This window comes from Neomonachus schauinslandi, chromosome 13 (genome assembly GCF_002201575.2).
Source record: "Neomonachus schauinslandi chromosome 13, ASM220157v2, whole genome shotgun sequence".
Lineage (NCBI taxonomy): Eukaryota > Metazoa > Chordata > Mammalia > Carnivora > Phocidae > Neomonachus > Neomonachus schauinslandi.
This window is the reverse complement of record NC_058415.1, coordinates 75089437-75161525: the sequence shown is the minus strand read 5'-3', so window position 1 is coordinate 75161525 and position 72089 is coordinate 75089437.

Here is a 72089-nt window from a genome sequence, read left to right as displayed (position 1 = left end):
AGTTTGTGATTTCTGATCAGGGTAAGAAATATTTCCTGAGTACCTGCTATGATGGGTTAAGATCTGTGTTAAATGCTGAAGATAGGAAGTCCTTACCCTCAAGGGGCTTCTGGGCCGGAGGAAGAAGCAAGGCATGTGAATAGGCATTAATAATATAATCTGGTGAATCCTGTGGTGGGGGAAACAGAGAGAGAGAGAGGATGTGGGAATGGAGATGATCCATTCATCCCAGTTGGAAGTCAAGGGTACATTCCTGAGGCTTAAAGGATGTTTCCTGTTTCCAGAAGTTTCCCTGTCAAAGGTTGGGGAGGGCAATTGGAATAGGGAAAAGAGTATGAGCAAATGAACAGATGGTAGTGTGAAATAACAAATTTGTGTTTGGTCTTTTTTTTTAATCATTATGAGTAGTTGGATGGGAGAGGGTTTTTGGATCAAAAACTGTGAGGTTGGAGGGGGGGCAGTCAATGAGACTGGAAATGTTAAGAAACAAATTTTTTCCAGATGAGAGTTCGTCTCAGCTGAGCTAAAGGAAAGTAGGCTAGAGGTTGTATCCATGTTTGTGTGGACATGGGAATAGGGAATATTATTTTGTTCTATTTCACCCATTGACATCACTATCAAGAAGATAGTGAAGACAGCATTACATAGAGATGAGTGATCGAGGTAGAGACTAGGAGACACAGGTTCCAGATCTTTCTTTTCCATGAAACTTACCATGTGATTTTGGGTAGATCTCTCCCCTCTGAGTCTGTTTCCTCGCCAGTCAACCGGGGATAATGGTAGCTACTTCACAAAATTAGAGTGAGATGCAGAGTTATATTGGTTAAAGCACTTTGGATATTGTAAAGAGATTTTTTTTTTTTTTAATGAAATTGATGAGGGGAGCAGGAAGGAGTTTACATATAGAAAAGAGTCCATCAATACTAAGTTCTTTCCAACTTTTAATTTCGACAACCCTGACAGATGACCCTGTGAGTGGCCTATAGGGAGGCATTCATGGAGATTTGACTGCCTGAGTGGAGGCACAAATACGTCAAGCTTGACTTTCAGAGAAGAGTACTATGAACATCCAAGAGAATAAAGATGCAGCATTGGGAGATGTGGGCTGCTCCAGAGCAAGGACAAGGAATGTTTAGTGAGTTGATGAATTTTGTGAACTCTCTACAAGGTTCTCACAAATTTCCCCAGTGTGGTGGGACATTGGAATCATGTCACGTTCCCTGCTCCTGGGCCTTCACACGAACTGGGAGGCAGGGCTATAATTCCCTGGGTGCAGTCCAGGAATGGGCATAACATTTGGCACTGCTGAGTCACCCACAGGATATTAAGAAACTTGGAGTGCCTCCCCTATGTCTTCACTGACCCGTCTTAATGCTCTGTTGAGACTCAAATCCTGTTTGTAAATGGAAGACCCCCAACCCTCACAGGGGTCCCCCACTGCTGTTCTGTGGGAGCCATCCAGTCCTGTCCATTTGATTGATTTCTCCGGATACGCCGAGGGTGGTCCTGAGGGGAATGGGGTCTTGGCAGCATATCTCCCCATATTCTTAGCTCATTTGCTACTGTGCCCTTGCCAAGTTTTGCTTCCCGTTGCATTTCATCAGATCATTCCTTAGTCTGTCTCCTTAAGGCACATTCAAAGAATCTGAATTAAGCTTCAATCAACCCCTGCCTTCCCCCAGAATGCGTTGTTAGGGAACTTGCCTACAAAGGCAGCCCGGGCGCTGTCCCAGACTCCAATCTCCCTTTCCTCTCCTCCTCATCCTCCTCCTCATCATTCAATTAATCCTCAGCCAGTTTTCCTCAGTGGCCCCTACTCTCCTGGTCACTGGGCAAACCCTTGTGTATCCTGAACAGCTATGCCAAGAATCTGCCCATCATAGTCCTTCTTTTCTGTTCACTGCAGCCGTGAGACTTTTGTCTAATTATCTCTGGATTGGGAAGCAGTTTCATGTTCTGGAGAAGAACATAGGAGCTCTGGTGTCTAGCTTTCCCTATACCAAAGACAGGACCCTTGGCTAAGAGGGCTGCTATAGATGCCTTCCGCCAAATGTTGCCACTACCCAAAACAAATCCTGCTCTGAGACAAAGGAGAGAATGAACTTGTAATTACATCTTACTCATAAGTCATACATCAAAGGAAGTGAGTACAACCCTTGTCAGGTTTCTCCAAGTTAAGAAATTGCTAGCAAACATTCTCTGAAACATCAACAAGAGCTTTTGTAATGTGGTTATTGGAAGCAAGGGGAACATCTCCTTATCAGAAGCAACCAAAATAAATCCCACCTCCAAATAGTTATCTCCATCCTCAGAGCTGTCACTCTGGTCTAGGCCACCGGTAGCTCTTACCTGACCATTACAGGAGCATCATACAATATCCCGGTCACCACTGTTACACCCCTAACAACCCTTTCTTTACTCAGCAGCTAGAGAGACTCTTTAACAATGTAAATCACATCTCATTTTCCTCTCTCCTACTCCAAGTCAAAACCCATTTAGGATAAAAAATTAAGCTCTTCAGTCCTGCCTACAAAGCCCAATGGTTTGGTTCCTGCCAGCTTGTCCAAATTTGACTTCTGTCCCTCTTTGTCTCATTCACTCTGCCCCAACCATAGAGAAACTCTTCCAGTTTCTCAAGTTCCCAAACTGGTTCCCTCCTAGGGGCTTTACAGTAGAAATTTCCCTTTTCATGAAATAGTCTCCCAATAGTATATACTAGGCTCCCTCTTGTCATTCAGATCAAAGATCTTCAGAGAGGCTTCCCTTGACCACCTAATTTAGATTACCTGGCATACAGTATGAGGTCAAGCCATATGAAATGGCTGTTTGGTAGGTTTAATATTAGAAGTTTCATAATGTTCAACCTAATACAAGTTCTATACATATTTTTCTTGAACGCATAGTGAATGTTTATACATATTTGTGTTGTTGTTATATAGGACATAGCATTATGTCTTATATATAGTAGGTATTTAATAAAAGGTAGTTGCAGGGCACCTGGGTGGCTCAGTCGTTAGGCATCTGCCTTCGTCTCAGGTCATGGTCCCAGGATCCTGGGATTGAGCCCTGCATCGGGCTCCCTGCTCAGCTCCCTGAGGGAGAAGCTCCCTGCTTCTCCCTCTCCCACTCCCGCTGCTTGTGTTTCCTCTCTCACGGTGTCTCTGTCAAATAAATAAATAAATAAAATCTTTAAAAAAATTTAAAAAAAAATAAAAGGTAGTTGCTATTGCTATCGTTGTCTGTCTTTGTCATCATCATCATCATCCTAAACCACAAAAAAAGATGTAGAAGATGAGGAAAATGTAGGAACAAAGGAAACTTAACATTAAACTGATTTGGGATATAGGAGACAGGAGATCTGAGACTGGATCTTCTGTTGCCAAACCATGTGATCTTAGATAAAGCAGTATCCTCGGGAGATAACACAAGCATTGGATACTCAAATTAGACTCACAAGAATCAAGTATGGTACCAAGTATCAAGCTTTATGAGTAATTTCAAAGCTACACATAACCTTACAGCACAGGGGAAGCAGGGAGAAGCTCAGGACTGCCCATGCTACTTCCTGGACCCTTTCTTGTCACATTAGGACTTGCTCTGACCCAGATGTCACATATAGGTCTCTAAAAGGAGTATAAAAGCACATCGCCTACGTGAAAGCCAAATCTTTCGGTCATGAAACATCTCCATTTTATACTCCAGTAATTGCATGGATTACGTGACATTTTTCAGAAAGCTATGCTCCATGAATTTGTAGATTCTGGGTTTATTGACCATAAGCAATCCTAGAGTGATAAGGTACATGCTGTTAAAGGTACTCCAAAGGTAAAGACTCTGCCACTAAGAAATACCACCTGTGGTTTTCCCTGGAATCCTTCCAGCATATTTATAAGGAGATTTGACCAGCTCACATTTCTTCCCCCAGGGCATCCCAAAGAAAAGGAAAGAATGTATTGCAGGCCCAATAATCCTTCCCATTCTCTAGACTACACTTCCCTTATGTGTAAAACGAAAGCCTTGCTCACCATACCTGAGGACCCAAAGGGTTCTAAATCTCATTGAACCCATGATAATTGAGGCTATTTCCTGTCACTACATATACCAGGCAGAATCCACATAAATAGCATGTGGTGAAAGGGATTATCTAACAGGAGGATTGTTAAAGCCAAAAGTTCTTCCCTACTTGAACATGACTGGGCAAGCAGGGTGTAATGAAAGGATTGTGAACTCTGGAGTCAGAGAGGCCTGGGTTCAAGTCTCAGATCTAGAATTTAGTGGCTCTAGGTCTTTGGGAAAGTAGCATAATGTGTCTCAGTCTCTATTTCCTCACCCATTAGATGGCAGATGACAATCATGAATTTAAATGAGCTGACACATATCAACACCAATCACAGGTACTGGCATAAAGTAATTGGCAGTGATGAAGTCATTCATTCATTTATGACACTGCATGCATCTCTGTTACAAGGCCTTTCTATGTGCAATGTCCACAGTGTACAAAAACAGAGTAAGATGATACAAGGTAGGTCCACTCTAGTGGGCTGCACAGATAGAACACCAGCCATGCACACCTCTTCTCATTCCTACCATCTTGCCTCTAGTCCAACTCATTGAACATGCAATACCCAGGACAAACCTCCTAAACTACAGATCTGAGCCACTCCTTTGCTTAAAATCTTCAATAGCTCCCAATCATGTTAAAGGCAAATCCTAGACTCTTCATCCCCATGAGCAAGGCTCCCAGTGACTAGGCTGATGTTCTCCTCTGACTGACCTCCAGGATTAGTCAGGGTAGACCAAGTGCTAGGACAAACAGTCCCAGAATTTTAGCAGAATAATATAGTGAGTTTGTTTCTTATCCATGCCTCCATATAATGTGGGTCAGCTGAGAGAGGGGTGATTGCTCTGGGCAATAATTCAGAACCCTCTTTTCCTTTGGTCTTATGGATTACCCTCTTTCTCTGGGTTCTCAGAGTGTTTTCTGACTGCCAGAATATGGGGAAAGAGAGAAAAGGTCACCCATGGAAACGTTTATGCTCCAGACCTGGAAGACATGCGTTATCACTTCCTGTCCCATTCTGTTGGCCAGAAATGAAATCACAGTATTGCTTTGCCTTAACTACAAAGGAAGCTGGAAAATTAGATGTTGGTGATCATTAGCATTCTCTGCCTTATTCCCTTCCAGCTGACCCTATAGCAACTCTAGACTCTTTGTACTTAACTGCCACACCATTCAGGTCCACACCTCTGTGCTTTTGACCCTACTTGTCTCTTCTTTTTATCCTTCAGTTCTTGTATAAGCATTACCTTCTCTTCAAATCTTCCTTTATTAGGCCCCTTCTTTATCCTGAGAGAAAGCTGATTTTTCATTCCTCTGTGTACCCCTAGGCTTAGCTCACATAGTCACTGTGCTTTGTTCATATGCTTGTTTTTTCTCTAGAATTTCATCTTGTTCTGAGCAAAGGCCTGTGGCAGTGCTTCACTGTGTCCCCACCATCCTGCACACACCCCAGTACTGAGCGCACTGCTCAGTGGGAAATTGCAGTGATACTCAATGTTCTTATAATGAGTATTATAAGCCAAGTTCAAAGACAGACTACCTGGTTTTGAAGCTTGACACTGTGGTATAACCTTGATCAGGTTGCTTACTCTCTGAACCTCAGGCACCTCACCTGTAAAGCCAGAAGAATATTAGCTCTCCACATCCATGGTGGTGAAGAATTCATGAATTAACAGGTTTAGAGCTCTCAATATGGTACTTGCTATATACAAAGAATACTCAATAAAATACTAGCTATTGGCATTATCCTATACTTCTGACCTACTTTGTGGCTGGAAGCAGAAATAGTCTCCCCTGACTTTGAGCAGCCTTGAATTAGGACAGAGAAACTTGCACTGTGGACACGTGGCCCCCAGGGAGTGACTCAGGCAGGCCAAGGCCTTGGTGAGCTCCCATGGCCCTGGAAGTGTTCCTTGAGTGAGGTCTGGCAGGGGGAAGGAAAAGCTGACAAATTAAATGATTTAGTCTGTTCAGCAAAGTAAACGTGGCTCCAGGACATTAGAAGTAACTCAGAATGGAAGCTCCAACTGCCACTGGGTGGAGTAAGTTTTTTTTCCAAATTCAGTTTGTTTTCACTTGAGCTGCTTCATTTAATCAACACAGCTCTTTGGAACATTGGCTAAATTCCCTGAAAAAGTCTCCCTTTTTAAGTGTTTTTGTTTTGTTTTATGTTTTTTGTTTGTTTGTTTTACCTTCTCTCTTCCCTAGTTCCTCAAATGCAAATAAAAATGAAACACTTGGAAACCTAGAGAACACCCCCCCAGAAACATCAGGTCAACATAGGTGTGCACCAAGTGTATGCTTACAGATTGCTTGGTGAAGGTGGGACTGTGGGTTTGGATGTAAAGTTGCTGTCAGGAGCATAGCGACTATAGTTAAATCATTCACCAAAATGGCCTTGGAGTTGATAAACGGCCTCTCTTCACAGAGACCCTTTCATCCAAATCAGTCTTATGTGAGGCCCTCGGTGCCTCCCCATTTCAGTCTCAGGAGGAAGGAAGAGGAAGAAGTAGACCCTGATCTGCAACAACACAGAAGGTTTCTCAATCAAGAATCCAAGCTGCAATCCATCCTTTGCATATGCATCTGGGCAACGGACACTTAGTCCATTACTCCACCAACATGACCGGGCCATAGGCCCCAAGCCAGAACATGTTGGGGGAGTTTCCTTCTTTATTACCTGGAAGCTTCAAAAGAAAATAATAAACCAGAGGACCCTGCTTGTACTGGCCCATACAAAATTCTGAGATGGCCTAACCCTTGCAGTTCAAAACCAGCTAATTCCAGACTAGCTCTGGTTCCTTCTGAGTATGAACCATTCAGTTTTAAGGTTTTAGTTCTCTCTGTTGGAGAGGAAATATATAATGTCAACAGCAAAAGACTGCATAAAGGATATTTTTCTTTCTTTCCTTTTTTTTTTCCTGCTACCTCTCCTACCTTTTTTTGTTTGTTTGTTTTTATAAGAACTTGGCAGAGCTGATAAATTAAACAGTTTTTTCCACACCGAACATAAGGATTCATTGTAAACTATATGCAAGAGTTAACATGATTATGGTGGCTTAGTTTAAGAAGATAATTTACTTAATTTTTGTCTCTAAATTATTAGGTACTTAATGTCTACAGATATGAAAAATTGTCTACAAAGGAATAACCAAAGAACAACACACCATTTTATTGGTATTTTCCAAGAGATCAGTATTTTGTTATAATCCTTACATGATCCTGGAAAATCTCTTTGTTTAAGGCAAATTGAAGTTCCTAGAAGTTAAGAAGTTTGCTCAAGGTCCTGCAAGTAGAACGTGGCAAAGCCATCAGTCAAATTTTGACATATCAGTCTTTAAAGTCCATTCACACCTGTAACTATAAATCTTTCTTCACTATCCCTTTCTTCAAAATGGTGGTATGATCTGCCTCATGGTGTTGTTAGAAGGACTAAATGAAATCTATTTGAAGGAATCTATCTATCTGTATCTTTTATATGGTTGTATGTGAAATGCTGCTAGCCATAGGGTCTGGAGCCTCAGCCTGTGGGAGCAATTCAAGGCAACAAGAGTGTTGGGGGGTACGTTCAAGGAGGGGAGCAGAATCCCCCGGACTTCCTCACACACCACTCTCACCTCCTGCTGGGCTGGAAATTTAGCTCTGCTACTGCACTAACCATGTCACAGGACTGGTGATAGGGCTTCATTCTTGGACCTCTCTCAATGGCTATCACGTAACGTTTCTCAGTAAGTGTTAGTTGAGAACAGGGGTCTTCCTCCCCTTTGAGAGCTCAGCAAAATTTGCTTCATACTTTCCCCCACTCTGTAGCCTGTGGACACCCAGGACCTTCTCTAATACCTCAGCAAATTCCCAGAAACCCCGAAGCCTTTTGCCTCTGAAGGTTTGTTTCTAGATGGGTGTCTCTGTCTTATTCCATAAAGACTCAGCTTGGTGGGGGGGTGGGGCACAGGACAAAACTATTTCTTTGAGTACCTAAAATACCCACTTACACATGTATAAGAAAAATAGACCATACTCAATACTAGGCAGAGATTTCCGAGCAGAAATCTCTATCACCACCATGCAAACAACTATCAATAGAACAGAATATCACGTCAAGAAATGTCCTCCAGCCACCTCACTACCAAGGCATTTCGCAAAGCCTTCATCACACCCAGTGTCAGCCTCTCTCCAGTTCACTGACTTCTCCCTCCCCTTCCTCCTTCCTTTCATCTCATTACTCATCTCTCATTCCATTTAAGGAGCGAAATTGATAAATCGTGTTCCTATGTCACAGAAAGCTGACACTCTCATTCATGATAGTTTGGCATTTATGAACATCCACAACTTGAAGATCTCATCCATCTCAAAAAAATTTATTAAGCTCCACCTGCCCCTTTTCCCAGGAGGCATTCCAGATGCTAATATAAATAATACAAAAATGTCTGTAGTTCCGGGGGTGCCTGGATGGTGCAGTCAGTTAAGCATAAGCATCAGACTCCTGGTCTCGGCTCAGGTCGTGATCTCAGGGTCGTGAGTTCAAGCCTCCCATCGGGCTCATGCTGAGCACAGAGTCTGTTAAAGTTTCTCTCTCCTTCCCCCGCTCTCCCCCCGCCCCACGTGCTTGAGCTCTCTCTCTCTCTCTAAAATAAATAAATCTTTTTTTAAAAGTCTATGTTCTTATGTTCCACTAGGCACTGTTTTAAGCACATTGTATTTTTGAATTAATTTAATCCTCAAAACAACTCCATGAGATTGTTGTTATTATATTCCCATTTCACAGATGGTGACTGAGGTACAGAGAGATTAAGCAGCTTGCTCAAGGTCACAGAGGTAGTAGTAGACCTATGATTGAATCTCAGATAGTCTGGTTCCAGAGTCTGGGCTATTAACTTCTATATACTCATCAGATAGATAGAGAAGTGGAGAGCCAGATATTTCCCCCTCCCAGCTCACTACAAATTAAAGGAATGTATTTACAAAATTAATGAATAAGTAGCATGTGAAGGAAAACTTTGGGGTTTTGGAAAATGTATAAAATGTAAACAACAAAAAAGTAGGCCAAAAGCTCTCAGGGTTAAAAAAAAAAAATAGTAAAATCGAAGAGGGTAGTTTCAGAAAGAACAGATTGCTGGGGCAAGCGATCATCAGGAGCCTTGATCAGGCTCCAGGAAATTATGTGCAGGAATTAAGTTGGGTCAGGGAAGGGCTGTGTTTTAAATCATATAATCTATCCTCCATACCTGCAGGAAAAGCACCACAACCACTGAGCAGGCTGCTTCCTTTTGAAGGCCCTTGGGGGGGTTGGGATAGAGGTTGTAAAGAGATAGGAGGAGAGAGTCCCCTCCCTTGCATAGAGACTCAGGTTGCTGCAGAGGAAGGGCCCTTCATCAGAGGAGTAAACTCAAGAAAGTTTCCACTTCCAAGTGATCTTTGTTTCCTATTTGGAAACAACCGTAGTGTGTCTACATCTGGACAATGATGTCTGTTATAAGAATACAACTCTCTCATCAGAATTCAGCAGACTGCGTAAGCAGGGCTGGGCTGTCTAAATGAGGTGTGGAAGTTACGGCTCTCTCCCCCAGCTCCTCTTTCTAAACACTTTGCTCTTGTCAACAAAGGAAAAGTTAAATCGTCCTGAATCTCCAGACCCACTATTATAGGAGAATAGGAAAATCAACCTGATAATCAGATTCTTAGACACTGCACATTGTTTAATGATCTATCTTGAGAAATAAAGGTCTCATCCACTGAACAATTTAATCTTTTCCATTTGGCAAACTCTCATACCCCCCACCTTTCCTTCCACCCAGATTCACTGAAAGGTTATCTCATTAAGCACAGCCCTTTCTTTTTGGGCTCCGGAATCGCATATACCCAGAATTGTAATAAAAATAACAGTAGTCTTTATTAAGTACTTACTATTTGACTGCACCATGCTGTTTGACAAGCATCATGTTGTGGAAGTTTTAAGACAACTCTGATGTAAACACTATTATCCTCATTTTATACTGGAAGAAACAGATGTTCAGAGAAGCTCTCATGGTCAGTGAATGACAGAACTTGGACTCAGCCCAGGTCTGGCTGATTCTGGAGCTTTAATTACTTCACTAATCATTCTAAGTTGGGACACAGCCACTACCATTGATGCAGAATGCAACAGAGGTCACTGCCTCCACCACCAAGCTGTCTGCTCATTCATCCACCCTGCAAGGCTTCCCATCACCAAAAAGCCTCTGTTTATTCATGTCAGTTGCACTGAGCCCAGAAACTTCATGGACCCTACCTATTCAAACCACACAAGACACCTCAAGTGGAGACTGTTCTTCCTCCACCTCTCATGTCATTAAAGGTTGGGAATTGGTCCTCCTCGCTTATAACAGCTGATTCTGGATTAAGTTTTCTCAGACCTATATAGTTCACTCTCATTTAAAGTGTTTGCCTTGTGGCTCTGCCTTGCTATACTCCTTCTTAGCACTCCTGCCTTCTATCCTAAACACTCCTCCTAATTCTTTGAAGTTCACCTCTGTCTTCCATCTTTCTCCCCATCCCTGTATTGCTGCCATCTTTGGTGCCTTTAGGACTAGATAATCCTTCTGACATCCTGACCTTTAGGATTCTTTGCCCTCTTTATTTTGTGTGATCTTCTCTGTCTATCCATGTTGGCCATAGTACCTCAATTCACTTATCCCCAATATACCATTTTTAGGCCTTCTAGAAACTTCCAGTTTACAGACGTACCTATTTTCTTCTCATTTCCCAGGACTCCCTTGTTTTCATGTCCTTCATCATCTAGCTGACATTGACCATCACAGCAATTACTTTTCTCAAAATCCTCAATTTCTTATTTTGTAATGATCTTATTGTGAGTCCTGTGTAGAACCCAAAACCTGAATGAATTCAGCTTGCAATTTGCTCCACGCTTGAACCTGGATTACTGGGTAATTGTGGAGAAAAAAAAAAAATCACTCTGAATTGGAAACAGTAGTAATTCATGGTTCCCAATCTTAACTCAGCCCTTAATGACACTCAGGAGTCCCATTATGTGTCTATGGGCAGTTTTCATCTTCTGTGAGGCAACTGTTTTAAACTGTCTCCTCTGCTCTAAAAGGCAGGACCCCCATTTCTCCCTTCATCTCCATATGACCTTGCCCCCCGCAGAAAAATAGAAGACATCGGTCAAAACTCCCTCAACTTCCTGCCATAAGACTTACATACTAACATCTTCACTCATCCCTTCCTCCTCCCATCTTGATGGACCAGAACAAACATTCTTTATCTTACTGAAAAATGGATCCCATTCTCTGGATCCCTTCCCTTCTTGCCTTCTCAGGAATGTTACTCCATGCATCTCTCCCTCTCCACCAACTGCACCCCATTAGCATGTGGACACGGCCCTGCCTCCAATCCCCAGGTACTCCCCCAGATTCCACATGCATTCTCTCTCTTCTTGCATGGGGAAGGTCTGTATTAAATATCTCTATTTTACCACCTCCCACTCACTCTTCAGACCTCTGTATCTGGCTTCCCCACCTTCACACCACTGAGGCTACACTTGAAAAAGTGTCTGGTTTTCTCCATCTTGCAACATTGCATGTGCACTTTTCACCTTTTGTCTTACTTGACTTCTCTCTTGGTCACTCAAAGCATTATCTATCCTTGACCTCTGGACCCTGGGATTCTAGTCATCCTCCCAGTTGTCTGGCTATTTAGTCCTTTCCCTCTCTTGGACTGTCTTTTTTCGTGTTTCCCTTATATACCTGACTAATCTCATCGTTTCTTGTGATAACTCCAGCATGTTCATGCCTTCTAGACCTGCATATCTATTTCTAGTTCATTTTGTTTGCCACAAACTTTTATATTCAATGTTCTTCTACAGATTGCAGTGGGATCTCTCAAAGGCACTTCATACACAACATTCATGAAACACCCCCCTCAACCTGTCACTAAACCCATTCTGTTTGCTCCCACATTTCAGTTTCAGTGAATAGTGCCAGTTTCTCAAGCTAGAAAAATAAAAACAGGGCGCCTGGGTGGCTCAGATGGTTAAGCGTCTGCCTTCGGCTCAGGTCATGGTCCCAGAGTCCTGGGATCGAGTCCCGCGTCGGGCTCCCCGCTCTGCGGGAAGTCTGCTTCTCCCTCTGCCTCTCTCTCTCTCTCTCTCTCTCATGAATAAATAAATAAAATCTTAAAAAAAAAAAAAAGAAAAAAGAAAAAGAAAAACAGCCTTGTTCTCTTGCCTTGCCTCAGGTCCTATGTGTAACAGTTATTAAATCCTATGAATTCTATTTCTCAGCTATATCCTGAATATACCTACTTACATCTAGTTTCAGTTCCACTCACAGAAAACCACCTGCTCTCTTACTCCAAGCTCCAGCTGTGTGTCCCCCTCCCTTTGGACTATTGCCCACACACTCTCATTTGCTTAGCTTGCTCATCTTCTTCCATCAGATTTGCACTCTGGTATTACCTTTAATAAAAAGCCTTTCATATCCCCAGCACTGGATTGGGTATCTCTTCTCTGTATACCTACAGCATCTTGTGATTATCTCCATCATATCAGTTACACTGTATTTTAATTGTGTTCACTCACCTGTCTTACCCACTATCTAGTTTGTAACTTTGTCTTGAACGCTTAGCCCAGACTTTGGCATGTAATAAGTGATCATTCAGTATTTGTTCAACGAATGATCTATTTTTCAAACTATAACTTTGTTTTCTTTTAGTTGTGTAGTGACCTATGAGCATGTATTACTCAATGAGTGTATATGACTGTTCTTTTAAAAAGTCAGCTTTATTGAGTTATAATTTACATACAGTAAAATTCACTAATATGGAGTGCAAATTTCAATGAGTTTTGATAAATGTATACAACTGTATAACCAATACCACAGTCTAATATAGGAAATTTCTATTGCTGCAAAGAGTACCTTTATGCTCCTCTGTAATAAATCACTTCCCCTCCCCCAAAACTCTTGGCAGTGACTTCTATGTTTCCATCACTATAGTCTTGCTTTGTCTAAAATTTCATAAAATTTGAATCATATAGTGTATAGTCTTCTGAGTCTGGTTTCTTTCACTTAGCATAATGTTTTCAAGATGCATATCATGATGCAGAGCATATCAGTAGTTTATTCATTTTTATTGCAGAATAGTGTTCCATTATGTGCATACACCACAATTTGCTTTCCATTCACCAGATAATGACTATTGAGATCATTCCCATTTAAGGCTGTTATGAAGGAAGCTGCTATAAACATTCAAGTACAAATCTTTGTGTAAACATATTTACATTTCTTTAGGGTAAATGCATAGGGGTGGAAGTGCTAGATCATATGGTAGATGTATGTTTAACTTACTTTATAAGAAACTACCAAACTATTTTCCAAAATATTATGCATTCCCACTAGACACAGTAAAGATTCCAGTTGTTGCACTTCTCACTAAAACTTGATGTCAGTCTTTTCAACTACAGCCTCTATAATGGTTGTGTAGTGATTATCTCTCTGGTGGTTTTAATTTGTCTTTGTCTGGTGACTAATGACGTTGAGCATATTTCCATAAGCTTATTGGCCATTTGTGTCTTCTTCTGTGAAGTGTGTCTTAAATTTTTTTGCCTATTTTATTGAGCGTTTATCTTCTTACTTTTCAGTTGTAAAAGTTCTTTATATATTCCAGATAAAGTCCTTTGTTGGACATATATTTTAAAAATATTTTCTCTCAGGCTATAGCTTGCCTTTCCATTTTATTCAACAATACCTTTTAAAGAACCGAAATGTTTAAATCAGATAAAGTATGATTTATCAAATTTGTTTGTATTTGAAACTTTTTGTGCCCGTAGGTCTAAAAAAAAAGTCCTCCTTCATGTAGCAGAAATTTTATTCCTTTATTTTCTCCTAAAAATTTTATACTTTGAGCTACTACATTTAGGTGTATGATCCATTTCTGGTTTGTTGTTGTATAATGTGAGAAGAGGGTTAATTCATTGTTTCCCATATGAATATCTTTTTGATCCTTTGTTGAAAGTCTACTCTTTCCTTCAGTAATTACCTTGGCACTTTTTTGAAAAAGCAATTAATAGGCATATTTGTTTATTTGGGGTTATTTGGGGGCTCAATTCTGTTCCATTGACCTCTGTGCCTCTCTTCATGCCAATAGTATACTGTATTAATTAATGCTTTTGATAGTAGGTATTCAAATCAGGCAAGATAGCTCTATCACCACTGTTCTTTTTCAGAATTATTTAGGCTATTCTAGGCTTTCCATTTTTTATATAAATTTTAGAATTTTCATGTAAAATTCTATATAAAAAAAAAAAACCCTGGGATATTGGTTGAGACTGAATTGAATCTATTGATCAATTTGAGGAGAATTGGTATCTTATGAAGATGTCTGATTATTAACATAACATTCCTCTCCATTTACTAATTAGTGTCCTTTCATGTAAAATGCTCTGTAACTTTAGTATACAGGTCTTGTACATATTAGGTTACATTTATTCTTAAGTATTTTGTGGTTTTGATCCTATTATAAATGATAGTTTTTGAATTTCAAATTCTAACTATTCATTGATGTTACAAAGGAGTAGTTTGTTACCTTATAACATTACTAGATTTGCTTTTTAGTTTTAGTACCAATTGTTACAGATTTCTTAAAATAGTCTATGCACTCAAGTATGTTGCCTATAAATATAAATTTATTCTTCTTTTTTTGATAAGTTCAACTTTGTGTTGTAAGGAATAATTCTGCTACTTAAAATGGGGTTTTTTGATATTCAGTCAGGTACAGACACGGAAGAATACCACACAGAGACACATGTGAAATTAAAGGATTTGTTATACTTACATATCCCAGAAGAGAGAGGTATGACTCATCTCTCAGGAGGTCATATAGAAGGAGTTCCAAGGGAGCAGGCTCTACCAAGCAGGTGGGGATCAAGACCCATGAGCAAGTGCCTTTATTGAGGGTCAATGTGGAAGACAAAAGCAAAAGGCACAAGGAGGTTTTATTGGTGCATTTGAATGTCACTAGCTCATAGACAGGGGAGAGTAAGGTCACTGTAACAGGGACCCACCTTATCACACCAGTGCACTGGGCACATAGGTGGGGTGCTCATAGCCTGTTTGTTGGGATGTTGAAGCATCAGGAAAATAAAGTTTTAAAATTTTACAGTACAATCTTCTATATTTTTTTCTTGCCTTATTTCATTGCATGGGACTTCCAGTACAATGTTGAAGTTATAAAATAGAAGTCATCAAAGTAAACAATCTTGCCTTGTCCTTGATCTTATGAAAAAGGCATTCAGTCTTTTACCATTAAATATTAGGTTAGCTGTAGGTTTTTCTTATAAATTACCTTTATTTGGTTGAGATAGCTCTCTTATATTTCTAGTATGCTGAGGTTTTTTTTTTTTAATCAAAAATACATGTTGAGTTTGTTCAAAGCCTTATCCTACATCAGTTGAGTTTATCTTTTGACTTTCTTTTTATGTTTACTCTGCAAATATGGTAAATTTTGTTGTGTTATTTTGATCAAAAATAAACATGGCATTTCTGTGGTAAATATCACTTGGTCAGGCTATCATCCTTCTTATATATTGCTCTATTAAATTTGTTAATAGTTTTCAGAGATTTCTGCATATTTGTTTATAAGGAATATTGATCTTTTTTTTTTATTTGACAGAGGGAGAGCGAGAGCAGGAACACCAACAAGGAGAGTGGGAGAGGGAGAAGCAGGCTTCCTACTGAGCAGGGAGCCCAATGTGGGACTCGATCCCAGGACCCTGGGATCATGACCTGAGCCGAAGGCAGACGCTTAATGACTGAGCCACCCAGGCACCCGATCTTTTTTTTTTTTAATCACAGAATGCTGGTGTATTAGAATTAGTTTGGAAGTGTATTAGTTATCTATTGTGGCATAACAAATTGCTCCAAAACTTAGCAACGTAAAGCAACAAATATTTACTATCTCACAGTTCCTGTCAGTTAGGAATCTAGGAGTAATTTACGTGGTTCTGCCAGGATCTCTCAGGAAGTTGTATTCAAACTGTCTTCCAGGAATGAAGTCACCTGGGGCTAAAGAATTCACTTCCAGGCTCATTCATATTCTCAGCTTATTCACAACAGACTGGCTGAAATCTCAGCTCTCTCCATGTCGGCCTTTTCATAAGCTACCTGAGTATTCTCACAACATGGAATTTGGCTTTCTACAGAGTGATTGTTGGGGTTTGGCGTTGGAGAGAGAGAAATTTGTCTTTTATAACCTAATCTCCAAAGGGACATAAAAACACAATCACATCTACCATACTTTATTAGTTATACAGATCAAACTTGGTGGAATGTGGGAAGAAATTATGCAAAGTGTGACTACTAAGAGATGGGGCTCAATTTCCTTCTGTCTGAAGAACTTCCTATAACATTTATTATAGTATAGGTTTGCCAGTAACAAATATTCTTGACTTTGTTTTTTTTTCCTCTACAGATGTTTTATTTCACCTTCATTTTTGAAGCATAGTCTATCTGGGTATAAAATAATATACTGTTACTGTCTTTTCTTTCAGCCTTCTAAAGATGGCACTCCACTAGTTTTTATTGCTTGTCTAATTTCTCATTGGATGTTTGTAGTTAGTTCTATCTTTGTGCTGTCCACACTATACATTTTTTTCCTGCTTCATACTTTATGTTCATAAATTTGATTATGATGTCCCTTTATGTGACTTTTTTCTGTTTATCTTGTTTGGGGCTCACTGAATTTCTTAGATCAAGAGGTTGGTAGTTTTTGTCAAACTTGGAAATTTTTCAGACCTTGCTACCTCAAATCCCTTTGTTAGATTCCAATCACATGTATCCAGCAGGTCACTTGAGTTCTGTTCATTTTTTTTCACTTTTTTTTCTTTTTGTACTTCATTTTCAATAGTTTCTGTTGTTATATCTTCATGCTAACTAAATTTTTTTTAGCAGTTTTTAATCTTCAGCTTATCCCCTTCTGTGAAACTTTAATTTTAGATATGCGTGTTTTACTACTAGAAATTCCATTTGGTTTTCTTTTATGCCTTATATTTCTCTCCTCATTATATTTATGCTTTTTTTCATACTTGAGCATATGATGCATATTTATGAAAATGTGTTTAATGTGCTTATCTGCTAATTTCATCATCTTTGTCATCTCTGAATCTGTTTCCATAAATTGATTTCTCACTGGATTATGGGTCCCAGTTAGCCTTTTCTCTGTTAGTATAGTATATCAAAACACTTACATTTTTGAGTACTGTATTTTTTATGTTCCTTTCAAGAGTGCTAGATATTCTTATGGCAGGTAGTTAAGCTACTTGCAGATTGATTTGATTCTTTTGAGGTTTGTTTTATACTCTTTTAGGGTGACTCTAGTCTTTACTTTAGAGTTAATTTAACTTAACTTCTATGATGTGACAATTCTGGGATCTCTAATGAATGCCTCATGCACCCAACAAGGCCCCTCCTCTATGGCTTGTGGGAACTCGAATGATGTATTCAGGAATCATTTGGCTTGAAATTCCACAGTAAGTTCTTTGCCCAGAAGTTGTTCTTTGTCTAAACTTGAAGCTTTTACTCTAAGCCTAGACAGGTTGGTATTCAGGCCAGGATTCCATGGGACCCCTTTGCAGCTTTCTCATACTTTTTTCTTAGCTAAGCTACCTCCTCTCTGGAACACTTTCCTATAAAATTTAACCACTTTGGCCTCCCCAAACTCCAGTCTCTGTCTTATCTACTCAGCAAGACCACTCTTGCTCTCTGGGTTGCCCCTCCCTATGAGACATTCTGGAAATTTCCTCCAGGCAGAAAGCCTAGATGATTTCAGGGCTTACCTCATCTGGTTCCCTTTTTGCAGGAACCGCAGTTCTGCATCGAATGTCTAAAAGTTGTTGTTTTCTACATTTGTCCAGTATTCTAGTTATTTATGATTGGAGAGTAATTCTCAAAGTACTCGTATATTTTTAACTAATTCCAAATTTAAGTAAGTTCCCTGATAGTAAGACATTTTCTTCCAGATCAAAAAAATGAGGGTAAAGGGAATTGGGAAAGAAATGAGAATATGCTATAAGAAGACATTCTATTTAGATCAGATGAGAAAGGGAAATCCTTCTCCTTCTAGACCAAAGGTTAGTCGGAAAAGAGGAGAGAGAGGGGGTGAGAAAGAGGAATGAGTGTATGGGTGTCCCAAAGTCCTTGCTCTGTAGGATGAAAGATTATCTAGGGTACACTGTCCAGTTCCTCTCCTTTCTATGTGGTATGAACACTGAAGTGAAAGTCAATAGACTCGTCATGATACAGGGATTTGAAATAAGATGCCCCTGAAGCAGAGATTGTAGAGTAAATGGTGTAAATCATGATCTAAATGAAAGCCATGAGAGCGTGTCAGAGGAGTATTTGTACCAGTAAAAGCTAAGGAGAAGCTGAGTCAGCAGAGGGGATAGATCTGTGTCAAGAAGGAGATTGTTAGGGGTGCCTGAGTGGCTCAGTCGGTTAAGCGTCTGCCTTCAGCTCAGGTCATGATCCCAGGGTCCTGGGATTGAGCCTGCTTCTCCCTCTCTCTTTGCCTGCCGCTCTGCCTGCTTGTGCTCTCTATCTCTCTGTCAAATAAATAAATAAAGTCTTAAAAAAAAAAAAGAATGAGATCATTAGACATAGGAATAAGCCAGGAATAAGCAGAATACCCACTAGAAGGCCTCAAAACATAATGGACGAATTCTACCTCAGTGGATACTAGTCCAGACACTACTAAATAGTGCTGTGAAACCAGGAGAATCCATTCCTTCAAAGCCATTAGATTTTCCCTTATGAACTCAAATAAGAGAGGAATGTGGGGGGAAATGGGGGAAACTAAAGGACAGTAATATCATAGAGAGACTGAAAAAATACCAAAAGCTATTTAAATTATTTGATCAAACTAAGTTTTAAATTAATGTGGATTAGATTCAATTAATCTTTTTTATTTGGAAAACAAGAAGGAGAATCAGTATGATGAATTTAGCTATATCTTCTTTGCTACACACATACACACACACACGCACATATATACACACACACACGCACATATATACACACACATATGTATTCTTTATATATAAATATAATATATTCCATATACCTATACAACCATCCTGGAAGGCAGTATTATGATTCACATTTTACAAATAAGGAAAATTAAAACTCAGAGAAGTTAGCTGACTTATGTAAATTTACACAGTGTTTTGCAAACTGTTTCAATGTCCTTATGAAAAACCCCTGTGGCTCCATTCCTAAGATCATGAAATTTCTTAGCTCCTTCTCCCATTCCCTTTTCTACATGCTCTTGCTCTGGGCCAGAGTTTCCATCTCATTGACTCATAATTAAATTCAGATCTCTTCCAATACCCTTCAGACTGATGCTTTGGCTTGAATATCTTTGTTGTCTTGTGATTTTATCTCTGAAGGCTATATTTGGGATTATACTCAGAACCATGACCTACGTCCCATTGCTGAACACTGTTCTTCTAACTCCAGTCTCCACAATACTCAGCCCCTCAGCCCTCAGCTCTCAGCCCTGGCCCCAGTCTACCTCCAGAACCCACCCCTGAGTATCACAACTGTGAGGACCCAGAATTCGAGCCAAGAGATACCTGGAACTAAAGCCCATGATTCCCCCTCTCTTTACTTTGTTTCAAAGAGCTCTTTTCTGTCCCCAGTATATTGTATTCATTTAAGAACGCTGAGTTCACCTCCTAGGGCCTCATATGTTTTGATATACATGTCATTTCAACCCAAAAGCACAAGGCAAGAGGAATAATAAAGTTCTTTGTCTTAAACCTCAGACTCCAGTTTAGGAGATTTGTACATTTAGTTTGTACCAGATAAAACCTCAAGGTATGCCAATGCCAAGGGAAGGATGTCTGCCAGCCTGTCAAAAGAGTGCAAAGAAGACAAAAGTTCTCAGATTTCCTAAGCAGACCACAAGATCTATCCCTTTCCAGGTTTCCCTGTAGCTGCCTTAAACAACTCCTAAATCACAGAAAACTGCTTAACGCGGCCATATTTAGAACTGTTCTCACCTATGCAGTGCCCCTATGTGATACTCTGATTTTTAAGAAATACATCTAATTGGTCATTCAGATATTTCTCATATATATTTGGTCTTAGTCCACAGTTCTTGCCTCACAGGTCCCAAATGTCCAGAATTTCCTGAGGGATAAGAGCAATGGGAGCATCCTTTATTTTGTTTGGTCTCTTGTCCTCAGTTCCTAAAATGCTTCCCAGCCATAAAGGTGAAATGGGTGTCTTGTTATTCATAAGGAGCCTCATTCCACCACAACTGAGTTTATGTTAATTAGAGGACTTTTAGAAAGCACTTATGAATGGAAGCTGGTTGCCAAGGGAACCAACCACCAATATAGAAGGTTGGAGCTTCCAGTTCCATCCCCTGATTTCCAGGAAGGGGAGAGGGGCTAGCCGTTGAATCAATCACCAATGGCCAATGAGTTAATCAATCAAACTTATGTAATAAAGCCTCCATAAAAACCCAAAAGGAGGAGCTTCAGAGAGCTTTCAGGTTGGAGAAACAGAACACTTCCACATGCCACATACCAGGCTCCAAGCTCTACAAGGACAGCCTCCTTTGTTTGGGACTTACCCCTATATATCTCTTCAACTGGCTGTGGCTTCTTATGCTTTAATATCCTTTATAATAAATCAGTAATCTAGTGAGTAAATGGGTTTCCTGAGTTCTGTGAGCCATTCTAGCAAATTAATTGAACCCAAGGAGGGGGTCATGGGAATCTCTGATTTATAGCCAGTTGGTCAGAAGTACAGGTACCAACCTGGACTTGCAATTGGCATCTTGAGTTGGAGGAGTTTGTTGGAACCTCCAATTTCTAGCTGTTCGGTCACAAGCACAACCTGGACTCATGGTGGCTCTGAAGTGGAAGGCAATCTTGTGGGACTGAGCCCTTACCCATGAAATCTGATGCTGCCTGTGGGTAGAAAGTGTCAGAGTTGAGTTGGGTTGAGTTGAATTCTCTGGCACTCTGCTGATGTCCAAGAATTGCTTGTTGGTGTGGGGAAGCCTCCACATGTGCACACTGGAATCAGGTCCAAGAACCCCAAAAGACCACCAGTTAAGGGTAAGACCAGAACCAGTCAGAAACAGTGGGGGTTTTTTGTGTTGTTGTTTTTGAGGCCAACTACCAGATTTCTCTTCAGCCCAGTTAATTTCTTTTAGGGCCATTTCCATATACAAAGGAGTATGCCCAAGATGAAGTGGGACTGTGTATGTAAAAAAAGCCCAGAGCACAGTTTTGTCACAATTAAATGCTCTGAACGTGAAGTTCTTTTTCCTCTGAGTCTGTGTCTGTTTAAGTTGTGGCCTACTTTCATTCTACACTAAGATGGAAAGGACAAGACAACACTAGATCAACCTGTCACAGCAGCCATTGAGGGGAAGTCAGCTGAGCTCCTAGCTCAACAAGCCACAGTCATCTGCAACTTGGAGGCACATGCTTGACTTGCATTGGAAATACTGACATGACCTTTGCTCTCAAGAGGAGACTTTGGAAAGACTCTCACTTCACAGGAAATGAGCATCTGCTCTGCCCAGATCCTCCACAAGCACCCTTAGTTCCTGCCTCTCTAACACTTCAGCAGACCCCCAATATATCATACTGATGTAGGATGTCGCCTTTCACAGCTTTGCAGTATTGATTCTCTGAGTATAAATATTACCTTAAAACTCTTGTCTGGTCACCACTTTCAAGGAGACTTCACTGACTCTGAACCTGGACTATGTGCCTCACCTTTGTAATCCCATAGTGCACATCTTCATCACAACACCTACAACATTCTACTATAATTTTATGGTTCTTTATTTCTTTTTCTCACTAGATCATGAACACCAGGGAGGCAGGGAGTGGATTTTGCTTGTTTCTGGATTCCTGGTTCCCAGGAGAATGGCATAGTTTCAGTGATCAAAACATGAGTTGGGAAAACCAAGGTGAAAAAAATAATACAGCAAATAGGAAAAGAAAGGAAGATGAAAGGAGGTCAGGAGAGGGAGAGAAAATATAAAAGTAGGAAGGAAGCAAGGAAGGAAGGAAAGAGGGATGAAAAGGAAGAGAGAATAAGGAAGGAAGAAAGGAAGGCTGATTTTCATCTTTCTATTCAGAAGAAGCCAACTTTAGGAGTCTATAGTTGTGGAAATTTAGTCCTTCTTTACAAGTTGACAAGAATATTAGATGAGTTTCTTGGCATTGGATAATTCTTTTTAAAGCTGGAAGTGCAGAGTTGGAATAAAAAATAATAATGGTAGAGGGGCACCTGGGTGGCTCAGTTGTTAAGCGTCTGCCTTCAGCTCAGATCATGATCCCAGGGTCCTGGGATCGAGCCCCGCATTGGGCTCCCTGCTCCACGTGAAGCCTGCTTCTCCCTCTCCCACTCCCCTTGCTCGTGTTCCCTCTCTTGCTGTGTCTCTCTCTGTCAAATAAATAAATAAAATCTTTAAAAAACTGATAATAGGGCGCCTGGGTGGCTCAGATGGTTAAGCGTCTGCCTTCCACTCAGGTCATGATCCCGGGGTCCTGGGATCGAGTCCCACATCGGGCTCCCTGCTCCTTGGGAGCCTGCTTCTCCCTCTGCCTCTCTCTCTCTCTCTCTCTCTCTGTCTCTCATGAATAAATAAATAAAATCTTTAAAAAAAAACTGATAATAATAATGGTAGGTATAGAGGAATGAAATAATAAAGTTAGAATGTTCCAAAGGCACCGTTCCAGAGAGAGAAGTTTTCTGCTATTTCACTAATCTCATCTATGGAAGTGGGACATGGGAATATGGATTTACCTAGGGTTCAAAGCCTAGATTTTCTACTCAAACATTTGTCAAAGACTGATTTCCTCAACTAATTTTCATCAATTTCACATTGACACCACTCAGTACAGTACGTTTTTGGCCTCTGGAGCTATCTGTCAATACTAACCAACATGGGAAGGAATTCAAACCATAGAGATAAAGAATCCCAAAGAATGTTGTGTGATAGAAGCTATTTGCCTGTATTTGTGAACCATGTGGGTTTTCAGAGATAAAGGGCAATTCTTTTCAAATCAAATTTTCAAAAACTCTGCATAATCCCAGCAGAGTTTGAGTTTCCCACTCATACCAAGTAGTTTTTTTTATATTTTGTTGCACCTGCAGTTTTCTTTAAAATCACAGATATGAATCTTTTTTTCCCCTTGCTTAGAAACCTATCCTTGGATCCCTAGCCTATATAAGATAAAATGTAAATGCAAACTCTTTTATAATTTGACACTAATCCATTATTTGGGCTTTTTCACCTGTTTTCCTTCTTGTGCAATACATTTTCACAAAGTGACCTATCTAATATATTATTTAAAATCTGTATGCTTTTTTTTCATACAATTTCCTCTTCCTGAAATACTCTCCTTTTCCTTTTCTACCTGGTACCCTGTTATGTTTACTCTTCTCAGAAAATAGTCTGGCTTAGTATGTTTGGGAACATGAACTGTGGAGTCAGTTGCCTAGGTTTTGAACTTTCTACTTCATCATTGTATGTTCTTGGGGAATTTTTGGAGACTGCCTTAGCATCAGATTGTTCCTCTCCAAAATGGTGATACAGTACTGATCCCAGAGTTGCAGACATTATCCAATAAAATATCTTAAAGACTCAACATAGTGTCTTGAAATTATCATTTACTATTATATTTTTTATCATCTTATTTTCCTTACCATTATCATCATAATTACCAGTATCTCAAGGTTTTGGGGTTGAATAGAATAATTCAGGTACAGGTGTTAGTACTGGGATTAGCACAAAGAGATCAATGAATGGTGGGGCACCTGGGTGGCTCAGATGATTAAGCGTCTGCCTTCGGCTTAAGTCATGATCCCAGGGTCCTGGGATCGAGCCCCGCATCGGGCTTTCTGCTCGGCAGGAAACTTGCTTCTCCCTCTCCCACTCCCCCTGCTTGTGTTCCTGCTCTCGCTGTCTCTTTCTCTGTTGAATAAATAAATAAAACCTTTAAAAAAAAGAGAAATCAATGAATGGTGATAGTTACAATTACCATTATAATACTCATTATACTTAAACTCCACTTGTTATTATCAACACTCTTCCTCTGTTAATCTTACACATGTGATTTATACCTACCTTTACCATGGTACTCATCGCAACATTTGATAATTATTTATGTATTCCCCCTTAGTCTACAATTTACTCAGTGGCAATCCATGCTCAAGTTGTATCTGTAGAGCTTAGTACCAAATAAGCTCTTAGCAAATTCATGTTGAATGAGTAAACAGAGTTAATGGTACATACTATGCCATCTCCATTGTTTTGTTTTGTTTTGTTTTGCTTTGCCTATTTACAGTATACATCATTTATTTGCTAAGTGGTTGTCCAGAGTGAGGAATATAGTCTAGGAACACTGGAATGGAACAGAGGGCTCAGACCATTGGCCTTAACAGCACCCTGTTGTCAAACTGAACTAAATAGGCTCCCTTAAAGGTCATCTAGAACTTCCAAATACCCCCAGAAAGTTCTTAATTGCAACTAGCAGGATCATTTTGAAGAGACTTGGAGCCTACCCATGTGTTCTCTCTAATCTCTCATTACCAATTCTGGGATGAGTTCATAGAAACTCACCACTAGTCATTAGATGGTTCCTTCAGTGTTTCAGGATTTGGAACCACCATCCTGCTCCATGGAAAGTTTTAGAGGAAATTAGATTATGGTTGGGAACATTGGCCAACTAGATGAAAGGGAAATAAGTGTATTTAATAAATACTCCACTTTGTGGCTTCTAGCTTCAGTCCATGTTTCATCTTCTCTCAAAAAAGGGGAAGTATTAACTCCTTCAAAACCCCACTGAAACTTGTCTCAGCTGAGGTTTAGGCCAATGTTCCATACCCAAATAAAAAATGAGACCCCATGATAATGCATGGTAAGATATTTTTAAGTACCCCCAAATTAAGGTAAATGGCCACACAAATCTTAAATTTTACTTCCTGCCTCACTTGGTGTGTTGTTCTCAAGAAGGAATTACTTTACTGCAATTGAGAAGGGATTTGGCATCAGGAAGACCTGCTTTCAAATCTTGGCTTTGATACTTGCATAGATTATTTAGCCTATTTGAGCCTAATTTTTCTGACCAACGAAATGGGAACAGTGCTTTTCATAACACTGTGATGAATAATTGTGATATAATGGTGAAAATGCTTACCATAATGCTTACATACAGATACTCAATAAACACTGCTTTGTTTCTCATTTTCCCTAGGTTCTATGAGTATTCCTAAAAGTGAAGTCTTAAGAGTTTGTGCTGTGGAACAGTCACATGTGTACTAACCCATTTCTACATTAATTCATAACAATCTAGAGACAAATTCTACAAAATGGAAGAATATCATCCACATACTACCATCCCTGGCTTTCATGGCAATTTTTTTTTTTTTTTTTTTTTGCGGAAGTGTAAGGTTGTATTGAATACTTGATACACATGGTACCTGAATATAAGCATGATAAATTACAAGGGATTATTCACTTTCCAAAAGTCTCCTTTACTTTATACAAAAGGATTAACCATGTGATTCACTTTAATAGTGAGTTCCCCCCAGGTACCTAAAAAATAAAATTTATTATTTTTTTAAATTGCCATTAGGTGGCTTTCAAAAATGAAGTCCCTGTGTGAAAGGAAATAATATTTTATGAGGTTAACTCAAAGTCTACTAGGTTGGCTAAATGCCAAAAAAACCCCCCCAAAAAAACCCCATGTTCAATGATGAGACAGATTACCCTGACAAAAAATCTCTTAGGTCACATGTTTAGTGTTATGTAAAGGTAGATGCATCATTTCTACAAGTGCTGTTCTTTGCATGTATTAGTGATGATAGAGATAAAGAATAGGGAAATCATAGTTATTGACTGTCTCTCCTTTGCACCAAGTCTGATATATGTGTGACATCATTGAATTCTCTCAACAACTAAATAAGGCAAGTATTATCATAATCATGATTATTTTGAATATTATTATTTTGCACAAAAATGAAATGCTGCAATCTCAAGATCACTCAACTGGTTAATACTTGCCCCAGGATTCAAACACATCCTTGTCCTGCTCCAGTATTTATAACCTCCCATCTAATGCATTAGGTCTCATTGCATAGGATCAAATGAAATGGTTCAAATACAAGTTTTCTGGATGTGCATAATATTGCAATTTGGGAATTAAGGAAAAAATCACAGGGATGTGGCATCCCAACTGGGTTAAAAGAAAGGGGAAATGTAAAAGCACAAATTTTTAGATTTATAAGCAAACTCCTAGAAACTAATTCAGGTGAGATCACAGATCCTGAACTTCAACCAATGAAAATCTAGATTTGTTAGCTGGACTTGCATCCCAGGGATATTCCAAAACTATCAAATAAAAATCATCATTGTTGAGGGAAACTTCAGTTTAATAGCAAATTAATCTGTTAAAACATAATGGGGAAATACATCATGTAAACAGTTCATTTCTATGTCTTTTAACAGCTCCTGAAGCTTTCCATTTCTCCAGAAATTGCTCTCTTCTTACGCAGATTATTGGCAGTAACATCAAGTCTTCAGCCAAAGGAAAGGGACTGACTAGACCTCATTATGCTGTGATTTCAATTAAATATTATAAAGGAAAAGAGAGAGTTGACAGTGAGTAGGTTACAGAAAAAGGAAAACATTTACCACTGGGCAAGCAGCTCAGCCTTCATGTTCTGTCTTATGCCTGGCTAGTCAAAGAAACCCTTACCCATTGACAAAGTTGAGTCACATTGCCTGTCAGAGAGGCCCAGGGTATGGAAGCATTCAAGTTAGTTCATGAGAATGCTGGACTTCTCTCAGCTTAAGTCACCAACCATCCAGCTGATACTGGATTCCAGCATCAGGGAATCCAGTATCAGCTTCCTGCCTTAGAGGCACCATAGTCTAATGCAGAATAATTTCCTCTTTTTCTTTTTTAAATTTTTTTCTGTATTCTATTTTTTCTAGTACAAAATATTGAAAAATCAATGAGCATTAATGACTAGACAGTGAGAAAACTGGAAGTATGGCAGAACAAATAGAAAAAAGATGTCAGAGCATGAGTAGATGTTTCTTTGATATAGTATAAGGAGACAGAAAAATGAGACATAAATAAGATAAAACAAACAAACAAAGTGTGTATGTCTGGGAACTGAATTCCTCTCTGTTAATCAGATAACTAAGGTACCAGGGGTATGTTAATCAGGAAACAGGGTTGAGTTAAACTCTTGTTATGCGCCAGCATGGAGTTATCATGGATGGCATTAGCGTCTTCAAACCTTGGTGTAGACACAGTGTAGCAAAGTGGTTTGATTTGATTAGGTGTCAGGACTAGATAAAAATCACCATTTACCACCTGTGCATACTTAAGTTATTTAAACCCCAAACTCAAGTTTTCTTATCTCTAAACTGAAAATAGCACTACCTATCCCATATGATTTCTGTAAATATTATACAATATCATATACACAAGGTGTTTATTAGCACAGTGTCCAGCAAACAGTAAGCTACCAATTTGATTAATTATCATTAATGAATTGTTACTGTGAAAGGAAATATTTCCTTGATTTATCTGGGAATTTCACTATTAGCCGTTGCTAAGATGAGTAGGCTAAATGATTACCTTGATTTTTTTTTACTTAAGAATTTCAGTTATTTCTCTGAAAGCACAATTGGCACAGCAAATAGGCATCAAAAAATAATAATCTGTTTTACATTGAGAAAAGTGCATATACAGGTAATACAATTAGAGTGCAATCCAAGATAGAACATGATTTTTTCAATGTCTAGTGTGTATAGGGAAAATAATAGGTGGGATAGTCTAGTAGAGAAGAACTATATAGATCAAACTAAGAATGTCAGAAAAGACAATGACATTAGACACAAATCTCCCACCCTCCAAAATTTAAAATTCAAGAAAAGAAATTTTTTGGCTGCAAAAATCTTAATTTAAAAAAAAATGAAATATGCAAATAATGAACCGTAGAACACTACATCAAAAACTAATGATGTACTATATGGTGACTGACATAACATAATAAAAAATATATATTAAGTAAAATGCTAATCTTATATAAAATACTTTAAAAATCTTAAATAGGGGCACCTGACTAGCTCATGACTCAGAAGACCATGCAACTCTTGATCTTGGGGTCGTGAGTTTGAGCCCCATATAGGGTATAGAGATTACTTAAATAAATAAGACCTTAAAAAGTATAAAATAAAATAAAATCTTAAATACAATAAATTTTTTTTTACTTTTTTTTTATTCTTATGTTAATCCCCATACATTACATCATTAGTTTTAGATGAAGTGTTCCATGATTCATTGTTTGTGCATAACACCCAGTGCTCCATGCAGAATGTGCCGTCCTCAATACCCACCACCAGGCTAACCCATCCTCCCACCCCCCTCCCCTCTAGAACCCTGTTTGTTTTTCAGAGTCCATCGTCTCTCATGGTTCGTCTACCCCTCCGATTTCCCCCGCCTCATTCTTCCCCTCCCGCTACCTTCTTCTTCTTCTTTTTTTTTTTCTTAACATATATTGCATTATTTGTTTCAGAGGTACAGATCTGATATTCAACAGTCTTGCACAATTCACAGCGCTTACCAGAGCACATACCCTCCCCAGTGTGTATCACGCAGTCACCCCATCCCTCCCACCCCACCCCCCACTCCAGCAACCCTCAGTTTGTTTCCTGCAATTAAGAATTCCTCATATCAGTGAGATCATATGATACATGTCTTTCTCTGTTTGACTTATTTCACTCAACATAATACCCTCCAGTTCCATCCACGTCGTTGCAAATGGCAAGATCTCATTCCTTTTGATGGCTGCATAATATTCCATTGTATATATATACCACCTCTTCTTTATCCACTCATCTGTCGATGGACATCTTGGCTCTTTCCACAGTTTGGCTATTGTGGACATTGCTGCTATAAACATCGGGGTGCACGTACCCCTTCGGATCCCTACTTTTGTATCTTTGGGGTAAATACCCAGTAGTGCAATTGCTGGATCATATGGTAGCTCTATTTTCAACTTTTTGAAAAACCTCCATACAGTTTTCCAGAGTGGCTGCACCAGCTTGCATTCCCACCAACACTGTAGGAGGGTTCCCCTTTCTCCGCATCCCCACCAACATCTGTCGTTTTCTGACTTGTTAATTTTAGCCATTCTGACTGGTGTGAGGTGGTATCTCATTGAGGTTTTGATTTGGATTTCCCTGATGCCGAGTGATATTGAGCACTTTTTCATGTGTCTGTTGGCCATTTGGATGTCTTCTTTGGAAAAATGTCTGTTCATGTCTTCTGCCCATTTCTTGATTGGATTCTTTGTTCTTTGGGTGTTGAGTTTGATGAGTTCTTTATAGATTTTGGATACTAGCCCTTTATCTGATATGTCATTTGCAAATATCTTCTCCCATTCTGTCGGTTGTCTTTTGGTTTTGTTGACTGTTTCCTTTGCTTTGCAAAAGCTTTTTATCTTGATGAAGACCCAATAGTTCATTTTTGCCCTTGCTTCCCTTGCCTTTGGCGATGTTTCTAGAAAGAAGTTGCTGCGGCTGAGGTCAAAGAGGTTACTGCCTGTGTTCTCCTTTAGGAATTTGATGGACTCCTGTCTCACATTGAGGTCTTTCAACCATTTGGAGTCTATTTTTGTGTGTGGTGTAAGGAAATGGTCCAGTTTCATTCTTCTGCATGTGGCTATCCAATTTTCCCAACACCATTTGTTGAAGAGACTGTCTTTGTTCCATTGGACATTCTTTCCTGCTTTGTCAAAGATGAGTTGACCATAGAGTTGAGGGTCCATTTCTGGGCTCTCTATTCTGTTCCATTGATCTATGTGTCTGTTTTTGTGCCAGTACCATGCTGTCTTGATGATGACAGCTTTGTAATAGAGCTGGAAGTCCGGAATTGTGATGCCGCCGGCTTTGCTTTTCTTTTTCAACATTCCTCTGGCTATGCGGGGTCTTTTCTGGTTCCATACAAATTTTAGGATGATTTGTTCCATTTCTTTGAAAAAAGTGGATGGTATTTTGATGGGGATTGCATTGAATGTGTAGATTGCTCTAGGTAGCATTGACATCTTCACAATATTTGTTCTTCCAATCCATGAGCATGGAACGTTTTTCCATTTCTTTGTGTCTTCCTCAATTTCTTTCATGAGTATTTTATAGTTTTCTGAGTACAGATCCTTTTGTCTCTTTGGTTAGATTTATTCCTAGGTATCTTATGGTTTTGGGTGCAATTGTAAATGGGATCGACTCCTTAATTTCTCTTTCTTCTGTCTTGTTGTTGGTGTATAGGAATGCCACTGACTTCTGTGCATTGATTTTATATCCTGCCACTTGACTGAATTCCTGTATGAGTTCTAGCAGTTTTGGGGTGGAGTCTTTGGGGTTTTCCACATAAAGTATCATATCATCTGCAAAGAGTGAGAGTTTGACTTCTTCTTTGCCAATTTGGATGCCTTTGATTTCTTTTTGTTGTCTGATTGCTGTGGCTAGGACTTCCAATACTATGTTGAATAGCAGTGGTGGTAGTGGACATCCCTGCCGCGTTCTTGACCTTAGGGGGAAAGCTCTCAGTTTTTCCCCATTAAGAATGATATTCGCTGTAGGTTTTTCATAGATGGCTTTTATGATATTGAGGTATGTACCCTTTATCCCTATACTGTGAAGAGTTTTGATCAAGAAAGGATGCTGTACTTTGTCAAATGCTTTTTCTGCATCTATTGAGAGGATCATATGATTCTTGTTCTTTCTTTTGTTAATGTATTGTATCACATTGATTGATTTGCGGATGTTGAACCAACCTTGCAGCCCAGGGATAAATCCCACTTGGTCGTGATGAATAATCCTTTTAATGTACTGTTGGATCCTATTGGCTAGTATTTTGGTGAGAATTTTTGCATCCATGTTCATCAGGGATATTGGTCTGTAATTCTCCTTTTTGATGGGGTCTTTATCTGGTTTTGGGATCAAGGTAATGCTGGCCTCATAAAATGAGTTGGGAAGTGTTCCTTCCATTTCTATTTTTTGGAACAGTTTCAGAAGAATAGGTATTAATTCTTCTTGAAATGTTTGGTAGAATTCCCCTGGGAAGCCATCTGGCCCTGGGCTTTTGTTTTTTGGGAGATTTTTGATGACTGCTTCAATTTCCTTAGTGGTTATAGGTCTGTTCAGGTTTTCTATTTCATCCTGGTTCAGTTTTGGTAGTTGATACATCTCTAGGAATGCATCCATTTCTTCCAGGTTATCTAATTTGCTGGCATAGAGTTGCTCATAATATGTTCTTATAATTGTTTGTATTTCTTTGGTGTTGGTTGTGATCTCTCCTCTTTCATTCATGATTTTGTTGATGTGGGTCATTTCTCTTCTCTTTTTGATAAGTCTGGCCAGGGGTTTATCAATCTTGTTAATTCTTTCAAAGAACCAGCTCCTAGTTTCGTTGATCTGTTCTACTGTTCTTTTAGTTTCTATTTCATTGATTTCTGCTCTGATCTTTATTATTTCTCTTCTCCTGCTGGGTTTAGGCTTTATTTGCTGTTCTTTCTCCAGCTCCTTTAGGTGTAGGGTTAGGTTGTGTACTTGAGACCTTTCTTGTTTCTTGAGAAAGGCTTGTATTGCTATATACTTTCCTCTTAGGACTGCCTTTGCTGCATCCCAAAGATTTGGAATAGTTGTGTTTTCATTTTCTTTGGTTTCCATGTATTTTTTTAATTCTTCTTTAATTTCCTGGTTGACCCATTCATTCTTTAGTAGGATGCTCTTTAGCCTCCATGTATTTGAGTTCTTTCCGACTTTCCTCTTGTGATTGAGTTCTAGTTTCAAAGCATTGTGGTCTGAAAATAGGCAGGGAATGATCCCAATCTTTTGGTACCGGTTGAGACCTGATTTATGACCTAGGATGTGATCTATTCTGGAGAATGTTCCATGGGCACTAGAGAAGAATGTGTATTCCGTTGCTTTGGGGTGGAATGTTCTGAATAGGTCTGTGAAGTCCATTTGGTCCAGTGTGTCATTTAAAGTCTTTATTTCCTTGTTGATCTTTTGCTCAGACGATCTGTCCATTTCAGTGAGGGGGGTGTTAAAGTCCCCCACTATTATTGTATTGTTGTTGATGTGTTTCTTTGCTTTTGTTATTAATTGCCTTATATAATTGGCTGCTCCCATGTTAGGGGCATAGATATTTACAATTGTTAGATCTTCTTGTTGGATAGACCCTTTAAGTAGGATATAGTGTCCTTCCTCATCTCTTATTACAGTCTTTGGTTTAAAATCTAATTTGTCTGATATAAGGATTGCCACCCCAGCTTTCTTTTGGTGTCCATTAGCATGGTAAATGATTTTCCACCCCCTCACTTTCAATCTGGGGGTATCTTTGGGTCTAAAATGAGTCTCTTGCAGACAGCATATCGATGGGTCTTGTTTTGTAATCCAGTCTGATAGCCTGTGTCTTTTGATTGGGGCATTGAGCCCATTTACATTCAGGGTAACTATTGAAAGATAGGAATTTAGTGCCATTGTATTGCCTGTAAGGTGACTGTTACCGTATATTGTCTGTGTTCCTTTCTGGTCTATGTTGCTTTTAGGCTCTCTCTTGGCTTAGAGGACCCCTTTCAAGATTTCCTGTAGGGCTGGTTTTGTGTTTGCAAATTCCTTTAGTTTTTGTTTGTCCTGGAAGCTTTTTATCTCTCCTTCTATTTTCAGTGACAGCCTAGCTGGATAGAGTATTCTTGGCTGCATATTTTTCTCATTTAGTGCTCTGAATATATCCTGCCAGTCCTTTCTGGCCTGCCAGGTCTCTGTGGATAGGTCTGTTGCCAATCTAATGTTTCTACCCTTGTAGGTTACATATCTCTTCTCCCGAGCTGCTTTCAGGATTTTCTCTTTGTCTATGGGACTCGTAAGTTTTACTATTAGATGTCGGGGTGTTGACCTATTTTTATTGATTTTGAGAGGGGTTCTCTGTGCTTCCTGGATTTTCATGCCTGTTTCCTTTCCCAAATTAGGGAAGTTCTCTGCTATAATTTGCTCCATTATACCTTCTGCCCCTCTCTCCCTTTCTTCTTCTTCTGGGATCCCAATTATTCTAATGTTGTTTCGTCTTATGGTATCGCTTATCTCTCGAATTCTGCCCTCGTGATCCAGTAGTTGTTTATCTCTCTTTTTCTCAGCTTCTTTATTTTCCATCATTTGGTCTTCTATATTACTGATTCTCTCTTCTGCCTCATTTATTCTAGCAGTTAGTGCCCCCATTTTTGATTGCACCTCATTAATAGCCTTTTTGATTTCTACTTGGTTGGATTTTAGTTCTTTTACTTCTCCAGAAAGGGTTTCTCTAATAACTTCCATATTTTTTTCAAGCCCAGCTAGTATCTTTAAAGTGATGATTCTGAACTCTAGATCTGACATTGTACTAATGTCCGTATTGAGTAGGTCCCTGGCCGTGGGTACTACCTCTTGTTCTTTTTGTTGAGGTGATTTTTTCTGTCTTGTCATTTTGTGTAGAGGAGAATAGATTAATGAGAGAACAAAATGCTAGCAGAGTAACAACGTCCCCAGAAAATATACTCTAAACAAATCAGAAAAGACCTGAAGCAGTGGGAAAAGAAACGGAAAGAGAGAAAAAAGAAAAAGAAAAAGATAAAGATAAAAATAAAAACAAACAAAACAAAACAACAACAACAACAACAACAACAAAAACCAGAATGTGATCAAATATGATCAGGCTGGTATATAGATCAGTGCCACACACTAGATTTGGGGTGTATTTTGGTCTTTTAGAAGAAAGTGCCTCCCAAAATTTTAAAGAAAGAAAAACTTATATATGTACAAAAATAAGGGTTGATATGATGAAGGGATGGAATATGACTGTAAAGATGGAAATTATAAAAAATTTTATAAAAGGAATTGATAAGAAGTTGTTTGAAAAAAGAAAGAAGAGGATTTAAAAAAAGAAAAAAGAAAAAGAGAAAAAAAAAGGGAGAGGATGTGATCAGGCAGGGGAATAGAAAACACCATATACTAGAGATTTAGGGTGTATTTTAATCTGTTAGAAGAAACTATCTCAAAATTTTAAAGAGAGAACAACTTATATATATAAGCCAAAAATACGGGTAACTACTATGAAGGGATAGAATATGACTCTAAAAATGAAAAATAAAAATGTTTTTTTTAAAAAAAGGGATTGATAAGATGTTGGTTGAAAAAGGGAAAAAGAAAAATTCAAAAAGAAAATAAAGAAAAAAAGACAGTTAAGAAAAAAAAAATTAACTTTGAAAGACTAAAGAATCATAGTAAAAAAGCTATGAATTCTATGTGCAGTAGTCCCCTAGCGCTGGAGTTCTGCTGTTCTCATTGATCGGTAAACTTGGTCTTGGCGGGCTGTTCTCACTGATCTTCTGGGGAGGGGCTTGTTGCCGTGGTTTCCAAATGTCTCTGCCGGAGGCGGAATTGCCTCGCCCTTGCCCCCTCCCAGCTAAGTAATCTGCTCGGGGTTGCTCTCCGGGGCTTTTGTTCCCTGCTAGCTTTCTGTATAGCTTTGGAGGCGGAGAGTGAAAATGGCGGCCTCCCAATCTCCGCCTCGGAGGAGCTGAGAACTCGGGCCCCGCTCCTCAGTGAGCCCCCAGAGAAAAGCCGTCAGTCACTCCCGTCTCCCCAGTCTCCGGCCGCACTCCGTGCTCACCCGGCCTGTGACCGCGCATTTCTATCTCCAGCAACAGACCCAGTTTGGAGTCTCCAAACCCCGCAGATCCCTGCGGTGCACTCCCGTGCGGCTCCTCCCAGGGGAGGAAGGGGAGTCTCCCCGGATCTGCTGCTTGTTGGGTCCCTGCTGGAGGAGCAGGGGCCCGACTGTGCCGCGGATCACGGTTTATGGCAACCCCGACCTGAGAGCCCGCGCCTGGGCTCCGCCTCTGCAGCCGGCTTCCCTGCTCCGATACCTGGGAGCTCTGCCACACTCAGGCACACCCGGTCTTTCTGTGACCCGTGGGTCCTGAGACCACACTGTCCCGGAGGGTTCCACCCCCCGCTTAGCCACCAGAGTGACCTCCGTCAGTGGAGCAGACTTTTAAAAGTTCCGATTTTGTGCTCCGCGGCTCCATCACTTGCCAAAAGCGGCTGACGGAGGCCCCTCCCCCGCCATCTATCCTCCCGAATATCGCCTCGGATTCACTTCTCCGCACATCCTACCTTCCAGAAAGTGGTCGCTTTTCTGTTCAGAGAGTTGTTGCTCTTCTTTTCTTCGATCTCCTGTTGAGTTTGTAGGTGTTCAGAATGGTTTGACCCCTATCCAGCTGAATTCCTGAGAGGAGACGAAATCCAGGTCTCCTACTCCTCCGCCATCTTGCTCCCTCAGGGGCTTAAATACAATAAATTTTAAAATCTTAGATAAAGTACTAGCACTACTTAAGACCTAACAAACATCATCATGGCCTAGTAGAATTTATCATGTAAAAGCAGGTATAATTCATTAAGAAAAAAAATCTATCAAGGAATGATATATTCAACATACAAGCAAATTTAAAAAGAAAACAAATAAATGTCTCAATTGAAACATAAATATTTACAGTTTATTCATGATAAAACTCTTAGCAAATTATCAACAACAGGATACTTTCTTCATCTGATAATAAGCAGCTATTATAAATCTACTGCAAATAGAACACTCATTTATGAAGCTTTAGAAGCATTTCCATTAAAGTCAAGAAAACATAGTAGTACAGAGTAGCACAATCACCATTACTAGTCATCTTGATGTCCTAACTATGCAATAAAACAAGAAAAAGAAATGACACATAGAATTGGAAGTTGTCATTACATAGTTAGAAATTGTAAGATTATCAACATAGTAAATCAAGAAAAACTATAAATGAACTAAGTGAACAACTTTGAAACCTTGGAAGGGTTGAATAATATATAAAAATGTATACATACCAGTAATAATGTAACATAAGAATAGTCATAATAGAAAAAAATTCTAAGATTTTTATAAATAAATTTTAAAATACATATGTGTAAAACCTTATGGAGAAAATTACAAAAGATTCTTAACAAACATACAAAATATATGGAGAGTTGTGCCACTTCCATAAATGGAAATGTTAAAAATCACAAGTGATGAATTTGACCCAGATTATCAATATAGTCAGTGTTGTTTCAAATGAAATCCCAGCAAGATTTTTCCCCTATAACTCTACACACTTATTCTAAAATTCATCTGTACCTGCAAACACCAAAGATTAGCCAGGATAATTATGGGGGGAAAAAAGAAAAAAAAAAAAGAGGTAATACTTAACTACCTATCCATTAAGACATTTTAAAGCCATAGAAATTAAAACAGAGTGATATTGGAGGAGTGAGAGAGAGCCAGGTCAATGGCAGAATTTGGAGCCCTTAAGTAAGCTCAAATATATGTGAGAAAACTGGCATATGATGGAGGTGCCATTATAAATCAGTGGAAGAAAAGAAGAAAACTCAGTCAATGGCATGATTTTTCATTTGGAGCTTACTTTGTGCAGAAAAATAGCAAATCAAGATTGTAAATGGGGAAAAAAATTAAATTAGAGGAAAACGTAGGATAATGATTTTGGCAAGAAGAGAACCAGATTCCTTGGAAAACTCAAATCAGTAGTTTATAGTAAGGCACTGATAAAACTGATTACATAAATATTAAACTGTTCTCTACAAAACACACCAGGAAACATACTAAAGAAAAAAATGGCAGGCTTAGAAAAGATATTTGTAATACGTAAAACCAACATGGATTAGAATCCTGATCAGGTAAGGAAGTTACATATCAGCTTAAACAAACCAACAGTATAACTTAAAAATGGGGATGTGATGGGAGCAGACAATTCAGAAGAATCAATGAACATATGAAAAGATAGTTACCCTCACTAGTGATAAAAGAAATGCAAATTGCAACAACAGTGAAACACCATTTCACACCAAATAGTTTGACAGGCATTAAAGAGTCTGTCAACACCAACTGTTGGTAAAGGCATGAGAAAACTGAACTCTCATACGCTGCTGGTGGGAGTGTAAATTAGCACAATCACTCTGGAGAGCAATTTGGCTGTAGACAATGAAATTTAAAATGTGCATTCCCAGTGACTTAGCAATTCTACATTAGAGAAACACTTGCTCATACGTACCAGGGGATCCAGGATGTTCATTGTAGTATTATTTGTTTGCAATGGAAAAATTAGAAACAACTTTTATGTCCTGCAATAGGGAAGAGGCAAATAAACTGTGATACTTTCACACATTTACTCTAATAATAAAAATAAAAATGAGTTCATTGGACCTATGTGTAAAGACAGGAATGGATCTCAAAAAATGCAATCTTGATTAGAAAAGGAGGGGAACAGCAAGTTATTAAAAAGTATTTAGTATGGGGGGCGCCTGGGTGGCTCAGTTGGTTAAGCGACTGCCTTCGGCTCAGGTCATGATCCTGGAGTCCTGGGATCGAGTCCCGCATCGGGCTCCCTGCTCAGCAGGGAGTCTGCTTCTCCCTCTGACCCTCCCCCCTCTCATGCTCTCGCTCTATCTCATTCTCACTCTCAAATAAATAAATAAAATCTTTAAAAAAATTAAAAAAAAAAAGTATTTAGTATGGGAACGCCTAAGTGGCTCAGTCAGTTAAGCGCCTGCCTTCGGCTCAGGTCATGACCCCAGGGTCCTGGGATGGAGTCCCATGTCGGGCTCCTTACTGGGAGCCTGCCGCACCCCCTGCTTCTGCGTGCGCTCTCTCTCTGACAAATAAATAAAATCTAAAAAAAAAAAAAGTATTTAGTATGAAATCGCTATGTAAATTTTTTTAAAAAACAGCCAACTATGTATAATACAGGTATGGGTACATTTCATAATAAACATAGAAATTAGGGGCTGCAAAATTCATGTTGGGGATTGCCTCTAAGGATGATAATAGAGGAAAAGGGAACTTCAGCCTTATCTGTACTGTTCTATACTTTTAAAAAAAAGTCAATCATATGGTGAGCACATAATAAACATTATAGCCAGTGGGGGGGTGGGGGGGGGGGGGTGGTGGTGTGTGCAGGGTGACTTTTGAGAGAAAATCTGACTGTGCACTTGAAGGTAAGCAGCAGGAGGAAGAGAGTGGTTGTTTTTTCTTTCTAGTCTCAGATTATAGAAAGCACTTAATCACTGCTGCTTCTCTTCTCACATGTATTCAAACCCAGAGTCTTTCTAGGACAGAGGGAAGTACATCAGAGTAGTAGACATTAGGCATCACATGCATGTACACACACACACAAACTGCTAGTGCATAGCTACAGTGCTAAGTTGGCACAAGCCATAGAGCTAGGTTCTTCCAAGACCAGAGGGATGTTACCTTGTTCCTTCCATCTGGGATCCCTTTGTATGTCCGCTTGACCCGCTTACACCAACACTGCCCAACGCAAATCACCACTTCAAATGACCCTGCTTACTTATCTTCTCTAGTCAACCTGAATGCCCTTCAGACATTTCCCAAATTTACCAGGCTCCCTAGTAGGTGTGTTAGATACACTCTGTCTCTCTTAATCCTCAAGACAACCCTGTGTAGTCAGTATGTTAACCTCATGTTATAGGTAAGAAAATTCCAACACCCACAATTAATTCGTTTAGCCCAAGTTACAGTTTGTAACTGGTATAGCTGGAGTCCAAACCTAGGTTTGAATGACCCCAAAGTTAAGCTCTGTAAAAAGACCAGGGAGTACAGTTGCTGAATCTGCCTCCTCAACCACCACTTCATCCAGAGCTTCATACCAGACATCACGGAAAGAATAAAAAAATAAATAAGGTGTGGTCTCTGCTGCAGAACAGTTTGGGATCCAGTAGTGGGCTTACCTCATCCAAGATATAAGAACCCTCTATATACTGGGAGTCTATAATTAAGCCATTTTACAGTCCCCTCCAGGCTGAAAAAGACTGCTCCCTTTTATCTTTGTGTATATGTCTTATATTCCAGGCCTTTGCAGTTCCCACCAGATTCCCACATCCCTTTTGGATTTGGGGGCCAAGAATTGATCACAGCCCTTCAGTGAGGGAAAGACCAGTACTGCCTCACTCTAGCCAAAGGTTCTCGGGTGTGATGTAAGGGAATCCCCTTCTTGGTCCAGCCTGGAGGTCTCAGTGCAATTAATATTTGCAAGTTGCAAGAAGTAACACCTAAAGCCTCCCTGTTGACAGCCAATCCCTGATGAATTTTTCGGATGTGTTGGATTATTTTTCCTCATGTGTCCGTGTGCGGTGTCTGCTGAGCTCATCTGTAGCAGGAAGTGGGATCAGTGAGAACACCAGGGGACAGGATAAAGAATGTGTCCTCTGAGCATAGCTGGAAGAATAAAACTCAATTTTTGGATGTGTTCTGTCTACTAAAACTTTGAGTTTAAGGAAAGTTTTTTCTTTCTGTCTTTCTTTCTTTCTTGTATGACCACCACCATCCTTGGAAAAAAATAACCAACCTTTCATCCCAGTGAACCACAGAGGCAATTTATTATAGAGTACCCTGGAGGAAGATTAACCATATGTCCTTAAAAAAACATGGCAGGGAGTTGCATCCGTGCTAGTTGTGTGAGGAGCAATCATCTTGGCTACTTCTGCCTGCCCAACCTGTGTGGTGGGTGGTGGGAGGGATGTGGGGCGGTAGTGAGGCTCCTGTGGTTGCTGGAATGCCATGGTAGTGACTGGAGGCCACTCTGGTGTCAGTGCCAACTTAGATGTGCAGAGTCAGCGGGAAGGAGAAAGAACTGGGGGAAAAATCCATTCTGAGATGTTTAAGATGTAAGAATCCTCAGGGATCGCCTGATCCACAGGTCCCCAAACCTGCAGAACAGCAGAGTCACCTGCAAAACTTCTCTGGAAATACCAACTCCAGACCTACTGAATCAGAGCCTATAATTGTGAGGCTACACATGCATGCTGGGGAACCACTCTGGAATCTCATGATATAATTGGAGAAGCTAAAGCTAAAGAGGGAGCATGATTTGCCCATCCTCGATGGCCATGCAGGTCAGAAGCCAGAAGTCCTTGGCTGAAGTCTCTCCTTTCTCTAAAACCATCATCTCTATCTTCTCCACTCTTCCAGTCTCAAGGAATGATCCCACCAACCACCCAGAACCCAAACCAGACACTTGGGAATTAGAATCATTCTCTTCCACCCTCCACACGAAACTCATGCCCAATATTTCCAATTTTACTAATTAATATTGACTGTATAGTCCCTCACCCCTTTCCCATGTACTTCCCCAGTTCAACCACCACCATCTCTCACACAAACTACTGCAATAGCCTCTTAACTGGTATGTCGGCCTCAGGTTTGCCCACCCTATCCATTCCATATTGAAGCCAAAAGGATCTTTTGAAGCATTAAAGCATGAATCTGATCTTGTCACTCCCCTACATAATCTTTCAGTGGCTTCCAGAGGATGACAGTTTTAAGACTTTGACCAGCCTTCATAACTGACCTCATTTTTGCTCTTCTCCAACTACCACCTCACATCTCCTGCAACACAAAACTTCTATTTCATTCCCTTTATGCACCATGAATTCCCTCTCTTGAATGTCTTTACTCTCTCTCTCTCTCTCTCTCACACACACACACACACACACACACACACAACATATACACCACATCTTTATTCTATAAGACTTAAATTCTGTGTCCTCTATGGAAGTCTTCCTCAATCCCAGCCATCTGACTGTCTCTCTTTGCCTCTGTAGCATTTCATGATTTTCTCCATGAAAGCTTTTATCAGGATGTTATCAGGTTATATTAAAAATGTTTCATGTTAATTATTTCTATTTCTTTCTGTGGTGTGAGGCTCCCAAGCACCAGAGTTAATTCCTGGTTCATTTCTATATTTCAAGAATGAAACATATAACCTAGCATGGTAGGGACTTAAAAGTATTTGTTTCACCAAATCAGATTTTCCTGAAATAAGTTGATGGACCTGATTTTTTGGGACCTGATTTTTTTTTTTAAGCTTTTATTTATCTATTTGAGAGTGAGTGAGCATGACTGGGGGGAGGGGCAAGGGAGAGGGAGAAGCAGACTCCCTGCTAAGTGCGGAGCCTGATGTGGGGCTCAATCCCGGGACCCTGGGATCATGACCTGAGCCGAAGGCAGACACTTAATCGACTAAGCCACCCAGGTACCCTGCATGTATCTCTTTGAATTAGTGTTCTTGTATTCTTCGGGTAAATACCCAGTAGTGTGATTGCTGAATCATAAAGTAGTTCTATTTTTAACTTTTTGAAGACCTTCCATACTGTTTTCCGTAGTAGCTACACCAGTTCATATTGAACAAAGGTTATTTTCAACTGCAATTCACGTGACCCTCTTCAGCCTCTCCTTTTTTCACACATAGCCCACTATCATGTTGCAGAGATTCTCCACACTCAATATATTAATATAGTTTAAAGTCACAACTTCTAGGTTCTAGTCATAAATTTGTCAATACCTTGTTTTGTGATCTTCGGTGAGAAAAGAAAATTAACTTTCTCCTTCTTGGTTCTTTTAAAAAATAAAAATACTGAGAGCTGAGGATCACGGAGGGAAACAATAACTTTCATGCATGAGTGGTAAGGATTTGGTAGAGCTCTTCTGGAGGGTGACTTGATAACACCTAGGAAAACATAGAAAAGTATGTATACTTTTTTTTTTTAAGATTTTATTTATGTATTTGACAGAGAGAGACACAGCGAGAGAGGGAACACAAGCAGGGGGAGTGGGAGAGGGAGAAACAGGCTTCCCGCTGAGCAGGGAGCCCAATGTGGGGCTTCATCCCAGGACCCTGGGATCATGACCTGAGCCAAAGGCAAACGCTTAACAACTGAGCCACCCAGGCACCCCAGAAAAGTATGTATACTTTGACTTAGCAGTTCTACCTCTGGACTTCCATAAGCCAACCATCATCAAACTATGCCTCATAGGCAAATCTGGCCTATTTTTATATAAAGTTTTTTGGAACACAGCCACCCACCTGTTCTGTTACATATCACCTATGGCTGCTTGTATGTTACAGGGGCAGAGTTGAAGAATTGCAACACAGACCACGTGGCCCACAAAGCCCTCAAATTTATCTGGACCTTTTCAAGGGACATTTGTTGATGTCTGCTGCGAAGTTATGAAAATGTCACTGGGTCACTCATGTGTTTCTTCAAAGGATAGAGCTTCTATTCCCTCAGCCCCAAGCCTGTGACTATAATGTCTTTAGGTTTTCAGGCCCAGAGATCTCTAAGTTTTGCTTGTTCAGCTCCATCTGGAGCCCGGGGCCAAACCCTTCCAGGGGTGCTGTGTAGCAGCTCAGTTATCTGCTTCCCAGTCATGCAATCTTCTCTCCTCTGCAATTCCTCACAGGAGTCCTGTTTGTTTCTCCTACTTAAATACTCAGAAATAAAAGTGCTCATTTTCCTTCCTTCCCTGAACTCTTTGAGACAATCCGGATCACCATAACAGAGAAGAACAAGACTTGCCAAGCTCATTTCCCTTATCAAGCAGCACTGATTGTCTCTGGTGGCAGACCTCTCCTTCCATTTTGGGAAAAGGAGTCACATTCTTGTCTCAAAAGTGAATCATCCTTCCAAGAATGACCATGGTAGTTTCTGTATTTTCTTCACAGGAAGAAAAAAAAAGTTAAATATTTAATATGGTACCCTGGTATACACATTCATTTTACAATGGAAAAAGCAATAAGACTATTAAAAAATAATAATAAAAAGAAAAGGCCTGGGTGGCTTAGTTGGTTAAGCATCCAACTCTTGGTTTCAGCTCAGGTCATGATCTCAGGGTCCTGGGATCAAGTCCTATGTCAGGCTCCATGCTCAGCATGGAATCTGCTTGAGATTCTTTCCCCTTCCCTCTCCCTCTTCCTCTGCTCCTCCCCCTGCTCACATCTCTCTCTTTCTCTAATATAAATAAATAAGATCTTTTTTAAAAAAAAGGCCTAGTTCACAGGTGGTTTTGAGGACCCATTAAGATTATGCAAACAGCTAGCTTTTATAAACTCCAACATACTTCATAGATACAAAGTGGAATTATTATTAACAAAATTTGATATTCCAAAACAGCAAGTGGGGATTATCACTCATATTGCAAAAGTTATCTATACAAACTGCCATAAATTTATTTTAAAGAATTAAGCTCACCCAAAGCAAATCCCACAGAAGGAATAAACCATACACATAAATAAATGTGTATATATGCATCATTTCTCCCCAAAGGATAGCTTATGAAACTTTAATGAACCCCTAAAACAGATAAAAACAGAGTTGTTCGTTTGAACACAGCCCTCCCCTCTAGGTAGCCCCAACTTTACTGAACTGGCCCACAGGACATCTCAGACAGACCCTTGAGTTCTGCAGAATGAGCAAAAAGAGGGAACTGCCAGTTCTCTAAATTATGGAAAGTTGACCCTGGAAGAATAGCTAGGCAACATTTTGAGCCCATTCCTCACTTTCCAGATTAGGAACTGGCAATGAAAGAGAAGAAATACTTTGCTCACAGCCATAGAGAGCTCATTGATGAATGGACACAAGTTCAAATTTAGATCGTCTGCTTCCAAAATTAGACTCTCTTCTCTACGCCTTCTCAACAACAAAAATCAGAAACATGCCTGAGATGTAAAGTGAGATCCACCTGCAGAAGGCACAGAAGATTTTAGGTTCACCTGACTGTCCTGGAAGCATGCATTTATTTATTTATTTTTAATTTTTTTTTTTTAAAGATTTTACCCATTTATTTTAGAGAGAGAGAGAAAGTGCAGGCAGGGAGAGGAGCAGGGGGAGAGGGAGAGGGAGATAATCTCCAGAAGACTGCACTGAGTACAGAGCCCACCATGGGGCCCCATCTCTGGACCCCAAGATCATGGCCTGAGCTGAAACCAAGAGTCAGACGCTCAACCGACTGAGTCACCCAAGTGCCCCTCCTGAGGGCTTTTAAGAGACCAGGTGACTCTACACTGAGCAGGAGGCATCCAGCGCTCACAGAGCTGCCAGGCCCTCATACCATTCATCACTCCCTTCTGAACCACTTTCCAGACCTACACTGGGCTCTACTTCCTGACAGGTTGTATATCGTTTCCGTCTCTGAGCTCAGGGTTCATTTTTCTCCCATTTATGGCCCTGCTTTACCCTTTGGCAAAGCACTAATCATGCTTCTCCCAGTTTGCCTGATCCAACCCAGGCTATAAGCATTGGCATGCTCATTCCCTATGGGTGGCTCCACCGAGACCTTAACCTTCTGAGCAAGACTCCATCAAGGCTGAGAGCAACTCTCTCCTGCAACAGCAGATCCCTACACTGTACGAAGGAGACGTTAAGCTCTATTGCCTCACTCCCTAAGGGCACCCATTTACTGAATTTTGCCTTCACAACCAGAAGGTCGGCACGCACAGCATCACCAGCAGATGACTCACATGCACACACCTAAATTTGGGCACCTCTTACTTTGCTGGCAGAACCTGCCCTTGTACAAATAATTAATATCACTTGGCACTTAAAAAAGATCTTTCAGCTTTGAAAATGCCTCATGAGCACATATTAATTGACCAGGCTTGCTGGCTCCAAATATTTTCACTCTACCTCCCAAGCCTCTGGGTATATATCCACGCTACACCCATGCCCCATGCAGAACTTTCAGTATCAACTCTGTCTTGGGAAGCTGTCAAGAGCTCAGGGAATCCCAGCTTATCCAGCTTTGGATCCCTATAGATCCAGGCCATGTGACTCCTTCTATCATATTCTTAAAGGAGCACTGTCTCTAGGAGTTTCAGAGACACAGAGACAATGTACCTAGAATTTTAAATTCAGAAAGATTGGGACTCAAAATCCAGAACACCCACTGAGAAAAATAGCTGCCTCTGAGCCCCAGGTATTTCCTAGGTAGAACAGAGATGATAATACTCAAATGGGCTGTTATTAGGATGAAAGAAAGAATCTGATGGTTTCAGGGTGATGCCCAGCACATAAGAGGTCACACTGATCCTTTCATATTTTATATGCTAGTTAGGTCTAATTGTTACTATCAGTTTAAAGATGAGGAAACTGAGGCACTGAGAGATTTGAGTAACATGTACCATCTCTCGTGGAGAGTTGCTGGGGCAGGGGGGAGCTGGGGTTTGAGCCTGGACAGCTTGGCTGCAGATCCTGACCTCTGAGGACCACACTGTCCCACCTCTGGGTAATGGCACCAAGGGATGGCAGTATCAGCACCACCATCACACCAAGGGGGGTAGGCAAACTTCTGAATTCGGAGACAGATCCTGTTCTCTGCGGCCCTATGCATGGTCCCTCAGTGATTTTCTGGAATTTGGATGAACAAAATCCTAGATGAGTTTTATATTTTCTGGAAATAATAATAATAAACTATCAGAAGGTTTTTCACTTTTCCCCCCCTGTTTTCAGTAGTTTTTAGCCATTTGTGGGAAAAGAAAATTCTTGTAAATGGCCAATCTAAGTTGAGGCCCAGCTCCTCTCTGCTCTTCTCCTGCCTCTTTGGGTGGAAACTATTTTCTCACCTGTAAAAATAAGGTTCATAACATCTTAAGAGAGTGCTGGAAAGGAAAAAGATGATGTTAAGGTTCTCTGTCAACTCAGAAGTTTTCAGAGTCCTTTGCTGTGTTATTTGTGACAACGAACAGAGTGATTTACTGAAGTGAATACCCCCTTGGAAGAAGTAGACATGAACATTTCATAAATTCTCAACCCCACAAGGTCCTGGATTTTTATCCAGGCTTCCTGAAAACCAGCAGTTCAATTTCTTTCTTCTCTTTGGCACAAATATTACAGTCTTTAACTTCTTCAATTAACCTGTTTGGCAGCATGTATATTGCCAGATCTCATGAGAAGCTACAAAAAAAAAAAAAAATCAAGATGAATAAAACACTGACCCTGTGAGGGAATACTCTACCATGTGATGGACACATGATGGCAGAATTATTGCTTAGGAAATACAGTGATATTATGTGAGGGGAATCAGGAGAGATTCCAAGAAGGCAGACCCTGGGCTGGATTTTAATAATGGAATAGGTGGGACACAGATCGGGGATGGTAGTGAGGGTCCAGAGGGTCAGGGATGGTAGTGAGGGTCCAGAGCTGGGAAGGAGCTTCTGAGCAGAAGGAGCGGAGTATGGGAAGGTATGTAGGCATGAAGCATCGCGATGTGATCGGGCAACTGCTAATATTTCCATTTGTTGGCTCTCATTTTGTGCCGAGGAGGGGTGATGCTGTATGGACAGAGCTAGATCCAGAAGAGCCTTGCATGCCAAGAGCAACTCAGGAGTTTGGGATTACCTTTCCTCCTGTGTTCAGAATGTGCAGAAATGTTACGTGGCCTGAACCCTGTCCCTCTGGATCCTAGAAGTCGTTGGACCTCATACACCTGGTTTCCTGACAAGGCACTTCTCCCTTTGTGGAGTAACCACCCCCACTCAGGCCCTGAGTCAGGCTGTCCCTCCCCTCCAGCCACCCCCACCCCCACCTGCAAGGTACTCAAAGTGCTTATAGCAGCAGAAGGTGGGAGCTGCTCCCCAGAGCAGTGGAAAAATAAGCTGCTGAAAGGTTTATTTCCCCGCTCAGAATATTTTTACAAAGCAAATGCACAAGGCTTGTCACCACACACTCAGCTATTTTTAAGCTTCCTGACCAGATCTTCTGGATAGGCCTTTGGGGACAGTAAGTGGCGGCAGGGAAGTGGGAGTTGCTCTTGGCTTTGGGGAGATTGGGTCTTCTGGGAGCCCTCAAATTTGGTTTGGCCAGAGAACATTTCTGGGGGAGGCAGCGGGGGTGAAATGGAAGCAATTAGCCCCCTTGTCTGTTTACCCTGTTCATCTTCTATGACCAGCAGGAACTCCAACCCTTGGCCTTTGGAGGGCACTGGGGCTGCCAGGAGAAAGGAAGCTGGGGTTTCACCTCCTTCCATGCCACTGTGTCATGGATTCAGGCCACAGACAAGGGGGCCTGAATTGGTTTTGTACCATACACTAGGCCTGGGTCATGACTCGGCCGAACAGATTCCTTTCTCTTCTCCCACACTGACCAAAGCCTCAGCCAGATGGGGCTGGTGGGTGGAAGGCTGAAAAGCCAGAAAGGGCAAAGCTGTGTGGGTGACAGGGCATTCTCAGAGTTTCCAACAATGAGGTTTCTTAGCTTCTGAGGTCCCAAAAGCCAGTCCGCGTACAAGGTCAAATGAAAACGATCCAGGTTTTGCTGGGAACTACGGTTGACTTTGTCACATTTTATCTGAATAACAGTGAAGTGTGGCTGTTTGTGAAAGAAAAGAAGTAACTGTACATTCCTCATGCAAAGCAGGAGTCCTCAGATTGAATTGGCACAAAGATCTCAATAATAGTTTATCTATATGTTTTAATAGGGCTTACAAGCTGTGCGTTACCTTTGTTGCTCCAGGCGACCTGATAGAGTATGACAATGGCCTCCTCCTCATTTTACACATGAGATAACTTAATGCAGACATCTAAATACAGAGCAAACGTCAAGAGGCGGATCTTCTGAATTCTAGACAAGATTTTACATATATAGATGGTTAAAAGTATCCTGAAAAGTTTTAAAAAGTATGCTTAGTAATAGAAGTACAATAGAAGTTTCTCTGAAACTCAAAAAGTGAAAGAAATTGCTGAATGAAACAAAACCTGTAAACGTCACAACGAAGATTTCAAACTAAGTCTGTCTGGCACGAAATGGGTGGGTTTTGTTTTTTTTGTTTTTTTTTTTTCCCTCCTATCTATAGTGTTCTCCATACTCCTTTATTGTTGTTAACATTCAAATTTAATACTGTGCTCCCCATCTGGCCTACTTTTGAAGACTGCAGGGATCTGGGGTGCTTGCTCTGCATATGGTTCTTTTCAGCTCTTGCTTTGTATTCCTGTTCCCAGCTTCCGCTCCATGGCTCTGGCCACCTCGTCAGTACCTCTCCTGCTGCTCTTGCTTGCTGGTCTTCTCCTCTTCCATTGCCCAAGCTCCACCCCTACAAATGTGTTGAGTGCACAAGAATCTGCAATAACAGAAGGACACAATCACCCATGCAACCACTTAAAGTCAGGGGCAGATATCACTACTCTGAAAGGTCATAGGCCATTTACCCTCCTTAGAGCTGTATTTCTGTGTCCCTGTCCCTGCCCACCACAGTGCGTCTGGGACCTCCTCTTTCAACCCCTTCCTCCCTTCCTCAGTTCTGGGCCCCCCATCAATTCTATTTAGTATTTAGACATTTCAGCTAGATGATGAAAATGACCTGACTTTAGTAAGCAAATCACCTGAGATTGCTTTGCTGTGTTATCCCTCCTCCCAGCTCTTTATCTCTAATCAGAAAGGAAAAATTTTGGGGCGCCTGGGTGGCTCAGTCAGTTAAGCGTCTGCCTTCGGCTCAGGTCATGATCCCAGTGTCCTGGGATCAAGCCCCGCATGGGGCTCCCTGCTCAGTGGGGAGCCTGCTTCTCCCTCTGCCTCTGCCTACCGCTCTGCCTACTTGTGCTCTCTCTCTCTGTCAAATAAAAAAAAAAAAAAAAATCTTAAAAAAAAAAAAAGAAAGGAAAAATCTCAATCTGTTGCTCCTTCTTAGGAACAAGAAAACCTTTTCAGAGGTCCCCCAAAAGCTTCACAGTCTGGTCCCATATCCACCCCAAACCAATCACTGGTAAAGGGAGTGGACAAAAAAAAAAAAAGCCAATAAGGATTTTCTTCTAGACCTAGAGATAGGATCACCCTTCCTAAGCCTTACGCAAGATGGGTGACATCTGAGAAAGATCAGAGTCTGTAGATGCAAGAAAAGGGTGAGGATACATTTAGTCGATCTATATTCATCATTAGCTGCTGTAACAATCCACAAATCTTAGTGACCTTTTTTTTAAAATTTATTTCTAGAAAAATTTATTTCTCACTTACTCAGGGTCTGATGTAGGCCTGGTGGGTCTCCTAGATGGCTCTCTCCCAAGCAGTGATTCAGGAATCCAGACCCTTTCCATTCTATGTTGCTGCCAATACAAAGCCTCCCCTCCCAACTGCAGGGATGATGGGCTGAAGGGAAGCACACTTGAGACTTAACCACCTCCCCCAAAAGCGATCACATCGCTGCAACTCATATTTCATTGGTCAGAATGAGTCACATGGCCCAGCCAAGTGCAAAGGAGGCTGGAACATGTCAATGAGAACATGAGTATCAGTAACGCTAGCAAATTATGGCACAGTGGACAATTCACAGAGCCATGAGCGCTTTTCCCTCAACAAGAGGGTCATCTAATGCAAGTCTCCACTCTTAACAAAAACCAATCAGAAGATCTGACATTATAATCTCTTCTTAAATCTATAACAGTTCCCTAAACTTTTTAGCTCAGATTCATTGTATAATACCTGTGCTTCCCTCCTGGCCTAACTCCATTCCCCCAGCATTTACTTAAAACATAAATTATGGTGTTGCAGACAGGTTTTTTTTTTTTCCATTACCTAAAGAAAACACCAAGAATTAAAGCTTCTTTTCTTTGTTACCTTCCCATCTCCCTTTATTTGCTTTGATTCAACATTCTTATATAAATTATGCACTAACAGATCTTAGTCTAAGAATCCCATTTCCCTAAGTTAAAAAAAAAAAAAAATCCTCCAAGCTGTCTTTTTTCAATTAAAACTCTTCTTCTTCATCATTATCTCTGTTTTGGCAGACAAAGAAAAATTACACCATAGCTTTGCAGTCTGGCTCTCCTTGGCTGAGGCTTGTCTGAGATGAAGCTAAAAATGAGGAAATTTGGATGGTTTCCAATTGCATTCTATGGTTTTCTTCCTGTGTTAGCCTTTTGCCTCCAGAAAATTCTGGGGAAATTTAGAGTGGGCCATGGCTGACAGGAAATTAAAGGTTCCAATTCTGTCCCCACTAGACAGCACACCTTGTTACTTAGCCATAGTTAGTGGAGAGGAACAAGTCCCTTGAATTGGTTTGAAGACCCAAAGACATTATCAAGCTCTGATTACACGTGGGAGGCCTGAGGCCAAGAATTGGAAATAGGAAATTGAAAGAAACAGTCTATAATTCAAATGAGTGTTTCTTGAGTGGATTTTTGAATGTTCCAGAACAGCATTTTTAATACCTCCCTGTCATAGTGGAAGTTACCATTCACTTCCACGAAAAGAGCACAGGCCTCAATGTCAGGCTGAAGTTAATCAGGAGAATTGCATTTGTACCCAGCTTTGCTATGACTAGCTCTGGGAACTTGAGATTAATAGGCCCCTCTATGAGTCTGTTCCCTCACCAAACATAAGATGAATTTAGGGTCTCATCCAATGTAAGGGACCAATTACCAATTGTCTCACTTACGTCTGTGTCCCAGCACTTGGCACAGGGTCTAATTCCCAATAGTATAATTAATCATTATAAAATGATTCATAAATGAGATTGTATTAGTCTCCCCAGGCTACCATCATAAGATACCACAAAATGGGTGGCTTCCACACAGAAATTTGTTTTCTCACAATTCTGGAGGCTAGGAATCCAGATTAAGGTGTCATTAGGGTTGTTTCTGGTGGGGCCTCTCTTCCTGGCTTGCAGATGGCTACCTTCTCCCTGTGTCCCCACATGGCCTCCTCTCTTTGCATGCACAGAGAGAGAAAGGGAGAGGTCCCTGGGGTCTCTTCTCTTATAAGGACACCACTTTCAGATTCAGGCCCCACCTACTGACTTCATTTAACCTTAACTGCCTCCCTACAAGTACAATCACAGTGAGGGTAGGTCTTCAACACAGGAATTTGGGAGTGAGAGGAGGACACAATTCAGTCCATAACAGAAATCTATGGGTTTCTCTCTTTACACCTTGTCATGGAGAAAAACGATCTTAATGCATTACATTTCTATTATAGGCTTTATATGCTATTCTCATGTGATTTCTTATCATCAACATTGTCAAAAGTAAAGAATTTTCACTACAAGTAAACCGGAATTGAGCTTTAAAGACAAATTTAATGCAATTTTCACTGTGAAGAGGGGCTCCAGTTCTGCTAGCCTTGGAGTATGACAAACCTGTCTCACATGCATTTTGTCACAGAACTTAAAATCAGACTCCTTTGTGTACCTACTGACAAAACAGTTTTTATATTCTTGAAATAATGTATCTTAAAATATTTAGAGGTTGGTTGTTTGATGCCTGCAATTGAATTATGAAAGTTTATAAGGACCTTGTGACTTTACTAAAATTGAAATTGGCAACAGTGTGGTGCAGGAGGATCTTACGTTTGTCCAGATCCTTTCATCTCCTATTCAGGTGTAGATTTCAAGGCACAACTGATGTTGAACAAAAAGGAAGGGAAAGAGAATGTGTGTGTGTGTGTGAGAGAGAGAGAGAGAAAGACAGAGACAGAGAGAGCCAGAGACGAAACAGCAGAGAAGTCCATTATTCATCCTGTTGTGAAAGCTGCCTGTGAAATTGAAATGCAGATCTCATGTCCTTAGAGAGCTGTTCTGATATTGATCAGGGTTGCTCGGAGCATGTGTATAGAAGAATTATTTAAGCACAAATGAGAGCCCCAGGTGCAACACGGGATAGAAGACCTTTCTTCACTATCAAATGAAGGTAATGAAGGTAATCACATGAATATAAAATATATAATTATTGTATTGGGATTGTAATGTAATATATTCTAATCTTTAACATTTATATAAAAGTAATGCAGTTTATTGTTACTATGACAAATCCTATTTGAGAGTTGGCTGCATTTACTGAAAATCTACCACATTTCACATGCATTTCATATGTCATTGGGGACCCTAGCAGAAACTGCTCTCCAATTATTTTGGCAGTATATATTCTACTTTAATGATAAATGAATTACTTTTCAAGTTTATCTAAAAGTGGATGTTCAAATTCACCTTTGAGCACTGATTATGCCTTTGTCAAAGGGAGGGAGTAATCCAGTGCTTTAATGAACATTTTTTTTCTCAAAGGTAAGGTCAAAATCCCATTTTATTTCAAGATGACAAAAAAAAATAAACTGTTCTTTGCATAATAGCATAAAGTTGGCCATCATTGTGGATAGATGTGCAGCTCTGCAGACCTTTCATGAAAGCCATTGTGTGACTTTCCTTTCTTGGGAGCTTCAGATGAGTTCTGGACCAACAGCAGGGAGAATTATGCTGGCACAATTACCCTCATATGGTGATTCCTTGGGCCAGACAGTTTACTAATTCCTTTGCATATTTTAACCCAATTAATCCTTGCAGCAACCTTATGAGACGAGCACTATTATTACTCTCACTTTACAGAGTAAACAATGACACAGAGAAGCAACCTACCCAGAGTCACAAAGCTAGTAAGTAACAGAACCTGGATTCAAACTCAGGGATCTTGGTGAGCACTCTCACTGGCAAGGCTTTTGCATTATAGTGACCCACTGAGAGTGGGTGAGCAGGTGGAGGAGGGTGGACGAGGGTTAAAAAAAAAAAAAAAAAAAAAGGAGATAGCCAATTGGGAACCCAGTTGTGAAGGGATTTCCAGTCATAAATGATCTTGGATAGGGTTTTCAATGGGCCAATATTTCACCAAACTCCATCCTAAGGCTGGTGGCAGATATTAATAAGATAGCAAATTTTATTCTTCTATGTATTGATTGCTTAGGCTGTGCTAAGTTCCTTATGTATACTATCTGACTTATTCCTTGGAACAATGTAGAATGCCATTGAAGAAGGAAATCAGAGATCAACACTTGATAAAGTATATAGAGTTTAGGCCTTAGGGCTTGGTGCAAGGAGAAAGAATCCAGTGAATTCAGACTTGGGTTGGAAAGCTGTGAGGTGGATAGAAGTGAAAGATTCATGACTCAGGTTAGAAAGAGGTGAATGGGTTTTTGTCAGACTCTGGCAATGTGGATCATGGTGGTCTTGGTGCATCTTAAGGACAGGACTGAGCCTCCAAAATTGATCATATGATCGGACCAGATGCTACATATCATGGTGGAATAGGCTTGGCCCACTCCATGGAAGAGGAAAATAGTTTCAGGGACAGTGGTCACAAAAAAGCTTTGTTGTTAGCATTACCAGAGGTGACACTAGGCAATTTCATTGTATCACCCCCTAATATGGAGGCATACTTTAAGCATCTTGAAAGAAAAGGCACAATGAAGGGAACATAAGACAACATCTATTTAAAATTAAATTAGGAAACTGAAACAAGGGTGGGAAGATCACAAGAGTATAAGAACTCTATTTTTCACCTCTCCATTAAGACAATAATAGCTCAATTCAATTTCATGCCAAAATAAGTCTGACTTTGTGGAAATTTTAAATTTTGATGTCCAGGATATAATCTATGTTAGGTATTCATACACATTATAGTTAAAAGGATGGAATAATAAAGGGTGTCTGGGTAACTCTGATCCCAGGGTCCTTGGATTGAGCTCAGCATTGGGCTCCCTGCTCAGTGGGGAGTCTGTTTCTCCTTCTCTGTCTGCCCCTCTCCCCTACTTGTGATTTCTCCCTCTCTCTCAAATAAATAATTAAAAAAAAAAAGATGGAATAATAAAATAGGAAGTTAACAAAATAAGCTAACATCATGACATTCAAGTGATTTTCTTTTTTTTTTTTTTTGCTGGACCATACTTCTTATACATATTTGAAATGAGAGAAATGTAATTGTTTTTCACTCCATGGGTATCATGCAAAACTATCTATCTATGTATACACACACACACACACACACATTCATTCATGCACATATGTACACTAAAGTGCATACTACTAAAAGTCAGAATCAGATCTACTAGTCCCCTGCCCTTGAGGGCAACAGGTAATGCTCTGGATCCAAGGAGTTGCTAGCCAGGGGGAAAGGGAGTGGGTAGGAACAACAACAGCAAAAACTCCAGCTCCTAATGGCAGAGCTGCCACTGCAGCAACAATGTGCCAAGTTAGAATGTTTGGAGAACACTAAGCTTTCAATAATAAACCCATTATATTTGCATCTCAGTACACCAGCCTTCCATAAGGTAACTTAAGCTCCCTAATTCTCCTTGTGCAGAAGAACATGAACAACTCAGCATCATTTTAGGCAAACTTGGGTTTCAGCCTGTCTTCCCGAGCCTCACACTTTCCTAGGACGCACAACTCCAAGTTCTATGAACTACCTTTTCTGTTGGTGAATGATCTGTTTCCATCTGTGTTCATTTTACCCTGCTACATTCCTCTACATGACAACCTCAACAAATTGTTGCCAGGCAGTTTTAAGTTTGCTATTCCTCTGTAACTTCTAGAACCATGATCCACCTCCCATGAGCTACACTTATCATGTGAGTAGCAATAAACAAGGGTTGTTGCTACAGACCAGATACAGAAAGATGCGTCCAAAAGCTCAGAGACTGTATCACCTCTTCAAAACTACACTAAAACAAAAGTCTACATTGATTAGTAAGACACACAAGGCTTCTTTGATCTGGCCCCTATTTATCTTTCTAGCCACATCTCTTGCAACTCCCACATGCATACATGCTATCTTCCAGCCAATCTGGGCAACTTACACCTTCCTGAAGACATCAAGCCTTCATGTTTCCTGTCTCTTCACAAATGTGGCCTCTGCCTTTGGTGCTTCTTCCAGCCCATCACTCACCTGGTAAACACCTACACTTTTCCAGTCCTTGGCTCAGGCATATTGCCTCCTCTTGGAAGTGTTTGTTCACCACCCTCGCCTACCTCCGAATTCGATTTTTATTCTTCCATGTTCTTCCACTTGCCTCCACCACCCATGGAAAACATCTATTATAGAATTTAGAAGAGTAGATGCTTTATTATATAATTCTAAGCTGACACCATCAACTTCCTTCTCTGTCTCTCCCTTAGCCTTGATGGACAGAACATGTCTCAATCACATATGAGTCCCTAGGCCCTTGTATGTGACTTGGCTCAGAGCTGGGACTCAATGCATGCTTGCCAAATTAATGGGAGAACAAGATGGTATGTGAGAAATAGGATTGCGGAGACTCTAGGAGTTCTCCATTTTAATCAAGATGAATGTGATCAATCCTCTGAAATGAAACATAACCATATGTACTTCAAATCATCTACACTGTGTAAACTGACTCCCTTCTTCAAAAGCATAGATGTTTCCATTGTACTCCTCTTAGGCTTTTATGATCTAGCTGCAATTTTCCTTTTAAACTGAATTTCCTTTAGTGTCTGGAATGCACCATCTCTGTACTTCCTTCCAGCATATGCACGTGTTCCCCATTCCACTCAATGCTTCCCCTCATCCCAAATCTTTGGCCTTAACAAATTCTATTAATTTTTCAGGTCTCAGCATGGACAAAGCCTTCTAGAGAATAGTAGCCTTATCTAATATATGGATCACAGTTAGATTCATTTTCTCTATTTTCCCATAGAATCCTATTTTATTCCATAATGTTATGATGGGTCCAAGAAAGGGAGCAAGCCAGCCAGGCAAGAACCATCTAGCAGGCTTTAAGAGAGGGACCAGGGACAATGGTGAAAACCAGCAGAGATGGTGCAGAAGGTGAAGACCTCCTAAATGACCAGCTAGAGGACATGCATTCCTCCCTGTCATTCATGCTGGAGAAACATCCCCAGAAAAGAGAAAGGGGCAAAGGAAGGTCTTCATTAATGCACAGAACACTTCATAAGAGAATTACCTTTAAGCAACTGCCAAGGCCAGAGAGCTCTCTGATGCCAGCTCACAAGAGTACTAATCTCAGAACCTTTCCCTGTTCACCTCTTCACCTCTGACTCCATTTTGCTCCTGAAGGAATCAGAAACAGAATTTTATGTAAATGGGAAGGATAATTAAGAGTATAAAGTGGAGAAAAAGAATAAAAACAACTCATCAAAGAACACCCACATTTACACCCCTTACCTACTATGGGCTTCCTGAGTTGAGAAGGGGAAAAACTTAAATTTTAATGAAGTATAGCATTTTGACTACTAAAGGGGACAGGACATTTTGATTACTCAAAATTATATTGTGGTTTAAAATGGATAGAAGGCACATTTTCTTTTCCTTTTTTTAAGATTTACTTATTTGAGAGAGAGAGTGAGATAGAACACAAGCACTGAGCAGGGGGAAGGAGCAGAGGGAGAAACAGACTCCCCACTCAGCAGGGAGCCTGATGGGGGGCTCGATCCCAGGACCCCGAGATCATTTTCTCTAAGGGTGAGCAGGTCAGCTGTTGGGCCACCAGGGATTTTCATCCAAGGGGACAGGGATAGAAGAGGAAAAATATGGTCACTTTCTTTTCTTTTTTTTTTTTTAAGATTTTATTTATCTATTTGGCAGAGAGAGAGAGAAAGAGAGAGGGAGAGAGAAAGCACAAGCAGGGGGAGCAGGAGAAGAAGAAGCCGGCTCACCCCTGAGCAGGGAGCCTGACGTGGGGATCGATCCCAGGATCATGACCTAAGCCAAAGGCAGACGCCTAACCAACCGAGCCACCCAGGCACCCCAAATACAGTCACTTTCTGAGGTACCCCACCTAACCTACTCATCCAACATGCTAGGAACAGAAGAAAGGGAAGGAGGGAGAAGAAGTGTTTTAGCATGGACATTGTCCCATCAGCACGAACAGTTGTTTTGATAATTTTGTTTCTACCTTGGAGAAGGTCAGCCAAGAAGTCATAGCTCTTTCACATTAGCCAGTAAGAGCCTTGAGTTGACCAATTTTCCACTGTATATCTTCTAATCATATTCTCCCTAGAAGATATTTGGACCCCCCTTGGAAACCTTTCTATATACAGTGGAAGGAATCAGCTGACAGCTATAATGAGCACTCATGCCCATGGGGTAATCATAGTTCTTTCTGGGTATGAGTGAGTCAAGTGCTGTTCTGCTTTAGACTTTAGTCACCTGCAGACATGTGGGGGATTAGTGTGCTCAGTTGATCACTTCTACGTATGCTGACAAAATAGAAAAGGCATAGAAAAGCTGGGCTAAACTCTAGAACTCACTTATTTCATTCCAACGGACCTCTTAGATGGGCTCTCCCTTCAAAGGCTCCCCCTTTCCACTACCCTAAAATTATTTCACAATCTGTTGTGTGTGTGTTTGTGTGTTTGTGTGTGTGTGTGTTTTTTAATTGCTGCCACTTTAAGGGTCTCTTATTTGGAAGGTGCTTTGTGCATCATCTCTTAGCTGAGCATTACCACAGTCCTTTAAATTATATGTCAATGTCTATTTTACAGATGAGGCAAAGGGTAAGTAAATGTCTCCAAGAACTCAGTAAAGGATACAACCAACAGTCAGTCCCCAAGTCCACTACACCCAGTTCTCTCTCCTCCCTGGATTGTCTCTTTTGGCAAGAAGCAGAAGGAAATTTTCTGAATTATGAAAGCCCTCTCTCTTTACCTCTGGGCTGTAGAAAACCTATCCCCACCTAGTCATAGGGAATGGTCTTCCACCCTGCCCATCTAACTCTGCAACCTGTCGAAAGCTATGTCAGCATTTGAATGGAAGGCTGCGAAGGCTCCAACCTAGGTCAGTTCCAACACTCCATTTTCAGCATTCAGTGGAAAGCAGCTTCTAGAATCAGCTGAGGCTGGCAGGTGGCCCTTATAGACAAAGCCCATAAGGCGTTAGAGATGCCCAGGATACCTTGGCCCAGTCCACCTGGACACAGAGCTTTCCAAAAGAGAGCAAATTTGCCCTGTTTGACAAGCAGGGATAAGATTCCAAGAGCTCTCACCATATCCAAAATAATTTGGGCTCCAGTTTCTAAGAAAACTGCCATCATGCGAATCCCATGATATATAATTACACTTGAAGGAATCCCCTGCCCTGAGATAGTCCTAGGGTCAGCAGGAAACTTTATTCAGGAAGCTACATGTTTCTGTATCTAAGTTAATTCTCCTAATGTTTATGGATTCTCCTTATGGCCCAAATACCTCTGAATCACATTGATTGTTGACTTTCACATCTTTCCAGTAGATTTAGGCTGGGCAACTAATATTCTTTTCGCCAAATGATGCTTTCTCGAAGCACAAAAAGACTTCTAAAGAAAAGTCTGTGGGAGGTCCCATCAGAAAAAAAAAAAAGGATGCATTTATTTTCCAATTCACAGATTTTAGAGATAGAAAAGATGCTTTTTTTAAATGGCTCTGTAATAAAATATTCATGTTGGGGTTGGAGTAAATTTAATCTTCAGTGCCCCTCAGGAAAAAAAAAAAATCAGAGATCTAGTATAATCTTCTGTGCGGTAATGTTTTTATAATCCTGAGCACCATGGAAACATAAATGTATGGCTATAATGCCCATTTATTTGTAAGTTTTCACCCACTAAGCCTAATACCTACATTAAGTAGTGCTGCTTCCAGGAAAAAAGACCCTTGAGATTAAGAGTCTGTAAAACAAAACAAAACAATACAAAACACGAAACTAATTTTAGCCTCTTAGAGTTTCAAAATGGCAGTGTTTTTCATTTATTTCTCCATGCCCGGAATGTTCTGTCCCATGTCCTCAGTCATCAAGACCTCGATTCGATCCCCCTCCTATAGCCTTAAATACCTCCCTAACTGCAGAGCCCTTTCCAGGTAGGCAGGCTTGCTTTCTTTCTTTCTTTCCAAAATATTTAATACATACTGACATATTGTCTTTGCAAATCATTTCATGTGTCAGTAAATCTGTAAGCTTCTCGAAAGCAGAGAAAAGGGAAAAAGCATTGACCTGTGAGAGAAGTCCAGCCTTCTCCATGGCTTTCCATGTGATTTTAAATAGATCACTTCTTGGCTACACCATTTGTTCTCATTTATAAAAAGATTATTTGGTCTCCAAGGTCCCATACAATTTTAATATGCAATGGTTTTATGATGAACTATATCACACTAGCCATTTATCCCAAACTCTCCTCAAGGGATGTATAAAGCCTAGGTTCACCAGCTATAACCACCATGAAAGCAGTGACACCATGTCAGACTTCCTTAATTCCAATGTCTACTACTGTTTGACATGCAAAAAAGAGCTCAGAAGATATTCCATCAAAGGAATGAATACTTACTTTGTAAATGGACTGGCATTTATTAAGCACATAGACTATTCCAGACATAAAATGTGCCTTGCCTATGTAGGCTTCAGAACACAAGCAAAGTAGACACAGTAATTCTGATTTAACTAAGAAAGATGATGGAGGTTCAGAGAGAATTGGTGATTTGTTCAAGGTGCCACAGCTGGTGGCCAGCTTGGCACCCAAGGCTGTCTGGCTCCTTTGCACGTACTTTCTCCGCATCACTCTACCACAAATCTCTAAGCCTCTCTGAGAAACAATGTGCACACCCACACTGCTGTATTTCATGCTACTATAAGGAAAGGCCTTATTTATGCTGATCTGATCAGGATGGCAACAGTACTCAGCGCTAATTTGATGAACAAAGAATTAGGGGAGAGGTTGGGTTTCCCACCAAACCCTCCCAGGCACATGGGCAAGCCAGAATGAAGTTGCAAAAGGGGCTGGGAAAGCATGCAAGATGAGATGATGGTGCTTTAGGTTTGTGATCAGGAAAGCCTGTGGCTCCTGCTATCGCTGCCAGGCCTGCAGATTAAGCTTCTTTCTTTCCTCCTTCAAAAGCAAGAATGCTGAGACCCTAAACTTGTTTTCTTTCAAATGCTGTAAGCCTTTCAGGAAACAGCTTTCTCTGGGAACCTGCTCATTACAGAAAGCCCCTTGAAGAAGTGCCAAAATGTAGTTAGTAGAGGGGGGGAGGGGAGGGGAAAATGTTGGGTTGATTCAGCAGAGCCATTTGATGGTGAAAGTGCTTTTATCAAGAGGGCAGAGAATAGCCTGGTGCCTTCTCAACCATGCAGAGCACACAGACTCCTGCGAAAGGAACTCACATTTGGGAGAACTGTAGCTGGAAACAGAGATTTCTGAAACGTAAGGGGATGTTAAACTTAATAATTACAATAATAGCTCCTATATACTGAGGACTCCAGGCACTGGGATCAGGGCTTTCTACTGTATTTAATCTCATAGCCACTCTGTGGATAGATGTAACTACCTTTATAAAGGAAAAAAATTGAGTCTCCGAGAATAGAAAGGACTTGCAAATCTCACATAGGTGGGACATGGCCAAGGTATTATTTGAACCCCAGTCTGCCAACAAAGTTCACATTACACTGTCTCATCTTTCAGTATCTGAGGAAAGGGAACTCTGGGGCCACGAGGCCAATTTAAAACAAAGTTGTATTCAGGATGGAGAAAGTGGAGGAGCATTTTCATGAGTTAGGATTTCACATGTGACCACCATGAGGTCACTCCATTTTTAACAGTAAAAAGAAAAACCTGGAGACCTAGGGTACATAACTATTGCCATCCCCACATGTCAAAGTTTACAGGACATCAACAAGAAAGGTGCCACTTATTTCTGAGCATCATCCACGTATATAGGGAATCAGGACTTGAAAACTATCCTTAGAATCATTTCTTGAAAAGTTCCTTGGGAAAAAAAAAATGGGAGGGCATGGAGCCATTGGTGGAAAAGCAAATATCTTGAGCTTTTGAGTTAGACAGTTCTAGCTGTGCACGTTGGCTCTGACATGTATTAGTTCTCTGGCTATGCGCAAGTGGCTTAAGCTTTTAGAATCTTGGTTTCCTCATCAGTGAAATGGATCTAAGAAGTATTTGCCTTGTAGGGCTGTTGCGAGGTCAGAGAACATTCTAAAACAGTGGCTAAACAGAGTAATCATTGCAAAGCAATCCTGTGATTATTGGTGGATTTCATCGTTGTTATTGATGACGTTGATATTATTCTTGGTATGGTTGTGGTTGTTGTAATTATTATCAGTAGCAGTATTTCTGTTCAGAGAAAGAAAGCATGTAGGCATGCTGGCATGGATTGATTCCTCAGACTAAGTTATGAATAATGACTTAATTTAGAGCAATAACTAATCAAAACAATGACATATGATATTTACTGGGTGACTGCTATGTGACAGGCTTGGTTCTTAGTACTTTCACATCTTATGTCATGTAATCCACACAGTCACCCTACTTGGTAGTGAACAAAATGTTATTTACTTAGAAGATGAGGAAACTGAGGCACAGAGAAGTTAAGTAATGTCTTCCAAAGTCGCAGAGAGAGAGTTTGGGCAAGGATTCATACCCAGAAAATCTGACTCAGGCAAGTTTCCCATAGGCACTTAACAGGCAATTCTCTATATCGTGTATTTGCACACTAGGTTCTACAGATCCCTAGGAGCTGCCGAACGTTCAGAATAATCCAAATGAGATGGGCTCCATGGTCTTCATATTCATATCCGCAGAGCTGCTCTCATTACTTTTATATGTAGAATTTTCATAAGAGATCTCATTTAAATAAAGGATTTTATGGCTGACAGGCATTAAGTAATTTGGTCTAGATAGAACATGCTTCATGAGATAGAAGTTCATGGGGTTCTGGTACAGCTGGGTCAGTTAGGACCCTAGAGTGGTAGGGAAGGACCATATTTAACACCATGTTGGCTTTCACTTAATTTGTACAAGGTCTGACCCTATTTATGGTGGAACTAACAGGTGATTCTTCTCAATTGGGAAGGAGCATAGGGATAACCTGGGTAAGGCAGACCTCACCACCCCCAACCGGGCACTAAATAACCTGATAGTTTCAGCACTCTCTTTATGAACAGCAACCCTGCAGCTTATTTTGTGTTGGCCTTTGTCTAATGGAGGGAAAGATATCTGGGGCTCCAAAGATGCTTGGTTGGCAGACGTTGCTGGTGTAGCTAGTTGTTATAAGTTAGAATGAATCATCATTATAATAGTATTTATTATTCTCTGTTAACACACACATAATTTTAAAGTACTTTTCTATATCTCTGTACTTCTTGAAATTTCCCCCTAAAATGTCCACTGTCAAAAAAAAAAAAAAAAAAAAAGGATAAGGGTGAATTCTGTGACAGGGAATGGCCTTAAAGGAATAGAGGAGTGTCCCTGAAGTAGTAATTCAAGAGTTCTCTGCTGTCTCATATCTTAGAGAAGTCAAAATGACCACCATACACATCTGACTGAGGTTCAGATTTTGAGAAATCCAGTCTTCCTTCCTTTCATATCTAAGTGCTCATTCAATGGATGGAGAGGTGAGGACCCCAGGCATCTACTGCAGCACACCTTGATTAGTTTATTCAGAGAAGGAAGAATTGATCACTTTTCTCCATGGTCCCTGGGGACAAAGGACACTTTGCCTGGATGATCCTCCCTCTGGGTTCCCAAGAGGAGGCAGTAGCCAGGGGTCATCTCAAAATTATCATTGCACTCCCCAACTACAGACTCGCCCTATTATAGGACAAGGAGTCTCAGGTGCTGGTCATTTACTCACTACATGTATGAATCATTATTTCTCCAAGTCAGCTCCTTCTGCTGTGTATCTGTATATCTTTTGTCATTAAATGGCACCATTCTGATCCTAAGCTAACCAAATCAGAAATCCATTGTGGATGGAACCTCCTCAGTCTCTTCTCCATTACCATCCAAATCCAACTAGTCCTCTGGTCCATTCTTCTTCCCTGGCCCATCCTGTATCATCCATTGACTGTGTAATTGCTGCCTGTAGGCTTGCTCTTCCTGCCCATTCTCCAGGCTGGAGTCATAATGAGATTTCCAGAGCATTCATGTGACAACTCGTTCTCCTACATAAACACTTCAGTGGCTCTCCATTACCCAGCACAGTGCTGTACAAACTTTTTAAACTGTGGAACCTTTCCTTCAAGTGAAAGTTACAATAATACATAATACAAACAGAAAGAGATAAAATTAGAACAGATCTGGTTTAAGTTAAAGAAGAGAAGCAAAGCACTAAGGCATCCCTGCAACCAAAACACACACAGAGACACACACTCACCAGGAGACCTGGTCTAAAAACAGCTCCTAGGGAGCTGAGGGAATCAAAGGAGTTCAGCTGAAAAGTCACTGTCCTGTGGCTAATACCTGAGCTTTCAAAGCACTTAAGTAAGGCATCACACATGATGTAGTAGGCTTCTCAGATGCCCACCTTATCCTCTCAGCTCATCTGTCACCATGGTGGAGCATTCCCAATCACCTGATGCTACCCTCTGGGACCAACCCTCAGCTGATGAGGAAAGGGGCTGTTGGATACATCCTGCAGGCACCCATCTGTGAAGGGAATTCTGCAAACTTCTCAAAGGCCCTGATGAAATGGAGCCCCATTGACTGATGATGCACCCTCACATTGGCTTTTCTTTCTTGCCTGTCTCCCTTTGCCTGCTCCCTGACCACCCATCCACAGGACAGTTCTCCAGGGACTATCCCAGTTTTGAAACTAAAAGTCCTGCATCCCAAAAGCCCCCCGCTGTGGTGGCCAAACCAGGATTGTTGGTCACCCTCATGATTCTCTTCCAAATATTCTCACCTAAGTCATTGTCTTGGGCTCTGCTTTTGGGAGGAGCCCACACTAAGGTCTATTAAGTCATGTTGGAAAGCAAGTCCTGTTGTTAGGACCACCAGAACTGGAATCAGTTGGAATCTTAGGCATTTAACAGCTGTGTTGCCAGAAGCAAGTTGCCTTGCTTCCATAAACCTTAATTTTCTTATCTGGAAAATGTGGATCGATTATCTGCCTTTAGTAGGTACAGCTATGTTTTCATCTCTTTTCCACATTATTAACTGAGCATATGGTTGCAGAATAACTACTACATTCTCTGGGACCAGATACAGCTATGTGACTAACTTCTGGACAACAGGATGCAAGCAGAAATATTGTGGATTAGCTCCCAGAAAGCTTTCTTAGAAAACTTCTCATATAATCCCATGACCCTCTTTCTTTTATCCCTTCTTCCTTGCTGCTGACAAGAATGCAAACAAGATACCTAGAGCTAGAGTAGCTAAATTTGGGCTATGACATGGCCTGGGGCATGGAAATGAAGGAGCAATGAAAAAGAAGCCCCAGTATCTGACACCGTCTTATACCAGAGCCACCATCATACCCCTGAATTCCAGACTTGCACATGAGAGAAAAACACATTTGTATCTTGTTTATGACATTGTTGTTGAGGGATGGGAGAAATGCAAATATTATTCTCAGCCAAATTTAACCCTAGTTGAAACACTAATTCTTTCTGTTTTTGTGAGGATTAAGAGATATTTAGTGTGTAAAGCATTTAGCATAGCATATAGATGACATTCATTATTGACTGTTTTCATTTATGGTGGTGAGAGTGATGTGGAGGGTGGGGAAGCACATTAAGGATATTCAGCTGCGAGAAGTTTCCCATTGTCTTCCCTTCCCCAAATCTGCCCCCCAGCCAACCTTTCTAGTCTAGTCTGACACTCCTTCCAGATACAACAGACTACTCACATCTCTTCATTCCCTGAATGTACCACAAACACTGATTTTTCCAGGTATTTACAATTCTCTTCACTCTGCCCAGGCTACCTTTTCTCATCTGTTCCACTGGATGACTCTGATTCAGCCTTCAGGACTCTGCCAGCCTCACTCCCCTAGGTCCCTGGGAAGAACTAAGCACTCGCTCTGTGCTCCCACAATGCACTGCACATCACCTCCCCGCCGAACATCCATTGCATTGGGTCCCCATTAGCTATAAGCTTTCCTTGCCTGGAAGCATTTCCTCTCCACACAGCCTTCCTCACTTCCTGGCCTTCACCCCAAGTCCTTTTTCCTGCTTCATCAGAATTCAAGTTGTGAGTAGGATATACATCTCTCATACCAGAAAATGCAGTGTGCCATGATCATATTGTGGTGTTTCTCCAAGAAAATGTGACTTCCAAAACCTAACAGGCAGTGTCTCTGAGCGCTTAATGAGATGTTTCAAAGGGACTACAGTTCTGAAGATGCCACCTTCCTCAGAAGAGTTGCTTTGGGGATGAAACCTAGTGGATGAAGATAAGCAGCTCTAAACTGATTTTTACTCACCACACGTCTGGCACCAAATACTTCGTGTCTTTTCCAACACCACTTCTCCAACACCAGCTGGGTATCCTATCATTCAGTTCACTTCTGACCCTATAGCATCAGATCCCGTAACATAAGGACTCAGTCCTACAAGACTGACCCCAATTCAAATGCCAGTCCCAGGTTGTCATCAGTACTTTTGAATAGCCAACTATAAATTCGGGAGGTTCCCACAACCAACCCCCTCCTCAAGTTCAATAATTTGCTAGAATGATTCACAGAACTCAGGAAAGCATTTTGCTTACTATTACTGGTTTATTACAAAGGATACAACTCAGGAACACCCAAATGGAAGAGTTGCATAGGGCAAAGTATGAGGGGTGGGTGCAAGGAGCTTCCATGCCCTCTCCAGGTACACCACCCTCCCAGCAGCTTGATGTGTTCACCAACCCAGAAGCTCTTCAAGCCCCATCTTTTAGAGGTTTTTATGGAGGTTCCATTACATAGGCATGATTGATTAAATCTTTGGCTATCAGTAATTAACTCTATCTCCAGCCCTCTCTCCTCTGCAGAGGTTGGAAATGGGACTGAAAGTTCCAACCTACAAATTATGTTTTGGTCTTTCTGGATGCCAGTCCCCATACTGAAGCTATCTTGGGGCCCCCAGCCACTAGTCATTAGCATACAAAAGATACTCTTATCACTCTAGAGATTCCAAGAATTTTAGGAGCTGTGTGCCAGGAATCAAGAACAAAGACCAAATACATGTATTTTATTTATTACATCCATCTTGGTCAACTAGTGTAAATTACTTCAGAACAGTGAAGACTGTGCTCAAGGACCAACAGGTAGTAAAACTCAGAGCTAAATTTATAGCCAGTGCTTCCCGACCAATGATAATACCACATCACAAGCCTGCCTGCAAAGCAACTCACTTCATCATCACATCATAATAGTAATGATAAGAATGACAACGAAAGCTAATATTTATTGAATGCATATCAGATGCCAGAAAAGAAGCTAAGCACTTCATACTGATTATTTCATTTTATTCTCACTCTATATACATATCTATGGCATGAACTCTTTTTCTCCCTATTTTATAGATAAAGAAACAGATTTGGAATGTTAAGTGACTTGCTTAAAGTCACAAAATGAGTAAGTAGTAAAGTAGAAACTTGAGCTCAGATTCATCAGGCAGAAAAGCAAAAGCTCGGGCGCCTGGGTGGCTCAGTTGGTTAAGCGACTGCCTTCGGCTCAGGTCATGATCCTGGAGTCCCGGGATCGAGTCCCATCGGGCTCCCTGCTCAGCAGGGAGTCTGCTTCTCCCTCTGACCCTCCCCCCTCTCATGCTCTCTCTATCTCAGTCTTTCTCTCAAATAAATAAATAAAATCTTTAAAAAAAAAAAAAAAAGAAAAGAAAAGCAAACGCTCTCACCATTTTGCCGGAATGCATTTTTCTGGATGTAATGTCCAGCTCAAATTTAGCTTTCATTTTTAACCTCCTCCAGGGATAATTAACTGCCCCCTCCTCTCTGCTCACACAGTACTGGGTACACCCCTTTATTAGCCCACTCACCATGTTGTATTATAGTTATTAGTGTAAATATCTGTCTCCTCTGCTTGTCTGAATACCTACTGAATCACATTGTGCATTGTTTATATGTCCAGGGCCTGGTTGAATGGCTTACACAAAATAATCATTCGTTCACTTTATCAAGTAATAATGGGCACCTAATAAATTGTTCTTGAATTGAAATGTGCCTTGGTCTCTCCACCTGTAAAATGGGGACTATTCTCTCCTGTGGATGGAGACAATTCCCATTCTTTGATGTTAAGAAATGTTCACGATTTCATGAGCCAGTACATATGTGCAACTGGCAAGGAACATCTTGGGAAACTGCTACCCTGTTATTACAAGGCACTATTGAAAAGGGACCAAAAAAGCAAATTCCTACTGTCCTAACGTGATCCAGCTGCAAGAGACAAGTTGTCATTACACCAGCAGAAAGTTATTGCCTCTAGACTAGAAACTAGCAAATTGGCCTGAAGGCACAGGGTCTAATCTTTATTGCATATCACTATAAACTCCAGCCACACTGTGCAAATACACGCTATCCCTGTGGGGGAGAAGCTGCCATTGTGTCTCACCACCAGGTATGCAATCAGCGTCTGGTGGGCAGATTGCCAAGCTGGCCATCTGTGTTGTGCTTGGTTGCTAGGGCACAGGCAGAGCGCTATGTAGTGTCTTGCTTTCACCCTAGCCACAAAAGCCTGGAGCAATGACAAAGGCTGCTCAAAGTGCTGGAGCTCCAAGGAAATGTACATATTTGGCTTAATTGATGGAACGTCTATTGAAGGCAAGCTCAGAAGGCTGGGATTTTTGTTCAGGCTCTGCTGCTGTGGCACCCCGGATTAGACATGTACTTCTCTAGCATGCTGAGTCCTCATTTGTAAATGAGCAGGGCCCAAAGCTCAATGTGTCCCAAAGAGGGTCTGCGTACCCCTGGCAGTATGTGAAGTGGTCACAGGCGCTACATGGACAAACTTGTAAACACTTCAGCGGCCTTGAATCATTGCACTATGCACTAAAAAATAATTATCCTATCAAATACTTGGTATCACATAACTATTTGATTGCAATGAGCCTAAAGTAAATAATTTAGTTTTCAAAGAATCAGCATTAGAAAATATGAACACTGGCAGAGGGGGTATGTGGATATGATAGACACCGAAAGTAGACCGCAAACAGCTGGGGTCGGAGGAGTTGGATCTGACCACCCAACATCTGACCCTGCAAGTCTGTCACCAATGGCTAATTGGGATGATTATCTGGACATGCAAACATGCATGCATGCATAAATGAGTGCATTTTATTCTGAAAAAATTTATACATGCCAAGTCTATCCAGTCTCTAATATAGGACATCAGACACTAGGCTAGGCATTATGGTTATGAAGATGAAGAAGACAGGGTCTTGGCACCGTCTGATCAGGGACACACCTGGGAAAATAAATATCTTTTTTAAATTTTTTATCTATTTTTATTTTTTTTTTGAAAATAAATATCTTTAATTTAGTGTGATGTTTATAATAGTGTGAAGTAACCTGGGAGCCAGAGAGGAAAAAAAAAATTCTGAGGAATACAGGGGACATGAACACTGAGCTAAGCCTTAAAGTCTAAGTAAACATTATCTAAGCATATAAGAAGGAGAAGACATTCTGGGAAGACAAAAAGCATGTGAACAAGTGCTGAATGGCAAATTATGTTTTCTTACTTTATATTTTACGTGTGAACAAAAGCAGCCATGTAACTATTTTGTATACTTCATAAGTGAGAGAACCAGGTGTTGAATGGCATTATATACAATTCCAAACCCATGGTGTTTCTACTATATCATATCTTATTTGCTATTCATATCTGAAACTTCACCAATGTATAGCTATTAACAGTATTTCCAACTCATTTATTCTTTTTTATTTAAATTCAATTAGCCAACATATAGTACATCATTAGTTTCAGATGTAGAGTTCAATTATTCATCAGTTGCGTATAACACCCAGTGCTCATCATATCACGTGCCCTCCCCATCAACTCATTTTTTCTTAATCCACCAAGTGTGAAATACCAATCAACAGAAGAAGGGATAATGAGATCTGCTTCTTAAAGGTCAGTATCCTCAATTGAAGGCAATTTCTGGACTTCATATTACTTTTCCTTTTTAAAAATATTCTCTGTAGAATAATTCCCCAAGACACTTTGCATTCGTTATTTTAGGCAAAAGCCAAGTCTTTTCAAAAGACTCTCCCATGTTCTCCTTCCAGTTTATACACAGACATATTGGAAAGATCCCATTCCTCGGGAAAATTTTCTTACGGTCAAGGCAGGAAGGATACTGCACTATGACATTGATTAGTAAGGTCCTGACATTTAGGGATTCACTTGAGGAATGCTCCCTGAGAACTTTGCTCTAGTGAGGACACTTAATCCAATCAAGTTAGAGAAACACAGGACCTCCACGGTTCCTTCTCCTACTCTTTCAAGTTTTAATGTGAACAATCAAGACAAAATGCCATGAATTCTCTACATTCAACTTTTAAAACAAAAGTTTGATTTGAAAAGAAAACAGCTACACTTTTGCTTTCCCTTTTTACAACCACCAGCTGTTCTAAGTTAAACCAGAGATTGGCTACTGACTTCAGGTGGGTGCATTTCAGCTGTGGGAATGGGAAGGAAATTGCATGGAAGCCAAATATAAAAACATGTTTTGGCCTACAAGTATGAAAAAGCCAAGGAGGGAAATAGGAGTTGGGGGTCTTCCCATAAAAAATGAACAACTTCAGCTTAAAGAGATAGTTCCACAAAGAGAGAACTCAACCTAATGGCATGTTAGGATGAAAACAGTAAAAACAAAACAAAACAAAAACTATGAATTTGGGAGTCAAGCAGAGATGAATTTTAATTCCACTGTGACATTTACCAACTCTGTGACCTTGGAGCTCTCTCCTCTCTCAATTTTCTCATAGACAAAATGGGGTTCATAGTATGTACCATAAGAATTGCTGTGAGGATCATGGTACAAGTCGTGAGAGTACTTGTCAGCAAGAAGAGACATGTATATGCTAAGTAAATGTGGTGGTGGGGAGTGGGGGTGTCCATGCTCAATTCCATTCAGTTGACAGTGATAGGTGGTTATCTGATAGATGGTAGGGCTGCTGGATATTCTGGATCTCTTCATCAGTGGTTTTGCTTTGGTTGTTTTGTTTAATGTATATCATTAAATTTTCTCTCTGTAGTGCTGGTCTATCATTATATCATTATAATGATAATGTATATCATTAAATTTTCTATCTCTGTAGTGCTGGTATCTAAAAATATTAGATATTTTTAGTATATTTAGCCTCTATCTGGCCAATTTCTAAATTGTCTTACCTATTCTAAAATAATTTTTACTAATTATCTTTGATTCCCCAGATATAAAATCCCATTTTCTAAAGTAATAATTATTTTATATCTTTTTTCCAGTATTTGTTTCCTTTCTTTTTTCCTCATTGCATCATTGTCCTCTTGTTGGATTCTAATTAATTCAGATAAGTCAAGTTAAATTTTCTTTGGAATGAGACAAACAACACAGTGATTTGACTGGTGCTCTACGTGTCCATGGTGATAGCTAAGGAGGGGAGATTTCTATTGTCCTTTCTCAAATGGTGCATCTGTCAACAGCATCAAATCAAGACTGCACCAGGTCTGTGCCATCGAGTAAAGGCCAATTCTGAAGCAGTAGAAAGACGTCACAGTACAGAAATGCTGCTAGTTCAGAGCAGGGTTGGGCTTTGTCCCAAGGGATTTTGTTTCATAATCTCATTGAAGAAAACTTATGTGTAGGTATAGCCACCACTTTGGTTTAGAGATATGAATAGCCTCAGGTCTTGAGGTAGACAGCTTCTCTACTCTCAGATCCATGAAACACAGGTTCATTTTGTCAGTAAAATGAAGAAAATTCAGGTTCATGGATCAAACTCAGTATAGCCTTTAGAAAAGGGTCTACCCCACAGTCCATTTTCATAAGAAGAGGCATTTCAGAGGCATGGATTCATAATTTATGATTCCCTCTACCCTGGGTGCCATTAGCCTTACATCTTTAGTTCCATATAATTTCTATACATATTTATCCCCAATTACATGGCAGAGATATCTTTGCATTACCTGTATGTGACCAACATATGTTTCTTCATGAAATCAATAATGGCTGATACTTTTCATTTTCTTATTAAAACCTCTATCACCGTCCTCCCTCACCATTTAGTGTTTTATGCCTTTGTACTGAAGATTTTGTCTATAATGGTCTTTATTCCCTTCCTATCTTCTGTGAACAATAAACTCCTGTTTAGGTAAGGCAACACCTCATCTAGAGTTCCTCTGAGCTCTTACTGTGTCCTTCATAATATTTAGGTTGAGCTCATTGAAAGTAGATTTATTTTGTATTTCTCTCTGTATTCTTACTGCCAAGGACTGAGCCCAATACATATTTTTGTTATCTACATCTATGAGTTCGGTTGTTTTAAGCAGCAAGTAACAGAAAATCCAAATCAAATTGTCTTAGTTAATAAGAAAACATAATGATTCAAATAATTGAGAATCAAAGGTGGGGCAGGCTGTAGTTTTGATTTAATGCTGAGGTTATGGCTCTGATTCCTCTCCATGTGTCTCTTTTATCTTCAGGTAGGTAGTTAGATGGCCACAGCAATCATGAGCCTTACACCCACATGCAGTAACCTATAGAAGAGACACTGATTGTTCCCATGGCCAGATTTGCCTTCCACATCATTTCCAGAATTGGGCCATGTGCCCATCCCTAAGTCAATTACTGTAAAATGGAATGGATCTTAAGATCAATCAGATCTATCCCTGGAGCTATAGGTGGGGCCATCTTCTCTGCAACACCAGACACTGCTCAAGTTGGAATTCAGTTGAGAATGTATTCAGCTAAGAGTAACTACTGCACTTGCATTAGTTATATTAATGGGGGTTTACTTTTTCCACATAACAAGAACTAGGTGCCTGCTAGTATTAACTCAGCCCCCTGAAGTTATCAGGACTGGCACCTGGGAGATTCTCTATGTCTTCCCCTCATGCATGTTTCAGTAGGGGTTATAAACAGGAGGAATTGAAAAAGTAAGAAAGTACATCGAAAATGCTGTGAGTTTGGATTTCACTGATAGAGGAGGGATTTACAAATATGGAAAGGGATAAGACTTGAATAAATGCCACAACATGGTGTAGACTGAAATAGAAAATGATGAGGCAAACACACCGTTTCTAACTTACATAATTAAATAAATATAGATTGTGTGTGTGTGTTCTATCTCTGTCCATTAAAAGGACCTAGAAACACTGGTACCCTTTTCACAATAAGCATGTCCTGGCCTTGGTTTCCATGTATTATTCTCCACTAAAGAAGAGAGCCCCTAAGAGTAATGGCTTATCCAGAGCTGGAGAAAGGAAAATGCAGATAGGTCTAGAATGTCTTAAAGACCTAAAGCAAGGAATTGCCTCAAGAGTGATGGCCACAGGCCTAAATGCCACCAGAGCCAGTTTGGAGGGGCTCCACTGCCAAGTCTAAGA